The 72089-nt window shown below is 35.7% G+C and overlaps 2 pseudogenes; both read left to right on the forward strand.

Annotated features, from left to right (window-relative positions):
• The first annotated feature begins 2172 nt into the window (after nt 1-2172).
• On the forward strand, nt 2173-2925 carry LOC144250920 (2-aminoethanethiol dioxygenase-like; annotated as a pseudogene).
• A 5-nt stretch (nt 2926-2930) lies between these two features.
• On the forward strand, nt 2931-56871 carry LOC144251173 (cold shock domain-containing protein E1 pseudogene; annotated as a pseudogene).
• The last annotated feature ends 15218 nt before the right edge of the window (nt 56872-72089 follow it).

Consider the following 72089-nt stretch of genomic DNA (forward strand, 5'->3'; position numbering starts at 1 on the left):
GAAATTGATAGGATGGTCACCCACACATCAGTTCAAACTACAGGTACTAGATTTTATCTCAGTGCTAACAAAGAGTGGATCTGCTCATGTCTACAATCACTGATGTATCAGATCTGGGTTTATTAAAGCACAAGTTTGGAAAAACCATGAGGTTCAGGAAATCATACTGCAGAGCAAGAGAAAACTAAAAATATCCAGACCCTGGACACTTGGGCACAGCATTCTTTTGAAAGTCCACTCCTGCAGACCTCAGAAGAAAATGTATGAGTAATTAGAACATCTAAATACAGTTCAAGATAACATAGTTACTTAAAAAAGGAAAAAAGTAGTGCAAGAAAAGACAGACACAATGAAGCAATCACCAACAATACACAAAGATTCAATTTTCTCTGATCCCTCCCCAGCACCTCTTATTTTTCAACTTTTGGGCAGTGACCATTCTGACTACAGTGAGGTGATGGCCCATTGTGGTTTTAGTTTGCATTCTCTGATGATTAGTGACATTGAGCATCTTTTTTCATTCGACATGTACCTATTCGACATTTATAGGTCTTCTTTTGAGAAATGTCCATTTCAATCTTTTGCCCATTTTTTAAAAAATATCAAGTCATGTTTTCTTTCTATTGAGTTCTTTATATATTTTTGGGTAATACACTTGTCAGATGTATGGTTAGCAAATACTTTCCCCCAATCTGTGGCTTCTCTCTTCACTTTGTTAATCATTTTCTCTTCTGTGAAGTTGTTTTTTTTTTCCATTTGATAACATTCCATGTGTCTCTTTTTCTTTGGAATTATATCTGAAAGAATCATTGCCCTGATCAGTGTTATAGAACTTTTCCTCTTATATTGTCTCCCTGTGGTTTTATAGTTTCTGGTACATTTATCTTTAGTCCCTCTGGAGTTGATTGTTTTACCATAATATTTGTAATATGAAACTGTAATATATCCTTATTTGAAATTTCAAAAGGAGATATATTTTGCAGAATTTCCCAAATTTTTGGCTATGTGAGTCTATCTTGACTAGTGCATATTCATTATATAGCATAATGGGTTTCCTTGTGGCATATTCATATATATGTCATCTTTGAGTTGATCAATGAATGTAATTGTTGATGAGGACCCAATTCATCCTTTTGTGTGTAGATACATAATTTTCCTAACAGCATTTATTGAAGAGATAGTCCTTCTCCACTCTGAGTTCTTGGTACCTTTGTCAAAAAAAAAGCCTGTAAATATGTGGGATTTCTAGTCTGTTTCATTGTTTGTTTTATGCCAGTTTTATACTGTTGTGCTTTCTAGTACTTTGTAGCATATTTTGAGGCCAGGTAATGTGATGCCTCCAGCTCTGTCCTGCTTACTCAAGACTTATTTGGCTGGTCACAGTTAGTTGTAGTTTTAATTGAATTTAAAACATTTTTTTCATTGTGTAAAAATGCAAATGGAATTTTGATAAAGATTGTGTTGAACTTGTAGGTGTTTGGAGTAGTATACTTATTGTACATTAAGCCTTCCAATCCATGAATGAGGCATGTCTATTTGTGTCTTCTTCAATTTCTTTCATCAACATATTGTAGAATCAGTGTACAAGTCTCTTGCCTCCTTAGTTTATTCCTAGATAATTTATTCTTTTTGAAGCTATTGTAAATGGTATTATTTTCCTTTCAGATAAATTTGTTATTAGTACATAGAAATGTGACAGCTCTTTGTTTATTTGTGTTTTGATCCTACGACTTTTCTAAATTCATGTATTAGTTTTACCAGATTTTTGTGGTGTATGTGAGTTTTTTTTAATATATTTATTTTTTTAAATTATAGGTGGCATTGCATAAATCAATGCCACTATGGGTCTATGAACAATATGTAGGGCTAAAGATATATGTTTACAAATAAATAGAATTCATCACCAATAGACATTTAATGAGCATTCCTTAGGTGCCAGGCCCTATTTTTAAAATATTTAATAGTGACGGTGGCTGGCTTGCCACGAACCCCACAGGAAGATCCTTGCAAGGGGCCTTCCACTTAGTCCAGGGATGCTAGCCATCGTGGCAGCCGCCGTGGACCACAAAGGTCAGAGGAAAGGAGGGAGCCAGCCTGGCATATGGAGGAACAGCCAAGCAGACCCAAGACAACACGTCTTCCCTGACCTAACTGATCACTCACTGGGCATGCCTCACTTTCAGGGCAGCGGGGACAGCCACTGCACTACCAACCTTGGCTCAGCGTTTGGCTTCAAGGTACCAATGCTGCCTGGCTTCCCGGAAAACATGAGCTAGCTGAAAAGCCTGCTGACCCAGGTTCATGCCAAGGACTCAACATGGCCCTGCATAAGGCCTCAACGCAATCGCTGTCGCACAACCTGCTGCCCAATCTTCTGCCTGTCACCTACAAGTATATCTAGGAGACAGATGGCTTCAGCCTTGGAGTGTTCCTGCTGGAGAGCTGCACGTCCATCCCACTGCACAACCACCCTTGCGTGCACAATAAGCTCAAGGTCCTCTATGGCACGTGCACATCAGCTGTACTGACAAGTTTGAGGCGGAGAGCGGGCAGCAACCACTGTCTGTGCTTCGAGAGCAGTAGATCGCCCCCACTTCAGGCCCTAGAGTGAGAGGCAGTCGGCCAGGAGTGCTGGCACTTTATGGCTGAGTACACTGAAGTCAGCGGCCTCTGCATCCTCAAGCCTCACTGGGTCAAGCTGCAACGGATTTACGTGGTGGACGGACACACTGCTGCCTTCCTGGACATCCTTGTCCCACCCTACAACCCGGAGGGATGGCTGTGACTGCCACTATTACCATATCGAAGGAGGCCTCTGGCTTTGCCAATGACCTGCCCTGAGAGGTGTGGCTCCTGTAAATCCCTCAGGCTGAAGACTTCTGGTTCTAGGGGGAGCCCTATCCAGGTCTCCAGGTCTTCCCTTGAAGCAAATGGCGCCCTGGAACTTTGGGCAGAAGACATGCCATACCCTTATCAGCCTGGCTGGCTGTGGCCCTGCACAAAAGCTCCCTCTCTCTTCGCCCCCCCCCATCTTGGGTATTGGATTTACTGAAGTGAGCAGCAGCTGATTGCTCTGCAGGTTGTGAAGCAGGGGTGTCTGGACTATAGACACCGGGTATGGTTTTGGGGGCAGGGTAGGAGGGGGGCTAGGTTTCCTGTACTTTCATTGCCGCTGGGGCTTTGATTTGTGGGAGTGGGCAAGGGACTCTGAAAGCTCTTCAACCTAGAGCCATAATGAAAATATTCTTCCTTGGTAACCCATTCTGTACAGAAAATACTAAACGATTATCTTAATCCCAACCCTTTGGTAAATAGGATTTGTTTTTAGCTGCTGCCATTTTAACCTTTTGATCCTCATAGTTTTAACTTATTGACTGAGCATGATCTAGTGGTTTGAAGTGTTTGTAGTTCAATTCATTGTTACAGAGGAAATTCTAAGAGTTGAGCTACTTTGAAAGTGAGTTGTCTTGTCTAATTAATTCCCTGTAAAATGTCAATCATCTTTTCAGAATTTGGGTATCACTGTAAAAACAACTATACATGTCAAGGACAAGATTTATTATCTTTCTTCAGCTTGCCCAGTAGCCACATCTGGTTTACCCCAGCAGACATCTACTAAGTAATCACCTGTATATCTCAGTGACAGTTGGTCATTTAGGGCTCATCTTCCCCCAAGAATCTCCAGATCTGTGAGTTGAGCAGGTCTCTTGTTGCAGATTCACCTTAAATGCAAAGACCATGTTATCCTCAAGTGACTTTTTTTCTTGTCTCAATGTACTTTAAGAGTTGATAGTGTAATCCTGTGTTTTCTAACCAGAAGATTCAGAGAACCTAAATTGGTTATGCTTCCAAACAACTGAATGTAAAACACCTCTAGCCAACTGTTGAATTCCATGCCCCTGTTTATTTCCAGTATCTTTCTGTAAAAGAACGCAAATATTGTTTTGATGACTGTTTCATATTATCCCAGGAACTCTACTGTTCCAGTGGGCTATGGTTCTAGCTGGTTTGCTAGAAGTGTTACCTCAGCCTTTATCCTCAAATAATAGTGTGCTGTAAATTTGTTTCATCTGATGTGGATTTCTGTAGGAAGGAGTAGAATGAAGAGGTAGAAGGAATGGTTGGTCTAGCCTAAAGAAAAAAATAAATAGCTGTATTACTAGCTATTTAGGGCGCCAAAACTTAGGATAAAGTATTTCCTGCACCCAACTCCTGAAATAAACAGTTGTGCTATCTATAGCTTTATTTTTGTCCTTTTTGTAGGCAGAGAAACTTTACCTTATGTACAAATGTATTAACACCATTTACTTAAGCCACAGAGCACTATTTGCCTCCTTTTACTATTTATAGGATTCTTTTTTTCACATAACTTTTCATAAAACCAAACTGTAGAAATAAACACATTAAAATTTGCGCAGCTGTCATCTAAGCCCTCTTGATTGACTTGGTCATGTGGCAGTAGAGTTCTAATATTCATAATAAAGTGATTTACTACTATTGTTGAAAAGTGTTGCCTCTATAAGGGAACAATATGTGCCTTTCCCTCTTGATGCACACTAGGTTACAGAGACCCAGAGTAAATATGTATTTTTCCCAATTTTTAAAATAGTATGAAAAAGCAAATTCTTGGAGAGTGATTTTTTTCCCTTAAACGGAAAAGATGCCACACCACATGCCACTAAAAACCTTTTGTAAATCCTGACACAGGCATATATCATGCATTTCCTCGAGGGCTGCAAAAATTACCTTATTGTAGTTTTCCTGGTAGTGTGGGTTAAAAAGCCTTGAGGGCAATCTGAAGCAGCTCTTCAGGCCTTTCAGTTTGAAATAAATTTTAGGTATGCAAATGCTGATTTTCTTAGAAAACTTCACTAAATAAAATTTATTCATAGCACAATAATGTGCATAATTATCAGTCACATACTGTTGTAAATTACATTGTAGCAAAAAGTTGATTAATGTACAAGCATTGTTAATAGTATTGTAGTGTTGCGCATATTACAATGCAATCTGGAGTACATTAACCTATAGAAACACATCATGGAAATTGAACAGCAATAAAGAATTATGAAAGACTTAATTACAAAAAAGTATTAACATTCTCAATTATAAGCAATTTGTAAGAAAAAAAGCTTAAGATGCTTTTCAAAGGAATAAATTATTCCAGTCCAAAATGGCAATATAATCTATCTGTGGTTTAGTTTAATGAGAAAAAGGAAGATTTTGGTTCACTAATAACTTCTGAGTAAATTAATGGTGAAAAATGTAACATTTTAATGAGACATTACAGAGAGAATATGCTCATTACAAAGTGAATGTGGTGCAGAAAAACTCTTGCATCTCTATGCATAAACTGTTAGTCAAGACTAAGTGTGCTGCTACTGTATTTCCATATAATTCTGTAATATAGATTGATTTTGTAGGAACTATGGTATAAAAATAATCTTTCCCCTAGGAAAGACTAGTGAGCAAACAAAATTAATTCCTTTTTTTTCTTTTGAATAATAAATGCAATAATTGCTTATTACCGATGAGAGGCATCTAAATACTTTTGAAGATTTAAAATTCCCTAATCTTAGCAGTGACTGGTTATATGAATGCAGAATATTATGTACCTACATAGGATTTTGAGGGGATTTTTTACTGTGATTTGATGGATTGAATTTATACTTGCTGCTTTTAATTAATGAAAATAATAGTATGTTTTATCAACAGGAGTGAGCATTCCCTGTCTCTCACTATGTGATGCCTCGCATCATCTTTAAATATACAATCAAAAAGGCCATAAACAAATGTGAGCCTTTGAGTTGGACTTTTATAACCATGAGCCAAATTAAACCCTTTAAAAAAGAAAAAAAAGAAATACTGCTATTAAGGTGTATTGTTTTTAGGATAACAGAATATGAGTACATGTACTGTCCAAAAAAACATATCATTATATAATAAATTATATAAAGTATTAGATATTATAACAATAGGAATACATTAAATTTATAGAAATATATACACTAATACACCCAATCATCAAAGAAATAAATCACATTTTCCCTCAAGTGTACACAAAATATTTTTTTAGGACAGATTGTGTGTTAGGTTCCCCCCCAAATTTAAAAAAATTAAGAACATTGACACTGTATATAGTGTATGTTTTTTTACTACAGTTGAATGAAACTAGAAATTAATAAAGAAATGAAAAATGGGAAAATTTATAACTATGTAGAAATTAAACAACATACTCCTGAACAAAAAAAAAATGAAGCAAATAAGAAATCAGAATGTGTAGTAGAATGTATCTTGAGAGAAATGAAAAGCAAAACCCAACTCAGAAACTTAAGAGAAGTAACAAAACCAGGAAGTTTATAGCAAATTTTGTCAGAATAAGTAAATTCAATAAATCTACAAAAAGAAATGAGAGCTTACACAGCCAACCTAATGGTATTATTATGATCTTTTTTTGCAGTGCTGGTGATAGACCCAAGAGCCTCACATATTCTGGAAAACCACTCTATACTGAGCAACATACCAGGAAAATAGGAACAAAGTCATTAAAATACAAAATAAATACAATCAAGCACTAATAAATAAAAGGGTGAATTATAAAATAATAGAGAAAAAGTCAACAACCAGTGAGAATTTTTTTTTCTTAGAAAGGTAAGCCAAACTAATATAAATTACTTAGATTAAAATAAAAATCAGAAAAGAGAATACTCAAATAAATTAAATCAGAAATGAACAAGAAAACATTCTAATTGATTCCACAAGGGAAAAATCATGCAGCAGAGATTACTATTAGGTTAAGGAAAATATGCAACAATAAAGATGACCTAGAAGAAAATGATAAATTTCTAAAAACATACAACTTACTAATATTGAAGTATGAAGAAATAGAACATGCCTGTAATAGGTAGGGGATCTAAATAAGTTAGATCACTAAATAAGTTAGATCCCTAAATAAGTTAAAAACATAAATCCCAAGACCAGACCAATTAACAGGTAAATTCTCCTATTTTTTTTAATATGCCAATTCTTTAATTTAAACTCTTCTTGAAAAGTGGAAATAAGATATCACAATTAATTTTATGAGTACAGCATTATCCTGATACTAGTATTAGACAATTGTATTAAAACAAGATAAAATTACAGGTTAATATCCCTTATTAAAATAGATGTGAATCACTCAAAGAATAATAGCAGAAAGTTATCTAATAGTATATTGAAAGATCACACAAATGCTCAAATCAATTAACATGATATATCACATTTAAATAAATACATGATTAGGAAAGAATCTAAATAGATGTAGAGAAAAAATTTACAAAAATTAGCATATTTTCATGGCAAAAAAATCTCATAATAAACTTAGTAAGTAGGATTTCAATTCAATATAATCAAATCAGTATATGAAAAGCCCACAGCTAATATTATAATCAACAATAAAAAATATAAAGCTTTTCTTTTAATATTAGGAGCAAGACAATGAGGCCCACCTTTATCACTTTTCTTCCATATAATACTGGTAGTATTTTTCAGAGAAATAGTGGACGAAAAGGAATAAAAATATCTGCATTGTAAAGAATTGAAAATATCTCTGTTTTCACATGACTTAATCTTACATGTAGATTCCTCCTAATGAGTCTACAAATAATTTTGTCAAAATAAGTAAATCCAGTAAGTTTACAAGATATGAAATCAACAAACAAAATTCAGTTATATTTCATATGCTAACAATAAACTTTAAAAGCAAAAAATTAAATATAATTTACAATAGCATCAAAAACAGTAAGATAATTCAGAGTCAACTTAATTAAAAGGTGAAAATTGTACACTGAAAACTATGAAATATAGATAAAAGAAATTAAAGCAGGTACAAATAAAATAAACATCCTGTGATTTTGTTTTAAGAGTTGATATGGTTAAAATATCTCTAACACCCAAAGTAGTTTTTAAATTCAATAGTATCCTCCACACAATGCCAATGGCCTTTGCTGTGGACATAGCAAAGGCAATATTTATTTTTACATTAATCCATATAAAACCACAAAAGCCACAAGGAGCCAAATTAATTTTGACAGTGAATAATGTTGAAGGAGGCATCACAATTCTTGATTTCAAAATATACTACATAGTTTATTAAAATGTTATTTTACTTACATAATGACAGATATATGGAACATTGAAACAGATAACTTAGAAATAAAACACACATATATGCCAAACGAACTTCAGCAACGTTTTCAAAAAGACAAAGGGGAAAGGACAATGTTTGTAACAAATACTAATAAGGAAATTGAATATACACTAGAAAAAGAATAAAAGTAAATTTTTTTATCTTACATCATACCAAAAAAAGAACATCAATAGATATTAAAGACTTAAATGTAATACCTGTACTGAAGGACACCAAAAATTAACCACTGTAGAAATTAGGAGCTTTTTATCAGTAACTTTTCTTGGATATGATTTCTTGGTTATAAAACCAAACCACAGACAACAAAAACTAAAATGGAGACGTGGAACTAAAAAGCTTCTACACAGCAGAGGAAACAATCAAAACAATGAAAATGAAATTACAGAATTAAAGAAAATAACTTCAAAACACATACCCAATAAAGGATTAATATCTAAAATATATTTTAAAAATTCTACAGTAAGAATAACAACCACTCAATAAAAACATGTGCCAAGCTCTTTTATTTTCCAACCTATGCTTTTGGCCCCTTTGTCAAGAATCAAATGAATATATACATGTTGGTTTTTCTCTGTGTCTTGAATTCTAGTCCATTGATTTCTGTGTACACTTTAGCAATTACCATGCTTCTTATTGTTGTTGTTGTTTTATGTCTCTTCAGTGTAATTTGAAATGAGTATTTGAATTCCTCCAGCATATTTTTTTTTTTTGCTTAAGACTTTTAGACTATTCTTGAGGATAACTTCAATTTAGACTGCTTGAGCTTCACATGTTCTCATCCTTCCATAGGCTACCTTGTCCAGGGTTGCAATATTCTAAGGGTCAGGGTGAGAATTAAAGCATGGGAAGAATTGAAACGAACTTGAAACTAATACCACATTAAGTTTCTTGAATTTTGTGTTTTAAACCTCATCACAAGAGCAAATAGAATGATTATTTTCACCACAAGAAACATTATTTGACAGTCAAAAATATAACCGAACTCAAAGTTTGTTGAAAGAATATTATAAAAAAAGGACTTAATTGCTAAGTGGTGACATGGCTTCTTTCACTTAGCAAAATATCTTCGGAGTTCATTCCTATAATTGTAAATGGCAGGGGACCTCATCAGTCATGGGTAGGCAAATGATCACATTGCCACTACCAGATTATGGAAAATTACGCAACAAAACAGATGACCTAGAAGAAAATGTCAATTTTTTAAAAACATGCAACTTACCAATATTGAAGTATGAAGAAATATAATATGCCAGTAATAGGTAAGGGAACTAAATAAGAAATGACAACCAGTTAAAAAGACAAAGCCTGCAGCTTTGCCCCTGCCATTTTTGGCACTAGTTATTTAGTACCCAGCAATGCATTGGCCAGAACTGCATTCCTCCCACGAGTTGAAGCCAGGAGGACTGTGAGCACTCTCTAGGCTCCAAACAGCAAAAGGTGTGCATCAACCCCAACCGCTTCCTCCAGGGGACTGCAGGGCTGCCTCCTGTGCTCTGGCCGAGACAGGGAATGCTTCCAACAGTACCGCCACCTGGGCAAGTTCTGCTGCACCTCCCTGCAGTGGAAGCAGCTCCTGCAACACGAGCCATCCTTCCATCTCCAGGGTGCTCTCTTTTCTGCTCTGCCCCACTACCCATAACGTGGCCCAGCCCCAATATCGCTGAGCACAGCCCCACCCTCGAGTCACAGTTGCACGCAGCTCACACGCACAGACACAAGCACAGATGCACGCATGCACAGATGCACCACAAACTGCTTCTGCAGAGTGGGTTTTCCGCAGCCTAGAAGTGTCTGGCAGATGGTGGAGAAGCACATGTCTTCAATTCAGTGAGGTCCTTCCTGCTGAAGGATGCTTGGGCTTCTCTGCTCCTGGCCATGCAGCTTTGTCGCCATCTGAGAAAATGTCCCTGCCATCCTTTCCACATCCCAGTTCCTAGTGAGGATGTGGGGCCTCCCATAAGGGCAGCCTGGTGCTCACCACTGCACTCCTGTTGGCCATTGTGGATCTGGGAGGAGAGCCTCAAGTAGGGAGAGTGCCAGTGTGTTCAGCAGCTTGTGGGGTGCAACCCCTGCTGGAGTGGCATCCTGGGACCAGAGCTGGCTGGGGTAGTACATGGGGAGGAGGCGAACTGTGTCTCTCCCTGCAAGGTCGTTCATGGAGGGGTGACCTGCTTAGGCCTGTGGGGGATGGGACCCTGGCTGAAGAGTTCTTAGAGAACCAGGAGTAGAGTTGGGTAGGGACTCAGTGGGGAAGGAAGTGGTTGAAGTAGGAACCCCATGGGGTAGGAGCTTGGTAGGGTAGAGCAGGGGAGGGGACATACTGTGCCTGTCCTGGGAGGCAGTGACTGAAGGGGTGACCATGCTGAGGCTTGTGGGGCAAGGGACCTTGCTGGAGATTTTAGGGGACATGAGCTGGGTGGGGTAGTGCCTTGGGAGGAGGTGCACTGTGCCTGTTGCTGCTAAGCATTGCCTCCTAATGTCTCTGCGCAAAGCCCTGCCCTCACGCACAGGTGCATGCATGACTCACACAAGCCTGGGTGGGCATATCACAAACTGCTTCTGCGCCATGTGTGTGTTTCCAGGTATGCAGAAATCGCCAGCAGACCATGAAGAAGCATGTTCCTTCAAGTCCTGGAGATCCTTCCTGCTGGACCCTGGAAGAGAGCCTCAGGTAGGGAGGGCTTCAGTATCCTCAGTGGTATGTGATGTATGACCCTGGTTGGAGATGTGTTGGGGAACCGAAATTGATGGGGTAGGTGCTAGGTGAGGGAGTGTGTGAGGAGGGGGTACAATTTGCAGTTGCTGTGAAGTGGTGCCTGGAGAGGGTGCTCATGCTGAGGCCTGTGGGGGCACTGACCTGGCTGAATAGGCTTCAGGGGACTGGAGATTCAAGGTGGGGTAGGAGCTGGGTAGGGTAGTTTGTGGGGAGGGGCCGCACTGTGCTTGTACCTCTGAGGCTATGCTTGGAGAGAATGCTCTTGCTGAGGCCTGGGGGTGCAAAGCCCTCACTGGAGAGGTGTCAGGGCACCAGGTGCTGGAGGGGGTACTGCATGAGGAAGGCGCACACTGTGCCTTTCCCTGTGAGGTAATGCCTAGAGTGTATGCTTGTGCTTAGGCCTCTAGGGGTGAAGCCCTGGCTGGAGAGGCATTGGGGGACCAGAGCTAAGTCAGATAGGAGCTTGGTGAAATGCTTTGAGGTGTATGTTGTCCAGTGTGTCATACTCATGCCTCATGGAAACTTGATTATCAGTTGGTTTTGTCTTAAAATGGAAAATAAACTGTACCTGAAATAGTCAGTTTTTTAAGGCATTTTTCTGATGTCTTCTGATGACATTTTGCTCTGTTGAGACATGCATTTATAATAATATGTCTTTGTAATAACACATATTTCATGTCAATTTTTGTTCATACAAGCAGTTATAGTCAGAAAAAATGTTTTTTTTTTTCACTTCATCATTTGTAATGTTTTCCAGCTAAAGTGGAATTTTCTGAATATTTCTCTATGTGTCTGTTTGTATACATATACATGCATGACTATGTGTGTGCATATATATGTATATATTATGAATAATTAATATATATATATATATATATATATATATATATATATATATAGAGAGAGAGAGAGAGAGAGAGAGAGAGAGAGAGAGAGAAGTACAGAAAGACTATTTTTTTTTGAATTTTTAATATTTATTTTTTAGTTCTCGGCAGACACAACATCTTTGTTGGTATGTGGTGCTGAGGATCGAACCCGGGTCGCACGCATACCAGGCGAGCGCGCTACCGCTTGAGCCACATCCCCAGCCCCAGAAAGACTATTTTTATATTAGGTAAATTAATTTGTATTTGTATGGGTACTCTGGTGTGTTTTTGCTATAAAATTTGAACTTAAAAATGAAGTATCTGATATTAAATAGTTAATAAACAGAAAAATGAAATAAACCAAAAAATGAAAGTTGGGAATGTATGGTCTTCTGCTACACTAATTATTCTGTAACTGAACTTTGAATATCAGATATTTATCAGATAATATCAGTAACACAGTGAGACTGATGATGTGGCAAGACCATCACTATGAAATGTATTTAAGAAATTCAGATTATCAGCTGTGTTTTCCTTTTATTCTTTTAATCTTAGTTTTTTTCACTCTTTGCAAAGTATAAACTATCACAACCTCATTTTCTCATCTAGTATAGCTACCAAAATAATTTGTTTAGACAATTCATATTCTTCAATAGGTTACATGATCTTAAACGTTTGAGAAAAATATTTTCAACTGTTTTTATGTTATTTACATATCTGTGATTTTTTTCATTTTTAATTAGAACACATGTAATGGGAGGTAATATCTCTATATTTCAATGTTGAAAATTTTAAAGGTCTTAATCATAGTACTTGTTGTAATACAGAGCTATATACATACCAAATAATAATAGTAATTTGAAAAGATAGAACATAATGACAATTAAACAGGAGGATTGCAAGTTCAAGAGCAGCATCAGCAACTCTGTGAGACCCTTTATCAAAAATTGTTCCATCTATATCACTGAAATAAAATGTTGTGGATCTAACCAGTGGTATAGCTCCCCTGGGTTCAGTGTCCAGTGTTTGAGAAGAAATGAATAAAAATAAATGAAAAAAGAACGAATGAGTTGATAACAGTTTCATGAAATAAACATGTATTTTCTAAGGTAACCTATTAAAGGTTGTTTTTTTTTTTAATTTAGGTGGAACAAATAAAAGAATGAGGTTATTTTGTCCTAATGATAATATTATAAAACTCATAAAACTTATTTTGATAATTTTATATTACTGAAAAATTGGAATATTACTTTAATTATTTATATTTCTCTGTGTTAATAACTAGTTGCCAGCTAGTTATATCTAGTGTATAGTGGGCATGGTTCTGCCACCATTCTTTGACAATATCAATTATTTAATCATAATAATAACTAGTTTCCAGCTAATTATATATAGTGTATAGTGGGCTTGGTTCTGCACCATTCTTTGATAATATCAATTATTTAATCATAAATATGGCTTAAGAATCCTAATCTTAGGAGGCTTACTGAGGCTTGAGTGTGAGTGGAAAATATTGAATATGAAAATAATAACAAGGACTCTGGAAAATGTTTATTTTTTCTCTCTCTTTCTCTGATTAATGTGGGAATCTATCTATATGTCTATTCATTTATTTAGAAACAGATTTGATTGGATATTGAAAAGGCAACTTGATATTATTGGTTTTTATATGAAAAGAGAGGAAACAGTCCCCTTGTCCTCTATGAAGCACCAGAAGATGTGTTTTCTTTCTTTTTTTAAAAAAAATCTATATTTTTAAGATTTATTTATTTATTTATTTATTTATTTATTTATTTTCTCATTTTTTTATTATTAGTTGTTCAAAACATTACAAAGCTCATGGCATCTTTGATATAAGGAGAGCAACTAAGAACAGAATAGGGAGGAAGAGCATGAGAAGAAGATCACCATTAAACAGGGATGAGAAGGGGGAGGGAAAGAGAGAGAGAAGGGAGATTGCATGGTAAAGGAAGGAGACCCTCAGTGTTATACAAAATTACATATAAGAGGAAGTGTGGGGAAAGGGGAAAAAAACAAGAGAGAGAAATGAATTACAGTAGATGGGATATAGAGAGAAGATGGGAGGGGAGGGAAGGGGAGGGGGGATAGTAGAGGATAGGAAAGGCAGCAGAATGCAACAGACACTAGTATGGCAGTATGTAAAATAATGGATGTGTTACCGATGTGATGTGTTTTCTTTCACGTCATGTCATCAAGATCTGAACCATTTGCTATTTTGGAGCTGAGGAAATTTACTTATTTTCTTTCTGTTCCTGTTTCTCTATCTCAAAGGTAGCAATAAATATAGCAGCTTGTTTATGATATTTTCCAATAGTTTTAAATAAATGATGTGGAGACAGCTGTAGACATATGCAGACAGTGCCCCAGAAAAATAACAGTGACTCTTGCCACTGTCATTCATCTCATGGTCCTTTGTTGTCATATTACAACAGTGCTGGAGGATCATAGAGATTTAATCCCTTACAGTATCATTGATTCTCTGTGATCTAAATTGTGACAGATAATCTTTCTGAGTCTGGTTTGTCATAAATCAGTTGGTGATGAATGGTTCATTTCCTGCACAGATGTTTGACAAAGTTTATTCATTGTTCATACACTGTTGGGTGACATTCTTAGAATGCATTCAGCTGCAGTTATTTTAAATGTTATTACTAACAGCCTCCCGAATTGTCTCCATGACACCTATCTTGTGAAGCTTTTACTATTATTTTCAGCTACATCAGAAATTTCCTTCTAAAAATAAATTTACTCTTGTCACATTACTTCAGATGTACCTTTAAGATAAAAATAAAAACAAATAAGAAACTAACATAAATATAATGAATTTCTTTTGTTAGTCAATAGCTAAACATACTATAGAAGTTTCCTAATTTAGTTCTTCCAGTGATTCTGCAATAGAAGTGATTGTTTTCTCAATTTTAAGTGCTGAGGAGACTGTTAGAAGTAAAATGAATCATGTTCTAACAGCATGATCTTCTCTTTCTTATTGAGACTTAATGAAGAATCTATCAGTGATTTTCTGCTCCTTGAAACTTAGAACTTAACATGCTTTTATGCACTGAAAACAAATACTAAAAACAAACAAAATGTCATGTTTTACATCTTTGTTAAGGTAATAGTATAATTAAAAACCCTATGTATCAGCAGTCTGATATAAGAAAAAAATCTTTTAAATATTTGCATCAATATTTCTGGAAATAATTTGAAAAAGTGATCTAAGGTATTTGAAAAAAAGCTATAACACTTCACTGAAATAAATAGCACTGTTATTGTTTTTGAGGAAATCATAATATCAGGATATGGTGAATTAAAAATAATTTTTAAGGTTAAGCTATAATGGATAATACTTAAATAGATTAAATTTAATGAAAAAATTTGTATAGGATGCATAAGTATGATCAAGCATAACTAATCATAATAGAGATACCTGTAAAATAAGAGTAGTTCTACCGAATATTTAACTGTATCATGATAGTATAAAAAAACATTATAGTGTGGACGCAAGCTAGCAGATCTATTATATGAGAATAACACTGGATAACTAGAAAATTTCTAATTCTTTTGAAAATGAATTTGATAAATTAATTGTAGAACTTGAAATTTTTTAGTATTAAGTTCATTTCTAGAAATCTTGCCTGAAGCTACATTAAAAAAGTGTGATATTTTATAATGAGCACATATATTATAATTTAAGCAGTAGAACATATTGTGTGTTCAAGTTCCTACAGGCATGACATTAAGCACTTTAAAGCAGAAGAACAAGTTGTAGGTAAATTCTTCTCAGTGACATTATCACCTGTATCTTTAGTAGAACTGCATAAGCATCTCAATAAAGTTTAGAATCAATGCACAATTAATGAAGGCTGCCAGTAATTTTTATGTAATTTTTCATCTACCATCTTTAGAAATGTAATTAATATATAATTTGCCTACAATAAACATAATATTAGCATTTCAACTATTTTGCAGAAATATGATTCCTGTCTCATCACAGTGAAAACTTTAATAAATTTAGTATAGTCCTTAAAATATTTATTATAAATATTATGTTAATTCATTATAGAGATCAGTCTAGTTTATACTCTTTACTAAAAATGGCATTTTAAACAAAAATTGCATATTTATAGATACTTCCATTTTATTTTCAGATGTGCATCTATAAGAAAAGCAGATTTTTGTGAAAAGTATTTAAAATTACTTTTTGATTAGCTACAATGTATATTATGCAATTTTCTAAGAACACTGTGAAGTATGTACACATTAAAAAAATTTAAGCATATATGTAAATATTTTAGTATATACATATGCACATGTATGCAACATAATGCAGTGTTTTGATGTTCTAGCACAGAAGGATTGGAATAATAAAAATTGGAATATTTTTATTAATCTTTCAGTTTCCATTACACTAAATTCTAAACTGGCAAGCTGGAATGGATATATTTCTCTCAATACAACATAAACTAAAAGAAATAAAGAAAATTAAGATTTTTAAATTAATTTAACAACTACCTATTGTGTTAAAAGATAGTGAGGTCCTGAAATTAGAATACAAATTAAAATCTGTATATATTTTTAAATATTTGAGCTCTATTAATTTTTGTACATGAGTCCAAAATAACAACGAAAATACCTAAATCCACAACCTAAGAGACCAAATTTCCACAATAACTAATTACATAACTATTCTATCCCTATTCCATGGTAACTCCTGGAAATGACTAGAAGTTTTTCTAGTAGTAATAGTAATAGTAATAGTAGGTAAATGTTAATGTTTTTAATTACCCAAATTAGGTTTTCAATTTGTAATCTCTTTATGGTTTATTTATTATTTCTGCCCACATGAGGTTAAGAGATATGTGGGAGGGAAGCCCTGAATGGGACTATGTAAATTTCCCAGGAGTTACATAACAAAATACCACAAACTGTGTAGCTAACAACAGAAATTTATTTCTCAAAATTCTAGCAGTCAGAATGTGAAATCAAGGTGTAAGCAAGGCTGTGCTCCTTCTGAGACTCTGGATAAATTCCATCCTTTCCTCTTCCTAGCTTTGGTGATAACTCTTAATCCTCCTTATTTTTGTCAGCTTGCAGCTGCATCATTCCAATCTGCTTCTGTTCTCACAGGTCCCTCCCTTCCCATTATCTTATTATATATAGTCCTTCAAGCATATTAGTTAAGGGGCAACATTAATTCCCTCATTTTTACTGTGTGATATAAACCTATTGGATTTTACCATCTTGGCCATTTTTTTTTTAAACTCACAGATTAATTTTGTTCAAATTATAATTTAAAATAAACAACTTACAAGAATGACAGGTTTATTGTATGTTTTATTTCACAAGCCCAAGCACTGTTAAGTACCCCATTTTGTAATGCCATTTGAACATTCTTAAGTTAGATATATACACAGTTATTTTGTATAAAATATGCTGGCATTTTAAATCTATAATTTTCATGTAAGATTGAATTAATTTAAATGACGTTTAAGAAAAATCAAATAATAATTCCTTTAAAATAAGATCTCAGACATTTTAAGTGTGTACTAGAATAATATTAACAATCCACATTGTTTGGACAACCAAGGTACCCTTTAACAGATGAATCGATGAAGAAATTATGGTGTATATATACACAATGGAATATTACTCAGCCTTAAGAAGAATGAACATATGACATTTGCTTGTTTATTGATGGGACTGAAGTTATCATGCTAAGTGATATAAACAAGTCTCAAAAAAACCAAAGGCCAAATGTTCTCTCGGAGATGTGGATGCTAACCCATAACAAGGGTCTGGGAAGTATAGGAATTCACTGAATTGGACAAAAGGGACTAAAGGGGATGGGGGATGGGAATAGGAAAAAAAGTAGAATGAATTGCACATATTTTTTCTATGCTCATATGAACACATGACCAGTGTACCCACACAAGAATGGAATAAAAATTGGAATGGCTTGCACACCATGTATGCATAATATGTTAAAATACACCCTAAGGTCATGTGTATGTGAAAAACAAATTTAAAATAGGAAAAAAAATACTTTTATATAGGTTTTGTATTCAAAATGCCATTCCATGCTGTCAGTGATGAGAAATAAAGTAATGTTTTCTGTTAAATAAAAATAATCTGTATTTGCATAGTTTCCTTTCCCAGAATGTTTATATGGTCATTTGCTTTGTTGTTATTGCCTAGCATTCTTTTTTTCCATTTGAAAGACTCCCTATAGCAACTCCCATAAATTAGGTTTAGTGATAATTAACTCACTCACTTTTTTTTCCTAGAAAGTTGTTAATTTTTCTTAATTTTTAAAGGAAAGTATTGCTAGTGCTCTCTTCTTGATTGTTAAATTGTTTTTAACAATTGTGTGTGTGCATTGTTTTTCTTTGAAAAATTAAATATCATATCTGACCTAAATTTTTTCCATAATATCCACTGATGATTTTCTGGAAGCTCCATCATAGGAGATAAATCACTGTTCAGTTCTTGTGTTCAGAATTTTGTATTTTTATTTTAATTTATTTTAGTCACTGATAGGAACTTATTTATTTATTTGTTTGTTTGTTTATTTATATTCAGTACTATAAATCAAACAGCCTAAGAGCTTTCTGGTACTGTGATAGTAGGAGCAAATGTGACTCCATTTTGTTTTATGACTTCATCCTGTAAAACAACCATGCCAAGTAGAAGAGTCATGACTGGAGCAAGATGTTCTTTTTCTTTTGTTATAGAAACCTTTAAGAACACGGAACTACCTATTGGGGCATTGTTTCTGTAACTAGGGTAATGGGGCTCTCTTTCTGTAACTGGGGTGACTGGGCTAACTGTGATTGGTTAGGCTTCCCTCTGCTTGACTGCACTGTCCCGCTTCTGTAACCTGGCTTGCTTGCATTGGCTAGACCCCCTGAACATCCCTTTTTGGGTTTTCAGGCTTATAAGGAGTGCCCTTGCAATTGTTTGAGGCTGATCAGGAACAGCTTTATGTTCTGGTCAGCCGCCACTGGTGTGCTTCAGTAAAGGCTTGATTCGATTATATGTGAGTGGTCTGGAAGTCAGTTTATGAAACCCTTGGACGAAGCTTTAACTATAACAGTACATTCCCAAAACATCAGATCAAAGGTGAAGTTTTTGTTGATGCTTTTGTTGACATTTTATTCCTTTTATTTTTCCCCTTACCAGCTTTGCCATCTTATACCTATTCTTTCCATTTAATAGAAACTCCATTATTTATAGTTCCTCACTTATTTTTTTCTTCTTCATAGCTAAAACTGTCATATAATTTAGATATTGATCTTTATTTTTCTAGCATACTGACATATTATGAAGTGGTCTTTTTGTGAATTCATGAAATAAATCACTTCCTTTTACATTTAATGTTTTCACATTCATTGTACAATGTACATAACACACACATTTTATGGTTGAATTCTAGCTTCTCTCACATCAACAGGCAGGTGTGGGAGTGGGAGGGAGTTGAGAAACTTGAGAAGATTGCAAACCAGTGATAGGTGCCCACTGAACTAGGATTTAATAAGATTACTCCATGTTTTTTCTCTACTCATGAATTGTGATAACTATGGATAATATGCTACACATTGTGAGAATTAAATTATGTGTGTCAACTTGCATAAGTGTGGTACTTAGTGTTTTAGATGTTGAAGTGAAGGGATTTTATGATATGCTTAATATCTACAATCAGTTTATTTTAATAAAGGACATTAGTGTCATTAATGTGTGTGGGTCTCATCAAATCAGTTAAAAGCCTCAACAATAATAACAAGTTTTCCTGGGAAAATAATTCTATCCCAGTACTGTAACACAGAAATCCTGCATGAATTTCTAGTTTGGCAGACATAGGATTACATTCTGACTTGTGAGGTGTGACCAGTGGTTTGACTACATGTTTAGAAACTCAGAAATCTGGCAATAAAGAATTATTGGGAAGAGGTAAGTGGTTTTGTATCTCTGAATGGGTTAAAAAAAATGAGAATTTTTGTGAGAAAAAATAACTGTGTACTGTTGTATCATGTCACAAATATTTGGGATTTTTAAAAGTATTATTTTGCAGATGTATGTTCTTACCCCTACTCATTCTCTGAATCTTCTGAAGTATTAACATTTTTGGCCAGCAATCTCTTCTCTCTGATAAGAATAATGATGATGATGATGATGATGATGATGATGATGATGATGATAATACTGATATCCCTTTTTTAGTGGGTTTTGAGTTAGCTTTATTTTCTTCATGTAGCAATCTTACATTGAAAGCACAAAGTAAAACAAAAAAATGAAAAATTCAAAAAATACCTTAAAAGACATTTTTTCCTTAGTTAAGAAATTTTAAATTTTATTCATGTTTCATTAATTGTTTTAGATGGAAAAAAGAAAATAATTTGCATAAAGAATATAATAATAGTATCCAAAGATTGAAGATACACAAACAATATTGCTGAAAATGTGGACCAAGAAAGTTCCAAAATATTTTACAATAAACAGAGAGGAAAAATTCTAATATTGTAGAAAAAGTTCTAACCAGGGAGTAGTATAATCATTTTTAATGTCAACAAGAATTTTATTTGAAGATTAATTCCATACTAAAACAAGTAATTTTTGTTTATTAAACCCCATGAAGTTAGTAGTTGGTTTTCTAATTCCTAAAAAAATCAAAATTATTCAGGGAGTAAAATTGCAAAATAAATATTGATAATATGAACTATAATGTCTTTTTTCATTAAAATGTATAGGAGTGTGTTGATAAGCAAATTGTGTTCTTTTAAATTTCTTGATGATACGTGATTTTAAGTGTAAAAATACATATTTCCCACATAGGAAAACAAACTCTTTATAGTTGTGTAAAAAACACACTAAAATCAGAAATACATTTCAAAATTTAGGAATATAAACATTTTTCCAATCAGAAATTTCAAAAGCATGTTTACATTATATATTTTTATTTCAATATAATACATACCTAAATTGCATATATTACTTTGAGTTTTGTGTACTTCATATTTTGTTTAATAGATGCATTCCTGCTATCATATATATATTTTATGTCTTTTTAAAAATTATCTAGTATTTACAATATCTATATAAAATATTTAGCTTTAAATTTTATTATTTGTTTGCTACATGTGGTGGTGGGAATTGAACATGGACTTTTTGCTTGGTAAATGCTCTATCACCTAAGCCCACATGCCCCACCCTGAAGTTTATTCTGGAGAGATATGATTTTGTTATATGATTGAAGCTATGACCAACAATTAGCTGGGGGATGTTCGTACATACTGATGCTAGTGTTAACTATTTTTGCAAGTATAAAAAAATCATGCAGCTAAATAAAAGTTGATTAATTCAGAAGCCTATACTCATAAATTTAAATTTGTTTATACATATATCTTAACATGTTAAAAATATTTTCTACACAAACTTACTACAAAATTTCTCTAGGAGACATGTTATTGCTCAGCAAAAAAAAAAAAATTGGAGTAGAATTCAGTGTCAGGATTAGGGTAACACAGAAGTTAGAATCAGGGTAAGTGATAAGTACTTTCTTTTGAGTATGTGAAACTATACGTAGCAATTACCAGTTCCCAACTGGCAACTGATCTTGTGCAGCTCTTGGAAAATTCAGATTAAAACAAATTTTACCATTCAGTCACACATTATTTACAGATTTGGCAAAAAAAGTACTTGCTCCCCACATGTGCATATTCCTGAAAGTTTGGACATTGTCTTGGTTTACATTGAATTCCTAAAACTTCTTTAGTTGTGAAGCAAATAGAGAGTAAGTAACAGATTTGTTTGAGAAAATTTATTCACTTAGTTGAATAGTGAGACAACATTTCTAAAACAAAAATTCTTAGTTATTTTAAAAATTTTGATAGCATTCATTATCTTTCAGAGTTTTGTATATATTATTTCATGCCCTCCCAGTTTTTAAGGGTCTGGCTTGAAAAATCAACTGAAATCATTTTTGCTTACTTCTAAATATAACCAGTCAATTTTTAGCTCTTTTAAAATTCTGTCATTTTTCAGATTAGGCATTAATATCTATCTATCTATTTATCTATCTATCTATCTATCTATCTAGACATAGTATCTTTATTTATTTTTATGTGGTACTGAAGATTGAACCCTTGTCCTCCAATGTGTGAGGCAGGTACTCTACCACTGAGTTAGAGCCCCAGCACCAAGGTTAGGCATTTTTATAATAATGTGCCTTGGAATGGGTTTGTTGTAATTTTTTATTTTTTTTTTTTTTACATTTGGAGTCCTGTATGCCTCCTGTATTTTATTTTCTGTTTTATTTTTTTAGATTTGGGAACTTTTCTTGCTTCATGGAAAATGTTTTGCATTCCTTTAATTTATATCTCAGAGCCCCTATAAATCCTAGATTTGACCTTATATATATAACTCCACATTTCTTGAAAATTCTGTTCATATTCTCTTAACATCTTTTCTCCATGATCAAATTTCTTTGCCAAGATTATGTATATTGTTTTTGTTACCTCAATATCTATTTTTCAGATGATCTAGTCTGTTGGTAATGCTTTCCATTGAATTTATAATCTGGTTTATCATTTTCAATTTCAAGAATTTCCAATTGATTCTTCTTCAAAATATGTATCTCATTCTTGACATGACCTTTCACTTCTTATATTTTCTCTCTGAGTCCAATCCTTACATCATTTTTTACCACTTAGATTATCTTATCTACAAACTTTCTAAATTCATTCCTTGACATTTCCTTACTGCAGTGTCAGTGGAGTCTATTTTGAATCATTCTGTTTTGTTTGGGATGTTTTCTTCTCTTGTGTTTTTTTTTTTTTTTCATATTGTTTAGTGTCTACCCATCTATTCAAATGGACCTGAAGCCATGGGGTTTCTACTCTACCAGCTTTTAGTTTTCTTGTAGGTTTCCAGTACCTCAGAGATTAAGGGGAGTCAAATAACTGCAAAAAAACCTATGCATATAACATATAGTAATAAATTAAGTATTTAGTTTCTATTATGAAATCTACAATGTTGATTGACAAAATAAACATAAATTGTAGCGTCAGCAATTTCTATCAGTAAAGATAGTAGTTAATCATGAATTATGTCCATCATAAACTCAATTGATATTACCTATGACTTCCAGTATTTTAACTTCTTCTATAGCATTAGTGGTGGGGTTTGACATTTTACAAACTAAGCAGTGGTAAGAGAAGTTAAAAATAGAACTAATTAAGAAGAAAAGATCAGGCAGACATGGATTTGCAATTTTCAAATAGGGCTGATCCATAGACAACGTAGGGTGCATTGTTTACGAGGAGGGAAGAGAATAAATAGAGGTAAAGGAAAAATTAGAGGAAGAGTTAAAGAGAGAACAATGAGTCTGGCTTCTGTTTGTTTATTTTCTATTTATTTATAGATTTTTAAATTAGTGCATTATAGACATACACAACATTAAAATTCACCATGCTTTATTCATATTTGTACAGAAAGAATTTGTTTTTTTTCATTCTATTGTTCATCCCCCTGTTCATCCTTCCTGCCTTCCCTGTAACCCCTTCCTGTACTCCACAGATATTGCTGCTATTTTTTTTAATTTCCCTTTTTCCAATATATGGTCAAGCATTCACATATGAGGGGAAACATTCAACCCTTTGCTTTCTGAGTGTGGCTTGTTTCACTAAGAATTGTGTTCTCATTTTATCAATTTTCCACCTAGTGCCATCACTTAATTCTTCTTAATGAATAAGTAAAACTTTTATTGTGTATATATACCATGTATTCTTTATCCATTAGTCTGTAGATGGGCATGTGGGCTGGTTCTGTAAATAGGTTATTATGAGTTGTGTTGCTATAAGTACTGATGTCCCTGTGTTTCTATAGTATGCTGATTCCAGATACTGGATATATACCAAGGAATGGGACAACTGAGTCAGATGGTGGTTCTATTCCAAGTTTCGAAAGGGATATTCATACAGTTTTCCAGGATGGCTGTACTAATTTGCAGCCCTACCAACACTGCATTAGTGTATATTTCCCAATACATATTCTCTTTTAAAATTATTTTCAGGTGTACGTACAATAAAGTCTATTTTGACATATTATACATACATGCACAATAACTTCCCATTCTTGTGCTATATATACTGTGGAGTTACACAGGTGTGTATTCATATAAGAACATAGGAAACTTATACCTGTTTTATTCTACTGTTTTTCCTATTCCCATTTCCTCCTTTCCCTTCATCCTCCTATGTCTAATCCAATAAACTTTATTCTTCCTTTCCCCAAAAATGTTCTCTCTGATATGTGGATCCCCCCACAAACAATATTCTTTTTTTTCTTTGAGAGAGAGAGAGAGAGAGAGAGAGAGAGAGAGAGAGAGAGAGAGAATTTTTTAATATTTATTTTTTTAGTTATCAGCGGGCACAACATCTTTGTTTGTATGTGGTGCTGAGAATCGAACCTGGGCCGCATGCATGCCAGGCAAGCGTGCTACCACTTGAGCCACATCCCCAGCACCCCCCACAATATTCTTGATAATTGATATTTTGAGTGGAGTGAGCTAAAATCTTTATGTATTTCTTTTTTAATCTAATAGTTTTATTGCAGTATAGGGAAAGAGCAAGGGCACAATAATACAGACTCTCTCTTCCTTGTAGTTTTTATTTGAATTTACCTGATTCCTAGAGACGTTGAAATTCTTATTTAGATTTTGTGTACATTTAGTAATTGAGGGTTTCATTTTTTAGTCTTTTTTTTATTCTGAATATTAATTTCCTGAGCATCAGATGAAAAATATTTTCTCACATTGGTAGGCTCTCTGTTCACATTCTTGTTTCCTTTGTTATGCAGAAGTTTTGAAATTTGAATTTATCCCACTTATTGATGCTTAGTTTTATTTCTTGTGCTTTAGAAGTCTTGTTAAGTTGATAATTTTGTCAATATGTTGGAGTTTTGGGCCACATTTTCTTTAAGCAAGTGTAGAGTTTCTGGTTTAATTCCTAGGTCTTTGATCCACTTGGATTTGGCTTTTGTGCAGGGTGAGAGGGATCAAGTTTTATGTTTTTCTACATATGGATATTCAGTTTTCATAGCACCACTTGTTAAAGTCTCTCTTTTATCCAACGTATATTTTTGGCACTTTGTTGCATATCAGGTCACTGTATCTTTCTGAATTTGTCTGTGTTTTCTATTCCATTCATATTCAGGTCTGTTTTTGTGCCAATATAATGTTGTTTTTTAAATTAAATCTGTGTGATATAATTGAATATCTGGTACTGTGAAACTCGCAGCATCACTCTTATGGTTCAGGATACATTTGGCTCTTCTACACTTCTGTGTTAAAATGAATTTGAGAAATATATTTTTGTGTGTCATAAAAAATGTCTGTGTTGTGAAGGGTGTCATTAATATTTTGATTCCGATTGTACTGAGTCTGTTCACTGGTTAAGGTAGTATGATCATTCTGATAATACTGATTTTCTAATTCAAGAACTTTGGAAGTATTTCCACTTCTTAAGGTTGTCTTCAATTTGTTTTTCTTCACCATTTTATAATGTTCATTGTTGAGTTTTTACATCTCCTAGGTTAGATATTTTTCCAAGTATTTTTTAGGGTTTTTTGAATAAGACATTTTTCCCAATTGTTTTGAAGCAGGTTTGCTATTGTAATATAGGAATGCAATTGATTTATGTATTACGTTCTTGTATCAGCTCATTTAGTAGATTTGTTATCAGCACTATAAATTTTCTGATGGAACATTTTAAATTATCTAAGTAAAATGTTCATGTCATAAGTAAACAGAGGCAACATGACTTTTTCTTTCTCATGTGTATGCCATTAGATTTCTTCTCTTGCCTGTTTGCTCTGGATCGAGATTCAATGAGTGGTGAACGTTTACTTTTTTGTTTTGTTTTTTTTTTGTTTTTGTTTTTTTTTTGTTTTTAGAAAAAATCTTTCATTTTTAAAATTTCATTTGTTTTTGGCATTTGGCTTATCACATACAGCTTCTATAATTTTGAAGAAATCAACTTCCATCACTCCTCCCTCTGGTATTCTAAACCTTAATGGGTGCTGAGTGTTGTGAACAGGCCTTTCTGAATCTATTGATTATCTCATGGAATTTTTGTACTTAAATTTGTTTATATAGTAAATTGTGTGTGTGTGTGTGTGTGTGTACATATGTATACATACATATATATGTAATTAAAAAAATTGTTTTGGTATTGGGAATTGAACCAAGGCATAGTTTAAAAATTAGGTTCATATGCCATTATGTACTTTTCAATTTTTTCCACATTTTTGTTAATGCATTATAGAATGATGGGATTTATTGTTACACATTGACATATTAATCTAATATAAAAATAAGCAATATCATTCCCTAGTGTCTCCATTTCCTTTTTTCTTCCCTCCCCATGTCCTTTTACTCCTTATTTGTTTCTTCTTTTTAGATATATGTGACAGTAGAGTACATTTGGAGATATTATACATGGGTAGAATATACCTTATCCTAATTAGGATCCCATTCATGTTGTTGTACATGGGGTGGAATTTCACTGGTCATGTATTTATATATAAACATAACTTTATGTCCAGTTCATTCTCATGTCTTTCCTATTCTCATGCTGTTCCCTTACCTTTATTCTCCTTTGTATACTACAGTGAACTTCTGTTATTCCCTCCCCACTCCTTATTGTGTATTAGCATCCACATATAAAAGAAAATATTTGGCCTTTGGTTTTGGGGACTGACTTATTTCACTTAGCTTGATAGTCTCTAATTCCATCAATTTACTGGCAAATGCCTTAATTTTATTTTTCTTTAAGGATGAGTCATGTTCCATTTTGTATATATATAACCACATATTATTTTGTATATATGATTTTAAGAGAGACTAGGTTGAAGGGTCAGAAGATTGGAAAAGAAAAGCTATGGGCATGGTTCTGCAATTCTCATGTATCCTTATGGAGAATAAAATTGACACTTGTACCCCAGGCCATTTGTTCAAGACTAGAACAGTCCATCCCAAATAGGGTGCATCAAAGTCACTTGGAGAGCTCACTCAAACTCAGACTTCTGGTCCTCAACTCAGAGTGTCTGACTCAGGTGCCAGGCGTGGGCCTGAGCGTCTGTATTTCTTACAAGCCTCCAGGTTTTGCTAATTCTCATGGTCTAAAACTTTCAACTGATATTCCTAGTCTGGAAATTTCAGGGACAATGAAGGTGACATATGGTCCTCCTTGGGTCCAGTCTTCACCTTCTTTCCCTGCCCTACAGAAAAATCTGTAGCTCCTACTTAGATTACACCTGCATATGTCCATGTTAAAATGGGGAACTTAGGATCCTCCAGTGTCATGGGCCTTCCTCATTTGAAGATCTTTTACCTGAAGACTGCAAGCCCTACATCTGTACTTCAAGCACTGTTTACATATCAGTTTTTAGAATCTCATCTTTTGGATTGTTGATTTCCATGTGAATTTCAGATTATGATTTGCTCTTAGAATTCCAAACTGAGTTTTCATGATATTTTATCCAGGACTTTGTGGACACAGGATGTTGCTGACCACATTGGGATTCCTCTTTTCCCGTTTGACGAAAAGAAGCTACCAGTCTGGGAGTAACCCCTCTAGTGTCAAGGAGGAGCCAAACATATGTGTCCATTTGGGTTCCTAGGACTATTCTGAAAAATAATACTTGCTGGGTATATTAAAAATAAATTTATTGTACCAAAGTCTAGGAGTCCAAACTGGAATATAATAATGTACTTACTCTGAAATGTCTAGTGGAGAAATTTTCCCTATCTCATCTAGCTTTCAGTGGTTGTGGGAAATACTTGGCATACTTGACATGTAGATTCTTCTGTCCTTTTTCTATCACCATTATTACATGGTGTTCTCTCTGTACAGGTATTCTTGTCCAAATTTTACTCTCTTCTAAGATCATGAGTCATTAGATTTTAGCCTACTCTAATTGACTATAGCCTCTTTTTTTTTTACAGCCTACTAAGTTATTTATTTACATTATTTAAAGGAATTGGCTCTTTGATTACACGATAATCATTTTATAAGAAATAAAAAAGTTTCAGGGAAATCAAATAACTTTTCTAAGGTATATAGCTGGAAGTATCAGAACCACAAATTGAATTCAAGTTTGGCAAATTTTGTAGCTCATGTTTTTAAACACTTCTTATGGCTTTAGGTTGTGAAATAGCTTGTGGGGGGGCTATTTGGTTCTTAAGTTTTATATTGGAAGTATTTTCCTTATGTTATAAAAATTTCAAAGATAGAGAAAAGTTGAGTTTTACAGTGAATACCAATATAACCACCATCTATATACCATAATTAATATTTTACTATTTGCTTGCCACATTATCTGTCCACTTACCCATCCTTCTGCCTGGCATTCCATTTCAATTTTTTATGTATTTTAAAGTGAATTGTAGGTATCAGTACACTTTCTCCAATAGTCCAGCATATGTATAATTAACAGTTCAATATTTGGTTATATTTTTCGATTGAGTTAAATTTTACATAAAATTAAATATATAAATCTTAAGCATACTATTCCATAACTCTCCCCCCCCAAAAGCATGCATCTATGCAATCCAAAGTCCTATGAAGATACAGAACATTATCATCATTCTAGAAGATTTCATTATCTCTTTTTAATAAATCTGACCCCTAAAAACCAGAGGCAATTATTATCTTGGTTTGGCTTCCACAACATATTAATTTTGTTTATGATTTTTAATTCATGCAGTATATACTTTTATATACGGTTTCCTTCTCTCAACATGTTTCTTTTTTTTTTATTGTTGGTCATTCAAAACATTACATAGTTCTTAATACATCATATTTCACAGTTTGATTCAAGTGGGTTATGAACTCCCAATTTTACCCCGTATACAGATTGCTGTATCACATCAGTTACCCTTCCATTGATTGACAAATTGCCTTTCTAGTGTCTGGTGTTTTCTGCTGTCTGTCCTATTCTCTACTATCCCCCCTCCCCTCCCCTTTTCTCTCTCTACCCCTTCTAGTGTAAATCATTTCTTCGATTTGTATTATCTTGTCTTACCCCTCCTTTCCTCTTATATGTCATTTTGTATAACCCTGAGGATCCCCTTCCATTTCCATGCAGTTTCCCTTCTCACTCCCTTTCCCTCCCACCTCTCATCCCTGTTTAATGTAAATCTTCTTCTCAAACTTTCGTCCCTACCCTGTCCTTGTTTACTCCCCTTATATCAAAGGGGTCATTTGGTATTTATTTTTTAAAGATTGACTAGCTTCACTTAGCATAATCTGCTCTAATGCCATCCATTTCCCTCCAAATTCTATGATTTTGTCATTTCTTAATGCAGTGTAATACTCCATTGTGTATAAATGCCACATTTTTTTTATCCATTCATCTATTGAAGGGCATCTAGGCTGATTCCACAATCTTGCTATCGTGAATTGTGCTGCTATGAACATCGATGTAGCAGTGTCCCTGTAGCATGCTCTTATTAGGTCTTTGGGGAATAGACCGAGAAGGGGAATAGCTGGGTCAAATGGTGGTTCCATTCCCAGCTTTCCAAGAAATCTCCATACTGCTTTCCAAATTGGCTGCACCAATTTGCAGTCCCACCAGCAATGAACAAGAGTGCCCTTTTCCCCACATCCTCTCCAGCACTTATTGTTTGACTTTCTAATGGCTGCCAATCTTACTGGGGTGAGATGGAATCTTAGGGTAGTTTTGATTTGCATTTCTCTGACTGCTAGCGATGGTGAGCATTTTTTCATGTACTTATTGATTGATTGTATGTCCTCCTCTGAGAAGTGTCTGTTCAGGTCCTTGGCCCATTTATTGATTGGGTTATTTGTTATCTTATTGTCTAATTTTTTGAGTTCTTTGTATATTCTGGTTATTAGGGCTCTATCTGAAGTGTGTGGAGTAAAGATTTGTTCCCAGGATGTAGGCTCCCTGTTTATCTCTCTTATTGTTTCTTTTGCTGAGAAAAAACTTTTTAGTTTGAGTAAGTCCCATTTGTTGACTCTAGTTGTTAACTTTTGCGCTATGGGTGTCCTATTGAGGAATTTGGAGCCCGATCCCACAGTATGTAGATCATACCCTACTTTTTCTTCTATCAGATGCCGTGTCTCTGATTTAATATCAAGCTCCTTGATCCATTTTGAGTTAACTTTTGTGCATGGCGAGAGATAGGGATTCAGATTCATTTTGATGCAAATGGATTTCCAGTTTTCCCAGCACCATTTGTTGAAGATGCTATCCTTCCTCCATTGCATGCTTTTAGACCCTTTATCAAATATAAGATAGTTGTAGTTTTGTGGGTTGGTTACTGTGTCCTCTATTCTGTACCATTGGTCCACCCGCCTGTTTTGGTACCAGTACCATGCTGTTTTAGTTACAATTGCTCTGTAGTATAGTTTGAAGTCTGGTATCGCTATACCGCCTGATTCACACTTCCTGCTTAGCATTGTTTTTGCTATTCTGGGTCTTTTATTATTCCATGTGAATTTCATGATTCTTTTATCTATTTCTACAAGAAATGCTGCTGGGATTTTGATTGGCATTGCATTAAACTTATAGAGAACTTTGGGTAATATCGCCATCTTGATGATGTTGGTTCTGCCTATCCATGAGCAGGGTATATTTTTCCATCTTCTAAGGTCTTCTTCTATATCTTTCTTTAGGGTTCTGTAATTTTCATTGTATAAATCTTTCACCTCTTTTGTTAGGTTGATTCCCAAGTATTTTATTTTTTGGGGGGATATTGTGAATGGAGTAGTTGTCCTCATTTCTGTTTCAGAGGATTTGTCGCTGATATACAGGAATGCCTTTGATTTATGCGTGTTGATCTTATATCCTGCCACTTTGCTGAATTCATTTATTAGTTCTAATACCTTCTTTGTAGACCCTTTTGGGTCTGCTAGGTATAGAATCATATCATCTGCAAATAGTGATAATTTAAGTTCTTCTTTTCCTATTTTTATGCCTTTAATTTCTTTTGTCTGTCTAATTGCTCTGGCCAGTGTTTCAAGGACTATGTTGAACAGAAGTGGTGAGAGAGGGCATCCCTGTCTTGTACCAGATCTTTGAGGGAATGCCTTCAATTTTTCTCCATTCAGAATGATGCTGGCCTGTGGCTTATCATAGATTGCTTTTACAATGTTGAGGTATGATCCTGTTATCCCTAATTTTTCTAGCGTTTTGAACATAAAGGGATGCTGTACTTTGTCGAATGCTTTTTCTGCATCTATTGAGATGATCATATGGTTCTTATTTTTAAGTCTATTGATGTGGTGAATAACATTTATTGATTTCCGTATATTAAACCAGCCTTGCATCCCAGGGATGAATCCTACTTGATCATGATGTATAATTTTTTTGATATGTATTTGAACCCGATTCGCCGGAATTTTATTGAGGATTTTTGCGTCAAGGTTCATTAGAGATATTGGTCTGTAGTTTTCCTTCTTTGAAGTGTCTTTGTCTGGTTTCGGAATCAGGGTGATGTTGGCCTCGTAGAATGAATTTGGAAGTTCTCCCTCTTTTTCTATTTCCTAAAATAGCTTGAAAAGTATTGGTGTTAGTTCCTCTTTAAAGGTTTTGTAAAACTCTGCTGTATACCCATCCGGTCCTGGGCTTTTCTTAGTTGGTAGTCTTTTGATGGTTTCTTCTATTTCCTCTATTGTTATTGGTCTGTTTAGGTTGTCTATATCCTCCTGGCTCAATCTGGGCAGATCATAGGACTAAAGGAATTTATCTATGCCTTCACTATCTTCTATTTTATTGGAGTATAAGGATTCAAAGTAATTTCTGATTATCTTCTGTATTTCTGAAGTGTCTGTTGTGATATTGCCTTTTTCATCCCGTATGCTAGTAATTTGGGTTCTCTCTCTTCTTCTCTTCGTTAGCATGGCTAAGGGTCTGTCAATTTTATTTATTTTTTCAAAGAACCAGCTTTTAGTTTTGTCAATTTTTTCAATTGTTTCTTTTGTTTCAATTTCATTAATTTCAGCTCTGATTTTAATTATTTCTTGCCTTCTACTTCTTTTGCTGTTGTTTTGCTCTTCTTTTTCTAGGGTTTTGAGATGAAGTATGAGATCATTTATTTGTTGTTTTTTTCTTTTTTTGAGGAATGAACTCCAAGCAATGAATTTTCCTCTTAGAACTGCTTTCAATGTGTCCCATAGATTCCGATATGTTGTGTCTGTGTTTTCATTTAACTCTAGGAATTTTTTAATTTCCTCCTTGATGTCTTCTAAAACCCATTGATCACTCAGCAACCTATTGTTCATTCTCCAGGTGATGCTTGATTTTTTCCTTTCTTCTTTTATCATTGATTTTCAGTTTCATTCCATTATGATCAGATAAGATGCATGGTATTATCTCTACCCCTTTTTATTGTCTAAGAGTTGCCCTGTGACATAGTATATGGTCTATTTTTGAGAAGGTTCCATGTGCTGCTGAGAAAAAAGTGTAGCTACATGATGTTGGGTGGTATAGTCTATATATGTCAATTAAGTCTAGGTTGTTAATTGTGTTATTGAGTTCTATAGTTTCCTTATTTAACTTTTGTTTGGAAGATCTGTCCAGTGGTGAGAGAGGTGTGTTGAAGTCTCCCATGATTATTGTATGGTGGACTATTAGACTCTTGAACTTGAGAAGAGTTTGCTTGATGAACACAGCTGCACCATTATTTGGGGCATATATATTTATGATTGTTATGTCTTGTTGGTGTATGGTTCCCTTGAGCAGTATGAAGTGTCCTTCTATATCCCTTTTGATTAGCTTTGGCTTGAAATCTATTTTATTAGATATGAGTATGGACACTCCTGCTTGTTTCCGCTGTCCATATGAGTGATATGATTTTTCCCAACCTTTCACCTTCAGTCTATGTATATCTTTTCCTATCAATGCGTCTCCTGTAGACAGCATATTGTTGGGTCTTGTTTTTTGATCCATTCTACTAGCCTGTGTCTCTTAATTGGTGAGTTTAAGCCATTAACATTTAGGGTTATTATTGAGATATGGTTTGTTCTTCTATCCATATTTGTTTATTGATGTTACTAAACCTGATTTGTTATCCTCTTTGACTACTTTCCCCCCTTTACTGTCCTACCTCCCATTGTTGGTTTTCAATGTTATTTTCCATTTCCTCTTCCTGTAATGTTTTGCCAAGGATTTTTTGAAGAGATGGTTTTCTAGCTGCGAATTCTTTTAACTTTTGTTTATTGTGGAAGGTTTTAATTTCATCTTCTAACCTGAAGCTTAATTTCACCAGATACACGATTCTTGGTTGGAGCCCATTGTCTTTCAGTGTTTGAAATATGTTATTCCAGGATCTTCTAGCTTTCAGAGTCTGTGTTGAGAGATCAGCTGTTATCCTGATTGGTTTACCCCTAAATGTAATCTGATTTCTTTCTCTTGCAGCTTTTAAAATTCTCTCCCTATTCTGTATGTTGGACATCTTCATTATAATGTGTCTAGGTGTGGATCTCTTATGATTTTGCACATTCGGCGTCCTGTAGGCTTCTAGGATTTGGGATTCTGTCTCATTCTTCAATTCTGGGAAGTTTTCTCATATTATTTCACTGAATAGACTGTTTATTCCTTTGGAATGGAGCTCTGTGCCTTCCTGTATCCCAATGACTCTTAAATTTGGTCTTTTGATATTGTCCCATAATTCTTGGATGTTCTGCTCATGGTTTCTTAGCAGACTTGCTGAGCTGTCTATGTTCTTTTCCAGTTGAAATACTTTGTCTTCATTGTCTGATGTTCTCTCTTCTAAGTGATCTACTCTGCTGGTAGTATTCTCAATTGAGTTTTTAAGTTGGTTTATTGTTTCCTGCATTTCTAGAATTTCTATTTGTTTGTTTTTTATTACCTCTATCTCCCTGTGAAATTGATCTTTTACTTCCTGGATTTGTTTGTCAATGTGATCTTTCATTGTCTGATTGTGCTGTCTCATGTCTTCCTTGAGACTCCAGATCATCTGAAGCATATATATCCTGAACTCTTTATCTGATATTCCATCTGTTGCAGCTATTACCTCTTCTAAAGTTGAGTTGACCTGCATTGCTTGTGGTCCTTTCTTTCCTTGTCTTTTCATACTGCTCGCGTTTCTTTCTGCTTGGTGCAACTGTTGTGTTTTTGAAATTTACCCCCTATTTATTTATGTTGCTCTTGTATAGTTGAAAAGTCTCCCTTGCAGGTGCGGGCGGCGGCTGTGCCCCTACTCCAATTGGGGTGACGTGTCTACCACGCTGGCGGCTCTCTGGGCCTGTTCCGGGAGTGGAAGGCGGCTCTGCTCTGTCCCTATTCCAATTGGGGTGTCGTGACTACCATGCTGGCAGGTCGCTGGGCCTGTTCCGGGCGTGGGCGGTGGGCTTGGCTGGCGGGATTCCACCTAATGGCAGTCCCTAACCTCCCTGCTTGCTAATTAATGGCTTCTCTGAGGCGCCACGCCTTCTGTAGCTGTGGGGCAGGCCGCTCGAATCAGTTGGCCTGGATCTCCGGGGTCCTGCTGCTGGCTGTTTTGATGTTGCAAGCTGTTGGAGAGTGGTGGTGTATCCTTCAGCTTTCCCGGATGGTGGCCGCTGACTGCCTGGATGGAGTGTCCGCCGTGGGGGATGGGACGGGACTGTACTGCTTCCTTCCCCTTCTGAAATCCCATACTCGGCCCAAGGGTCCGTGTGGGCTTGGCTGGTGGGATTCCACCTAATGGCAGTCCCTAACCTCCCTGCTTGCTAATTAATGGCTTCCTTCAGCTTTACCGGATGGTGGCCGCTGACTGCCTCGGTGGAGTGTCCGCTGTGGGGGATGGGACTGTACCGCTTCCATCCCCTTCTGAGATCCCGTGCTCGGCCCAAGGGTCCATGTGGGCTTGGCTGGCGGGATTCCACCTAGTGGCAGTCCCTAACCTCCCTGCTTGCTAATTAATGGCTTCACTGAGGCGCCACGCCTTCTGTAGCTGCAGGGCAGGCCACGCGAATCAGTTGGCCTGGATCTCCCGGGTCCTGCTGCAGGCTGTTGGGATCACTATAGCCTCTTATAACATTTTCATATGCAAAAACCTCATTTGCAGGTGAGGTAATAAGTTGATGTGCTGGGAAGGACATGCCTATTCAACTCAGAGTATATACTGAGCACTTACTATGCCCTCTTCCCTGTATTTCCTGTGGCAGCACTGTAAGGTACACACAGGCATCACTGACACTGAATAAACTAGGATATGAAGCTCAGTAAAGTTGTGCTCCCACCAAAAGTACATGCAACACACAAGGTTGTAGTCACAGTGCAGCTGTAGTATGGGTCCACCTGTCCCATGAAAGAATAGTTCTGTACATCCTGCATCTCTGTAGACGTGAGACTGCTTCCCAGAAATGGTCCCAGAGTACTACAAAGGACTTCATATCTTTTAGTAGCTGCCTCTTTTAGTATCTTAGAGCAGGAATAGATACATAAAATAATAATGCTCAAATTTACTCATCAATTATCCCCAAAGTTATAATATTACACTTCTAAATTTATAGTACTAGAATTTCATTGAACATCCTATGCAGGTTTATAGTATGGAATTTTTAAATTATTTTTCTTCACTATTTTTAGTTATATAAATGACAGAGTGAATTCAGAAATATTATATATACATAGAGTATAGCATTTAACTTTTTCTAATTTGGATCCCATTCTTATGGTTGTACATAATGTGGGGTTTCACTGTGTGTGTATTTATAGATGAACATAGGAAAGTTATGTTTTATACCTTCTGTCTTTTATATTCCCATTTTCCCTACCCTCCTTTTATTCCCCTTTGTCTAATTCAATTAATTTGTATTCTTCCCTCTCCCTCCTGATTATTTGTAGGTACCCATATATCATAAAGATTATTTGGCCTTTGGTAGATTGGGTCTATTATGCTGATTTTATGTCCTTTGGGTTTAGACTAAGAAGTGGGATAACTTGGTCAAATGGTGGTTCCATTACAAGTTTTCTGAGGAATCTTTATAATGCTTTCCAGTATTAGTTGCACCAATTTGCAGTCCCGCCAGCAATGTATTAGTGAACCTTTTGCCCATATCTTTGCCAACATTTATTATCACTTGTATTCTTGATAATTTCCATTTCAACTGGAGTGAAATGGAATGTCAGTTTAGTTTTAATTTGCAATTCTCTAATTTGTAGTGATGTTGAACAATTATTTCATATATTTTTGGTAATCTGCATTTCTTCTCTGATGTTCCTCTTCAGTTCCTTTGCCCATTTGGTGATTGGAATACTTGTTTTTACCGTGTTAAGTTTTATTATTTCTTTATATATCCTGGAGATGAATGCTAAACCTGATGTGCAGGTGGCAACAATTTTTCTCCCATTGTAGGTACTCTTCACACTCTTGATTCTTTTCTTTGTTGTAAATATTTCTAAATGGGCAACTCATGTAACTCTTGAAGAAATTCAATGATAAATGATACATGGAAACCAAAATAAAACTTACATGTGTGTCATGGTCATTTAAAGAGTCATAATACTTTCAAGACATAAAGGCAGTGATAATCCTATTTAAAATCATAAATGTAGGTACACAAAATGTAGGCTTTATAACCAAATCCCCGTTTCAGTAATTCATAGGGTATAGATAGAAACCTAGTTCTGCTCTGTTTTCTGTGTTTTCCCTGAGCCAAGCTGCAGTAACAGGCCCAACAATCTAATTAATTCAGTTTGTTTGAATAGATATAAGACATTCTTATTAAAACCCATTGGCCCAGATAATATAATGATTTAACATTATGTCCTCTTTGCCAGTGTTAGATGTTGAAAATTTAAAATATTTTTTAGCATGTGTTATATGTTGACAATTTAAAATATTGTTTAGCATTCATCACAGATTTTCTAAATGCAGATGTTTGTGGTAGGTGAGGTAGAGGGAGAGGCTCTGCTTGTGATCATATAAAAAAAACAAATTAGTTCATTCAAAAGTTGACAGATGTTGCTGAAGGGTATTAGAACAATCAGTGAAAGAAGTTCAAAGAACTCAGTGAGAAGTAAGCCTGTATTCTCATTTCAATTTATATATATGTAAATGTATTAATACAAATGACTATTTGTTGTGCTTACTTTATTCTTCCTTGTATTTACATTTTTACTTCAGAAGAAAGAATTAAATAAGAAAATGGATAAAAAGACACAGGAACAGTATAAGAGAAGCAAAATTCTAAGACCACAAGCATATGAAAAGGTAAGTAAAAAGGATCTTTGTTCCTGTACCTTATATCTAGAAATGATTTTATTGTGCTTCAAAGTAACAAGTTTATAACTAGACAGGGCCCCTCTATGAATTTCTCTGCTGATTAACTTTCCAAATGATCACTAAATTTAATTGAGCTCAATCAGGGGGTAGGTCAATAAAAGTTTTAGGCACATGTCATGCATTCTAGATAAAAAGATAAGAGCTTAGGAGATGGTTAAAATACCATTATCTGAATTGTACAACATCCTTCATTCAGATCATGTGGTGAAAACAAAGCTTGTGTCCTGGAGGCACCTGACCTTTGTCCAACAGCTGGCAAATAGCACCCTCATAGAAGTATAAAGAATTTTGGGAGTTCATTTTGAAGTGTGAGGTTCCAGATTAGTTGGTATCATGATCTATTGCTTCTGGGAGAAGATAAAGATGGTCTGCTTCTACACCCTGGAGGTGGTGCATCAAGAACTATGTGGGCTCATGATTCTTTACACTCAGTAAATAGTGTGTGAGCATTTTGTAAGTAAATAACATGCCTTAGTGTACCTTTTTGACCACTATCACCCTGAAGAGTTGCTACAGGGTGTAATCACTCCATAATCAGTGTTTCATCACAAAGCACTATCTGTATAAAAAGGGTTACTCTGAAAATACAAGAGAATCATTTGTTGAAACAGGAGCCTGTAGCCATGATGTAAAAGGGAGTTTTTTTGTTTTGTTTTTTAAGATTTTGGAGTCATCATCAGTGATAGAGAAGACTGGCAGACTCCAGGTGTTACCAGACCCAGGTCCAGGCTCCTCATCAATGGAAAACCAGTAGTCAGAAAATGAGAATGAGTGGGAAAGAAATTAGGTTTACTGAAGTTCCAGCACAGTGTGGGTGTGGGCGATATCATTCTCATAGTTCCCTCTTGGGAATCGCAGGGACACAAAGGGTTTTTATAGGGAGAGAAAGATGGGATTGTGAGGCAGAGGGAGAGAATGTTTCTCTTAGCAGGATTTTGGTCATCCAGGGTGTGTCTTCTTTTTTTTTCGTTTCTAAATGGACCATCACAATGGAGATTGACTTTCTGGGTCTAATACCTGTACTTTCTTTGAATAGACAAATTTATTTCTGTATGTTAAAAGTCACAGAAATTTACTTGCCTTGTGTTGACATATAACTAAAGATTAAGATGAGGCATGACACATTCTGATTTTATCTGAGGACCAACAGATGTTCAGGGTTTTGTAAATCTAATGAAACATTATACAGCAGTTCACATCTTAATCAGTTAGCCACAGCTTTTCTCCAGAATTGAGAAACCTGAGTGGAAGAGAGGGTGTGACTGGGGGGGTGCACAGGGAGGAAAGTTGAAGTAACTTCCCAGGACAGCTCCCAATGGAGATGTCCTCCTCACTGTTTTGTTAATAAATCCAGAGGCACTTTACCATACAAATGTACTTACATATTTTTAATTTTAAAAACATTTTTTTGTGCCAGTCTTCTCAGTAAGTTGTTGAAACTGGCCTCAAAGTATAGATATCCTGTCTCAGCCTACTGAGTAGATGAGTTGAAAAGTGTACACCACAGCACCTGGATAAGGGTGGCCACTGTTACACAGAAGCAGTCCTTATTTTATTTGTAATGTATTGTTAATTAAAATAGTCAAACACTGACAAAAATATACGTACATGGAATACCATCCAACCCTTTTCTGTGTACCCATCACCCTGTTTCAAAACTTACCTCTAAAGTACTGAATATGAAAGGGCAATTCTTGAGCAGACCAGCATATGATGAAATGTACAATATAGATTAGAAGAACTTTTAATTTTTTTAAAAATCCACAAAGCTTTTGAAATTACATGAAAATGAATCTTTATAAATATGTACTTTATTATGGATAGAAGAGGAACAATGTTAATGACAAAAAGAGCTCATGGAAAAACATGAGGTGATCTTTTAGCAGATTCTGAGTGGGGAGTCCAAGCTAAATACAAATGATATTTAATCTTAATTCAGTAAGAATTAAAAACTTAATGCTTCATGTGAGCAGGGTTGCATTCCCAAGAGGCTAGATTGTTGTACCTGGAGACTTCTGTACTGTCCTGGAAGACATCACCTGCCAATTCCATCCCAACTCAGAAGCAGGTAGGGAAGGCTCTAGTGTGACCAGGGGGAGGAGAAGGCATTTCATTCCCTGTCAAAAGAAGTTTCAGGGGACCAGCACAATGTTTCTGAGGAAAGTTGGGGTAAGAAGAAAACCAGGGAGGGGAGAGAATTGGAGCCTGTTCAGGGGTTCCTTGCAGAGCAGATGATGTGGAGTCTGGGTGTTTGTTGGTGGGAGCAGATTTGCAGAGGTGATAGCATGCCAAGCTTAGGAACCAGGAGGGGTGGGTATCTTTTGGGCTTTAAGGGTGTGGGAAGCTTACTTGGACTGGAATGGAAGAGAGATTTCTTTCATTAATAAGTGACCGCAAGCAGTGTCATTTGAAGTCAAGGTTCAGAACATGAGTTGCCAGTGGTACTGTTTCCTCTGAAGAAGAACTTGTAGGTTTTCAGTGCAGGTCTGTATTTCACCTGATTTTTCTCAGGAGTGGTTATTTTCTTCTTCACTGGTCGTTCATCCCAGTTCAACTGAATGGTATCAAACCACTCTTTTTTATGCTAAAGATTTCCATGTCCATGCACAACTTAATGTTGCCAGAAACATTTTGTGTACTTCTTCCTTGATGTTTATTTTATTTGGTCTTTCCCAATAAGTAGAGAAGCTCTGTCTAGTGGTATTAGTCAACATGGTCCCCAGTGTCTATACAGACATCTAGAAAGACCACAGGAGATGCTTTTTGAAATGTGTGATGAGTTGACTTTGAGTCCAAATAGAATTCACAAGTGTACAATTAAGTATTCAAAATTATTTTGAGCCTCAGGGGGACCATGACATTCTCAAGTAGGAAGAAAAAAGGATTCTTCAGTATGATACTTCAAGGTATTTCTGAACAGAAAAGCATTATAGGTTGAGAAAAAAATTAGCTATATATTGAGATTTGTGTGTATCTTTCCTATGTGGAAGAATCTGGAATTGTTTTAGTTTACCTTTGATCTGTTACTACAGTAATAATGGAGGACATTGTCTTGCCTTTCCTTATCTGTCTTTCTTGCTTCCAGTTTCCTTCTGTATATAAACTTTAAAAAAGTCATTTATGGAGTGAAGTTCTTGTTTTTTCTGACATTCTGTTGTAAACAATGTTTATATTTTGAGCAGTAGAAACTTAGATGTACCATAGTTGTACATGTTTTTAATAGTTAAATATTAACATGGGTTATTTTAGGTCATTCTGTTCATGCTCAGTTTTAATAAATTTATTCCTGTTTTCTGAATGCTTAGTAAAACATTGTGGTTGGTATTAGAGGTGTATGGACATAGCAGCATTATTGTCTACAATCCTTGGCCTGGTAGTTTTCAGGACTTGCTTGCTGAGTAGGAGAATGTTTCCAAGCCTCAAGTCAGTAAGCTGTTTTCTTGTGAAGAGTATTTCCTGATAACGTTTCACTCTAATTTCCATTTTTGTGTATGACAGGTTGTGTTGATGGGATGGGACACCAAGTATAATGGGAAGAATGGTGCTCCAATGCTAAGGGAATGACCCCTAGAAACATCAGGTCTCACACTCAAACCAAGTGTGATCTTGCAGGTCCTCAAGAGAGATTCTGAGGCTGGCCATGAGTCAGTGGATGGGAGACCCTTGGAGGTCCTGCTGCAAGCTAGGAGGCACTGGTTGGCATTTGAGCAGCAAGGCAGTGTGGGCTCTGGTTCAACATAAACTTGGCAGACACCACCACCAATGCTTGAGGATGGAAGAAAGACCCCCAGATATGGATCATGCTTGACTCCAGGGGAATGATGAAAACTGGGGGTTAGTTGTGGCCTACATGATGGAGAAGTGTGCTCCTGAAAATTGCTACTGGGAGGACCACCTGCCTTCTACATGCAATACAGGGTTTTGGCTGCCTGGAAGCCCTGGGATGTGTGCCTATGTATTAGTGATCAACAGGAGAATGGGAGGCAGTGGAGCTTTCAGAAAGTGGAAGAGGTAGAATGCAGGGCCCTGTCAGGACAGGGTTCATGTTGGGGTTAGGCTGGTGTGGGTTGGGAGTGCAGGGAGGGGAAGCAGTGGGAGGCAGTGCAGGCTACTGGCTGAGGAGTAGCAGTTTAAGTCTGGGCATTGGCTGAGTGATCTTTGCAGAGGTTAGGGAATGCCAAGCTTGGGGACACATACCCAGTAGGGATGTGTGTCCTTAAAGATGTAGGCCCTGCACCTGGGAGTAAGGTAGGGTCACTGAAGGGTGGGGGAGGTGTTTCATGGTGACTGCTTGTGGGCATTGGTTAGAGAGGAACTTCTTTTCTTATTAAACATATCAAAATAGCAAATATGAAATCCAGGTTCTGAAAATCATTTGGCACTTTTTTTTTTTTTCTCAATGCGGAGTCTCCTTCAAACTTGTAACTTTTTCCCCAATGGATTCTTGCTGGTTGGTAGGGTGTCATTGTTTTGTATACAAATGAGTCCTATAATTCAAAACAAGCTTACCTTTCCCAAAGCACTTTTCGTATCTCTTCTGGTACTTTGAAGTTTATTTTACCTTTGCCAGTAAACAGTGTCTTTCCACTGACATTTGGCATCAATTTGTGCAAGCTGAATACTCAGTAACTTTGCTGTCTGTTCCATTCAATTTGTTTTAAGGCTCACCCATCTTAAGAACTACCTTGCCACTGAAAAGTTGAATATGCAGGTGTCCTGTGTAAATACCAGCATGTTGAACTTTGTACCCCCAATCCCTGGACATCCACAGCATGCCAAAATGGAGGATTATACCTTGTTGAGACCTATAGCTCCAGGAGCAAAGCCTCTTTCCTGTTTTTGCTTGAGGGGAAGAAGAAGCCATCAATGCTGGCCGCAGGCTTCTGAGCTTGCATCAGGGAGGCCCAGCAATTGAGAGGCGAGATACTTCATGAGCGGGAATAGTGTCTGGACCTTCTAACAGTCTGTGCAGCATAGGCCCCGCATCAGTGGAAAAACCTCCCTAAAATTTCACAGGTTGCTTCTCTGAGAGCTCAGCTGTATGTCTGAAGCAAGTGAGGTTGTGGATGCATTGATCAGCACCGTGAAGTGTACCTTCTCATAGTCACAGGAGAAGGAGAAAAAGGAAAGACCAATATCTAAGATAAGTGTTGTTAAGAAACGGATGCATAGTGCTAGTCTGACTTACTCACATATTGAGGTTTGGGTTTGAGAGAACAGGAAGTTGTTCTCACCAAGGAAGTAGAAGCTGTGAATGGATGGGGTCTTTGTATTTTTGGAAAAGTAGAATTGTTTGTTGATTGGTCTTTGGCTAACACCATGCACCCCATTTTCCAGAAACAGGTCTTATGATGATGACCTGGTAGGTAATCACTGTGTGTGTGAGTATCGCATATCGTGGCATCAACTGTGCTGATGGTGACATCGGCTTTCTGCTCATGAGCCATTATCAATTTGTGCCTGTTTTGGTAGCTCTGTTTGGAGATGTGGAAGTTCTTGCAGCACTGCTTGCTGGTCAAGACATGATGTTATTTGTCCTGGTGCATCAGTAGCTGATCAGAGCTGATTGTGTATTGGAGAACCAGCCTTTGACCATGGACTTGAGGTTATTTGAGGAAAAAAAAAAGCTGTGACATACTGCAGAATTAGACCAAAACCAAAGATAGCAAAATGGATATTGATATTGTACTTGGGATAGAAATGTAAAAACCCAACAATCTACCAACAGATGGGAAAACCATGACTGAAATGAAGAAAGTAAGGAGTTATGGGATTCTTCTGAAGTGTGCCAGCAGCCCTCCACTCACTCACTGCACTCTGTACTGCTTCTGGGGACTTATGAATGAACTCTCTCCATAGCCTTGGTTGATACATATGCAATGTACCTTTCCTCTGGCACTTAAATCATCTGATGTTTTTTAGGACATAGACTTTTGTTTTTAATTTTGGACATCATTGAGAGAGAATTCTCAGAAGCTTCAGGGCATTTTTATTTATTCCAAAGTACATTTCATCTTGTAGCTACTGCTTTACCCTCTTGCATCTTTGTAACCAGTCAGGTGGCTCATCACTGTGTGATCTTCTATTTTTACATGTGATCCCCTATTTGTTCTTCATTTTTCTCTCTAGCTTTTGCATAGGAGATAAAACATTCAACACTTTGCATTCTGTGTCTGGATTATTTCATTGATCATGTCATTTCTTATTCCATTCATAACTTTTCTGGATATAGCAGTCTTGGTTGTAAAGTGTTTCCTTTCGAAGCTTGGAATATTTCATTCCAACCCCCCCCACCTTGATTTTAGAGTCTGAGATGAGAAGTTTGAACTGAGGCTTATAAACATAAGTATAATTAAATTTATACAAACAAATATAAATTTATACAAATGTGACCTAATGTTTTTCTTGTGTATCTTTTACTATTTTTCCTTATTTTCATTGCTGGGTCCTTTGATTATAATGTCTTGCAGAGCTGCTTTTTATCTTAATCTGTTTTTTTTTTTTTGTTTTTTTTTTTTTTTTGCTTTGGGATTCTGTATGGATCGTGTGTGTAAATGTCTATCTTATTTTTAATGTTTAATTTTTTTTCTAGTGCTATTTGATCAAAAAATTTAATTTCATTAGTCTGAATTTCTATGTTCTTCTTCACCTTTTGCCAAGATTTTCTACTTGACCTTGAGCCCAAAACAATGGTTTTCCCAAACATGTACTGAAAGTTTTGAAAATGTGAGCAAAAATAGACTTTCCTTCTTAAAATTGTTTTCTCATATATTAGTCATATTAATAGATAATTATTAACAGGGAAGGAGATACTTTTAATTAAATTTTGAGCTTTTGTTTTCTTTCAGTTTATTCTTTTCTAGGCTTTAAGGCTATTTTGAAGTGTAACTTAATGTTTCTCAATTTTATATATTAAGATTTACATTTTCATTTATACCAGTTTGCTTCAATGTGAGTTTCTCTTCAAAGTAAAATTTTTAAAAATTGAATGAGATTATAAATTTGATCCATTAGATCCTCCAGGAAGTATTATTATTTAATATGCATAAGCTTATCTCAAATGATTTGGAGAGTTCTTCAGGCCAGGCTACTTGATTTGAAGAGAAGGAAAATTTAAATTAAAAGCTTCAAGTTATAAATGCATTTTGGAACCAACTTATATCCTCCTCAGCTATAATGGTGGTTATATGTTGTGACTTGTTAACCATTTGTGGGAAATTTCACTGAGCTGTTCCAATTATTATCTTCCAATTATCATTTTAATATTAAGTGACATTTTTCTCAAGACAAATCATAAGTATGTTTTTCACTGATATTTTGAGAGTCGTAGTCACTACACAGTTTTTAAATAAACAGATATTTTTACCTCTAAATCTATTTCCTGACAGGGTGAAGTAAGTAAGTGTTGCATGGATTTGTATGGAAAACTGAATAACTCTACCTAATGGGCAATATAAACATTTGATCATGTAGTTGAATCACAAATATCAAGGTACATTTCTGTGGTAGATGTAAAAAAATAAGATTTTGAATCACTCCTTCTTCATACTTATAAACCATTATTTTAAAAATGATTGTAGTAGAGTGACATGATTTTAATACAGCTCTTAAAATTATATGAGCATATGAATTAAAGTGGAGTGGAATTCCCTTGTCCTCCATTAACATATGGCACAGAGTGAGAATTCAGTAATGAACTTTCCTATGGTTGGCAGTATGATTGATATTGGTGTAGAAATGGATGATCTGTCCTTAAACCATAAATGTTCTTCATCAGGGAGTAAATGCTCATAAAATTAGATACCTATAACTATAAGCTACCATAACTCTATATTATGATATGTAAGTAAGTAGTTTTATTTTGACTTTATAAAACATAAGGGTAAGGTTACTTTTTTGGTTTTCTATTTTTGATTCTTATTCCTTTGTTATTCAGAAAATTCTTCTTTAGCACCTACTTTGCATTTAGAACTATTTTGGAAGCTGGAAAATATATAATAGCATTTTTATTTGGTATTTTATTTTTTACTTTCAAGATTGGAAAGGATGTCTATCCCTTTCTGTTTTCAAATATGAATGTATGTGTAGAGATTTCAAAATGGGGTTAAAATAAATAAATGACCCAACTCAAAAGCACTTAAGTTAGAAAACCACAAGCCATTATATAAAGGGCATGAATCATACTGTCTTTAATTAAGTGGATGTATGTTTAGAAGGCCAGAGGCTTATCCTGTTTATGAATAGGTTAAGTTCTTTTGTGAGTCTTGAGTGTTGTTATCTATCTATCTATGTATATATTTAGTAATATACATATATGCAGAAATACTTATAGATACATGTATATGTATGGAATATGGCTTCCAAGAGACAGAGGGACATAAAGTGATTATAGATATTTATACATTTTTTAGCTGAAACATAATCAGTGCCAGTGGCTTTTATTTTTCTTTACAGACTTTTTAATTTGTGCATTATAATTGTACATAACAAGATTTTTTGTTACATATTTATACATGCACACAATTTAACAATATAATTTGGCCAATATTGCTTCCCAGCACTTCTGCCCTCCCTGCGTACCTCCCACCCCTTGGTCTTTTTCTCTAGTTATCTCCCTTTGATTTTTCAGAGATCATCCCCCACACCATTCTTTTTCTTTTTCCTCTCTTGCTTGCACATATGAGAGAAAGCATATGATCCTTGACCTTCTGAGTTTGACTTATTTTGTTTAATATTATGGTCTCCACCCATTTTTCTGCAAATGACATAATTTCATTTTTATGATTTAATAAACTTTCATATTATCTCATCTCTCTTTGGATTCCTAGCGTTAGGCACACAGGGAAGCTAATTTTAATCCATCATATTGATAATAGTAATAGCAGCCCTCCTTTCTCATTCACCTCCAATTCTGGTGTTCCTTCCATGTGCCTGCCGTGATTCTTGTGGTTGATCTTTCATCTTTGTGGTGGAGTAGTATAACTTGCTGTAAGGATTAAGGATACTAAGCCAGAGAAGTAAACAGATGGCTATAGAGGGAACTCCCTTAGTTTGACTCCATGTCCATCACTTTTATCCTTGAGAAGCATGGGTGCCAATTTTAAGCCTGAAAAATGTCTGCATCACAGTATTTTTAATATAATTCTATATGGAGTATAATTTTGATAAATTATTTGACTTTCTATTTCTTCTGGTTGGGAATATGTTAGAATTTTTAAAAGTTTCCAATGAAATAGGTGAATTTCATCAGGTGATTTCTAATGCTGCTTTTATATTTGATACACCATTTAATCTTTTCCAGTTATTTGATATGTGCTTTTTTTCCTGAGCACCTAAAGCATTTTTTATTCATTCTATTTAGTTATACATGGCAGTGGAATGCACTTTGACACATCATACATAAATGGAGTATAACTTCGAATTCTTCTGGTTGTACATGATGTAGAATCACACTGGTCATGTAGTCATATATGCACATAGGGTGATTATATCAGATCCATCCTGCGATTCTTCCGACCTCCATTCCTCTTCCCCTCCCTTCACTCCCCTCTCCCTGGTCCATAGTATATCTGTTCTTCCCTACCCACTCCAAGCCTTATTATCAATTAGCATCTAAAAATCAGTGAAAACATTTGGCCTTCGGTTCTTTGGGATTAGCTAATTTTGTTTAGCATGGTATTCTCCAGCTCCATTCATTTACTTCCAAATGCCATAATTTAATTCTTCTTTAAGGCTGGGTAATATCTGGTTTTGTATGTATATCACGTTTTCTTTATTAATTCATCTGTTGAAATGCACTTAGGTAGGTTTCATTGTTTAGCTATAACATTGATGTGGCTGCACCACTGTAGTATGCTGATTTTAAATCCTTTGGGTATAAACTGAAAAGAGGGATAACTGGGTAAATTTCAAGTTTTCTGAGGAATCTTTATACTGTTTTCCATACTGATAATTTGGAAATTTGCCTCCCCACCAGCAAGGTATGATTGTACCTTTTTCCCCTACATCCTCACCAACATTTATTGTTGATTGTATCCTTGATAATTGCCATTCTGACTGGAGTGAGATGAAATCTCAATGAAGATTTGACTTGCATTTTTGTAGTTACTAGAGATGAATATTTTTTCATATATTTGTTGATTGTATTTTTTCTTCTTTGCAGTGTCTGTTCAGATCCTTAGTCCATTTATTGATTGGGTCATTGTTGTTGTTGTTGTTATTATTATTATTGTTGTTGTTGTAAATTTTTTTAGTTCTTCATATATTCTGGAGATTAATGTTGTATCTGAGGTGCATGTGGTAAAGATTTTCTCCCATTCAGTAGGCTTTCTCTTCATATTATTGTTTCTTATGCTGAGAAGAAGTTTAAAATCTGCTTCTTTGATTCTATCCCATTTATTTATTCTTGATTTTACATCTTGTGGTTTATGGGTCTTGCTAAGAAAGTAAGTTCCTAAGCTGACATGATGGAGATTTGGGCCTACACTTTCTTCAGTTAGTTGCAGGGTCTCTAGGGTTCTAGTGCCTAAGTCCTTGACCCACTTTGAGTTTTGTGTAGGATGAAAAGTAGGGGTTTAATTTTATTTTGCTACATGTGTATTTCTAGTTTTCCCAGCACCATATGTTGAAGATGGTATCTTTTCTCCAGTGTATATTTTGGCCCCATCTTCTAGTATTAGTTAACTGTATTTATGTGGGTTTTTTACTGTTTATTCTGTTCTTTACTATTGTTCTGTGAGTCTGTTTTGGTGCCAGTACCATGCTGTTTTAGTTACCATGGCTTGGTGGTGTAGTTTAAGGTCTGTGGAATGTGATGCCTCCTGCATCACTTTTCTTGCTAATGACTGCTTTGGCTATTCTGGTTCTCTAATATTTGCAAATGAATTTTATGGGTGATTTTTCTAGTTCTACAAAAAGTCATTGGTATTTTTATAGGAATTGCATTGAATCTGTATAGCACTTTTGGTCACATGGTTAATTTGACAATATTAATTCTGCCTTTCAAGACATGGGAGATTTTCTATCTTTTATGGTCTTCTGTAATTTCTTTCTCCAGTGTTCTGTAGTTTTAATTGTAGAAATATTTCAAATCATTTGTTCTATATAATCCCAAGTATTTTATTGTTTTCTTAGGCTATTGTGAATGGTATAGTTTTCATAATTTCTCTTTCAGTTCACCTGCCATTGATATATAGGTATGTAATTTATTTATGGCTGTTAATTACACAATCAATTTTGATGTATTATATCTCTATTCTCATTTATTTCTGAAATTTTTTTCTCCCCTGATTTTATATGTAATTCAATCCTAATCCATAGTTGTATATTTTAGCCTCCAGGCATTAAATGGTTTCTGTTTCTTATCTTATCATTAACCTGCTATTTCTTTCTTTTGGATCTCATTGGGTGCAAAAAAATTATCTCTATTTCTTGTATTTACCTTGTACCAAAAAAATATGATTTTTGGTTTCAGGGATTGAACTCAGTGGCACTTGACAACTGAACTACATCCCCAGCCCTATTTAGATACAGGTTCTCACTGAATTGCTTAGCACCTTGTCATTGCTGAGGCTGGCTTTGAACTTGCAATCCTTCTCTTTTAGCTTCCTGAACCACTGGGATTACAGGAGTGCTCCACCATGCCTGGCAGTATGAACTATTTTAAAGAATGTTCATTGTTTCATGATGAAGCAAATGAATTCATTATTGATGGATTAAATAGTCCACATATGTCTATGCAGTCTATCTGATTAATGTTATGTATTTAGTTCTGAAGAGGCTAGGCTGGCAGTGTTTCCTTTTTTGATGGGCATGGTACAGAAAGGTCTCCCAAAACCTCAGCAGTGTGAAGAGCGTGGAGTGTGGTTCTCACAAGGCCTTTCATCTGCTACCACAAACTCTGTCTTCCATCTATGGCTTCCTCCAATTGTCACCTCCTCAAACCCCCACCAACACCAAACCATTTTATAGTAATCTTATTTTGTTTAAAAGCATTGACAGAGTTGTTGGGTATATGGATTAGTTATAGAGTATTTAGCATGTATGAGAACCTGGGTATAGTGCTCATCTCTTTAAAAAAATGACTTACCAAAATTATTATTGCCAATGAAGAAGCTTATCAAGGGAGATTGAGCAGGAATACTGGCTGGTGTGGGCCATTTGTGGAGGTCCTGACCTGAAAGCCCTAGAGAAACAGAGAGGTCCTGAGTGTCTCCATGCACCTATTTACTCATTTCACAAATTTGAATGAATCCTGGAGGCCAAAGTGCGAGTCAGTTATGTAGGTTAGAAGAATGTCCTGATGGAATGGAAGACTGCACCATCCAGGCTGTGCCGGTGGGGGCAGAGCAGAAGGGAGACCAGTTCTCCTTTCACCAGGATGTTTGACTTTAATATCCTATGGAGTGCTCAATATCCAGGACCTGCAAACCTTGGAAGTTCAGTACCCAGGACTTCTAATTGGCAGCTAAATAAAACCAAAACTTCAACTGGTTTCCCAAGTAATTATAATTTCCTTATAGGGTGACTGATTTTTAAAAAATAAATTAATACACACAGCATCTTTTAATGTACACATTTTCAAAAGAATTGAAAAGTTTTCAGATACAATCTATTATCTGTTGTATCCTGAGGGCCTCACAAGAACTCTGAAGTTGGAAGATGGCTCCATGTTCTTTCTTCTTTTTTTTTTTAATTTTTAAAACTGCTTCACACTAGTATATTTAGGGATGTGTCTTCCACCCCTAAATAAAGATTTTACTTATTTCTCACATGCTTTACTCACTAGTTCATCAAATTCTTAAGGATAACTCATTGTCATCTTGATCATCCAACCATCTTCATAACAACAGTTGTTGACAAGCCCTGAATTTTCTGCAAATAGCTTTATTAACTTTAGTTACCTCCCCACAGAGGAAACTAGAGTTCACAGGCAGCTCTCATAATTTCTAAAACACAAAACACAACATGCTTTTTTCAATTTTGTCACCATTTTTAGGCAGACTAAACTAAAAAAAGCATCTGCCAAAAGCTTTTTGCACAAAATTCCATAATTGCTGATTTCACTGCCCTTTCCTGTAGTTATGCATTACTCTGTATCTGTTCAAGCAGGGATAGCAGGGCATTGGTTGAGAGCATCCAGTTAGTGTAGGCTCTCAGTCACTGGTGCCAAGGGAGCAGCACACAAGGGTGCCTATTCTGCACAGAGCTACCTGCAGCTGTCCTACAGTACCTTGCCCTACCCTGTTCTGAGGGGATTAATGGTATCAAAGGTAGGCGCTGCTGGTGGTTTGTGCATAGGAATATTCACTGACCCAAAATGTGAGCTCTTCCTATGGTTATTGATTTCACAAGAAACAAATAAAAAAATCATTACATTTTTGAGTTCTACATGCAGTCTTTTAGGGTCATGATGACACTAAGAAAATGTTTGCAATGAACAAAAATTTGACATTCTGTGTATCAAAATACATTATTAACTTTCACAAATTACTTGTTTGCCAGTTGCCAAAAGATAAGTGACTGGAACAAGATAAAAAGAATACTCAAATATCTGTACGAAGAGTGAAATGGAATTTTTAGGTAGTGGCATGCACAGTTTTAAATGTTGCATAGAAGTTACCATCCAATCATCTATTCGAGGAGCATTAAACATCTCAAACCTTAATCAACAGCCCAATAGCACTACTCTTCACCTTCAAATCATTGTAGCTGAAAAATTTATCTCATTTGTTAGACTTAAATTTCTTCTCTTACCAAGGACAATAAATATATTTTCTATGTTCATATATCAACATAACTTGAGCATCTGTAAAAGAGTACTTTATTTGATTTAATTAAATTCCAGGGTTGGAAATGAAGCTCAAATGTTAGAGTACCTCCTGCATAGCAAGATCAAGGGTAAGGGTTCAATCCTCAGCACAACAACAGCAACAACAACAACATTGTAATCATCAACAACATAATAGATTTTAAAAAGAGAAGTAGAAAAAAAGGAAGTCTTCTTTTCAATTTATTATTTCTTAAACACCTTTTCCAACATGAAGAAGCATTTGTTTTCTTCTAGTACATTTCTGTATTAACATCCTATAGTGCCTTTCATCTATTGTAGATATTACTACAATACACTTTTTATATATGCATATTTTATTTCACATATGCAATTATAGGTTAATAATTTTGTTTTGGTTGCATTCTGATGGAAATAGAAGAGAGCAAGTATAAAATATTATTGCTACTGCAAAATTATTGCTTTACTTTATATAAGTTTCACTTAAAAATACTGAAGTTCTCAACTATACTTATCTATTCTTTAATTCTATTCATTTGTACTCATAAACTGAATACTTTTTTTATGCTCAAAAACTGCACAGCTACTTATTTTGTATTTGACATACTCTAGTATCTCACAGAACTCTTACACAAAAACTTTATGTGACCAGTTAATTAAAACTGAAGTGATAGGACTCAGTTTCAAGTAAAACAGTTCTTCCTCCTTTTCCATCAAGCATTTATGGAGGTAAGAAATTGTCAACTCCCCTTGTGGAAAATTAAGACAGTATTAAATACTAATCATTGAAAACACCTGATTCACATATATCCTGTGTATATAAATACTGAATTAATTTAACCATACTAATTCATTTGGATTCTTTTTCCCTTGGGATTAAGTTACTTGGGGGAAAATAAGAAAGTATTTACTTTTAGTTTGGTCTTTTGCTCTTGTTATTCAGCCTACTTTACCTATAGTACTTTTAAGAACTGAATTTAATTTAAATGTCATCCATGTGATTAGAACTGCCATAAATATATTGTTTGTCTTACATTTCAGTTAAGGTAAGGCACCATGGATTATGATGGTTCTTTATTTTGTGTAAGAAGAAAAAAATTAAATGCTGCCAATTATAGTTGTAATGCAGCCTGAATTTTTAGTGGTATTCCAATGTCAGTGTTATTAAAATGATAGGGGAAAAAAGCATCCAAGACTCATTGAAATACATAGTTTTTAAAAGATATCTGCAAAAGTCACTATAATGCTACTAATTTAATAATTGAAATACTCTTAGTTGATAAAAGCAATAGTATTGATTCCAGTAGCTACCAATTATGGAGCTGTTCCTTGTTCTAGAAACTCTTCAAATGTTTTAAATAGATTCTCCATGAAGCATCAAATTAGGACCCTGGGAGATACTAATTTTAATCCTGTCTTTTTTAGGAAACTGAGGGAGAGTATGACTGTAGGATAACTAGTACATCACAGAGCCTAAAGTAGAACTCAAACCGAAGATGAACTAAATCTTAAGGCCATGTTCTTTCTAGGCAAGTGGGCCACTCTGCTCTGGGGATGTGGTTCTATGGTATATCCCTTCTTTACCCATAATGCTTCAGTCCTGTGTTCCATCCCCAGAACTATGAAAATAAAGAGACAAAAGTAAGTAAAATCAATGGAACCAGGCACAGTGGAACATACCCATGATTCCAGTGAGTAAGGATGCTGAGGCTAGAGCATTGGAAGCACAAGGTCAGGGTGGGCAACTTAGTGAAACCCTGCATCAGAATTTTTTAAAAACTAAATTAATAAGTGCTTATGATATGACTCAGTAGTTGAGTACCCCAGGGTACAATCCCAAACAATATCAGAAACAAGAAATATGAAAGAAAGTGTCAATGGCATAGGCCGATCATTCATTAGTTTATTAAGTAATGACAGCTAGTAAATATTGTACCTTCTTCAGAAGAAAATAGAGGAATTATGAACTATTAAATGTTTATAATTGCATTAATAGCTGGATATTTCAAAAGGTGCCTTATGAATTCCTAACAAAGCCTCCTTACTTGCATAGAACCCCTCTATATTATGCCTGTGCCTGTGGCATTCCAGCAGTGCTGGCTTTTATAGTGAAGATGAAATACAACGTTGACCTGTGAGACAGTGATGACAACATACCGTTGATGAAGGCAGATGTAGCCAATGGTTTTGCAGAAAATTAATTTGATGCAATGCTTAGAAGAAAAATTGATTAATGCCAGTTGGTTATAACTAATGAGTAAAACATGTGAAATGTTTTTCTTGGATTTTCCAAATTTATAATCTATTTTTTGGTTAAAACCAACAGGCCTTTTAATATGAGGAAGAGGAATGTGCAATTATTCTTCTAGAACATGGTGCCAATCCAAATGTTCACAACAAGTGTGAAACTCCTCTCCACTATGCTATCTTTTATAGGAACACATCAGTAACAACAAAACTGCTTTCATTCAACGCAGATATTGAAGTCAAAACACGGTATCAACATCAATCACCATTATTTCCAAAATATTTGAAATGTTTCTTTGAAATTAACAGTGATTTATGTTAACAAATACTGATTATAAGCAGTAATTTTTCAATTAGAATAGTAACAAATGTTGGAAGGTCTCCTCATATTCCTCCTCCTTCTTTTGTAGCTCATGTGTATATTTAGGAGTTATCCCTCCATGAATTGTGTCCACATCTAGAGTTCAAGAGACTCATGTAGAAATCTGAATTTTAAGCTTCTGTGAGTAACCTGATGTGGTCCTCCTTGAGTCATAGTACCGTGTCGTGTGGTGTGCAGGGTTTGCCTCCCACATGCTGGGCACACATGTTCTTTAGTTTGCTATTGACAACTGCAGCATTCCCTCAGATCACCTACTTCTCCTGTATAAATGAGGTTATAGCTCCTATTTTATAATATATTTTGATAAAGTTTTCATGGCAATTTTTACTGATATACAAGAATATGGCCTACATAATATATTATCAATCTCTTTCAAATGGGATTAATTTTTTGAATTGAGAATTTGATATTTAAGGAATTTTCTTTCTATATCCTATAAAAATCATGTTCTCATTGGAATTTTTGAAAGGCAGATTAGGTCACTCATTGCTAGTATTGAATAAATTATTGCTAGAAGTAGTAACTCATGAATTTTGTGAGCTGTACTATGTATTACTATTCAGCTTTGTTCCTTAAAAATGCAAATGATTTAGTATCTTTCATGATGCTAAAAATAATCTGTGTAGATCAGCATGAATCTTGTTGAATCACAAAATTTCTGAATTTTGGCTAAAATTATAAATAACATTAAGTAGCAATTAACGTGGAATGCAAGTAAAAAGAATTTTGGAAAGTAGATTATCATTATGTTACAGGATTGTCATTACAAGTGAGAATACATTTTCAATATTATTTTTTATTAGTGGTTATAGTTATACATAGTAGTTGGGTTCATCCCAACAAAATCATACATGCATGGAATTTCAGTTGAATTTATGATTTCCTCTCTTCCATTCTGTCCTACTTCTCCTCCTCCAGTCTCCTCCTCCTATTCTCCTGAACTTCCTTTCACTTGTCTGTTTATTTATATTTGATTGTTTCTTTTTACTTATACATAAAGCTGCAATTCCCTGTGGTATATTTATATATGCATATAACATTAATATTAAAGAATTGCTTCTTCATTCCTTTCCCTTTCCCATTCCCGCTCTGCCTCTCAATCTCCTTTTCCTACACTGAATGATATTCCCTAAATCTTTTGATATTCTGTTCTTCCCTTCTTTTTCTTTACTTAATTCTAGCTTCCACATATGAAACATTTGACCTTTGAGTTTCTTAGTTTCACTTATTTCACTTAGATGATGTCATAATTGATTTTTATGGCTGAGTAAAACTTTATTGTATGTATTGCACCACTATTTCTCAATCCTTTCATCTAATCACAGGCACCTGGGTTGATTTCATAATTTACCTATTGTGTATTGTGCTACTGTAAACACTCATGTGATTGAATTACTATACTAGGCAAATTTTATTGTACTTGTTTACTGATGGATAGCTGGTTCTTGTTGTGGTTCCCTGCTTAGATTTTGGGGAATCTCCAAACTGTTTTCCAGAGTTGTTGTACTAGTATGTAGTACCACCAGCAGTGTACAAGTGTGCCTTTCCCACACATTCTTACCAGTATGTATCACTGTTTGTGTTCTTGATCATTACCATTATGGCTGGAGTAAGATAAAGTTTTAGTGTAGTTTTTATTCACATTAACCTAATTGCTAGACATGTAGAAGAGTTTTTCATATATATTTTGGATATTTGTGTTTTTTTTAAGAAATTTCTGTTTAGTTCTTTTGCCCAGTTATTGAATGGGTGTTTTTTGTTTGTTTCGTTTTGTTGTTGTTTCTTTGTTTGGTGGGGTTTTTTAATATTTATATTTTTGTTGTAGCTGGGCACAATACCTTTATTTTATTTATTTTATGTGGTTCTATGGATCAACCCTAGGGCCTCACATGTGCTAGGTGAATGCTCTCCTGTTGAGCTACAACCCCAGCTTGGTGTTTTTTGTTTTTTTTTTTTGAGTTGGTTATTTCTGTTTGTTAACCCCTGTCAGTGGATTAACTGGCATTTTTTCTCCAATTGTGTAAGAATAATATATTTTCGTATTGAGCTTTCTGACATGTAAGATAAATATCTTTCATCTTATAATAAGAGAAGACACAGGGACCAATTATTAAAAAAAAATCAATGTAGTTTACTCAGAGTCTCTCAGTTTTAAGCAGGAATGCCTGATATTGGTATCTGGGATTCTGATTCCATAAATAGAAAAGAATTAAGAGGACTTGTATAACATGGAGGAAACTTTCATGTCATTGGAAATCTCTCAGTGGACATCAGATTGCAACTTGTGTGTGACTTTTAGGTCGTAATTCCAACAAAAGGCTTTTGGGTTATGTGGCAACTCTGAAAGATAATTTTGGGTTTATTGAAACAGCCAATCATGATAAGGAAATCTTTTTCCATTACAGTGAGTTCTCTGGTGATGTCGATAGCCTGGAGCTGGGGGACATGGTGGAATACAGCTTGTCAAAAGGCAAAGGCAACAAAGTCAGTGCTGAAAAAGTAAACAAAACTCACTCAGTGAATGGCATTTCTGAAGAAGCTGATCCCACTATCTATTCTGGTAAAGTCATTCGCCCCCTCAGAAGTGTTGATCCAACACAGATTGAGTCTCAAGGAATGATTGAGATCATGGATGAGGGGGATATGAAAGGTGAGGTGTATCCATTTGGCATAGTTGGAATGGCCAATAAAGGGGATTGCCTGCAGAAAGGGGAGAGTGTCAAGTTCCTGGGCCAAAATGCACAGACTATGGCCTATAACATCACGCTCCTGTGCAGGGCCACAGTAGAGTGTGTGAAAGATCAGTTTGGCTTCATTAACTACATAGTAGGAAATAGCAAGAAGCTCTTTTTCCATGTGAAAGAAGTTCAAGATGGCATTGAGCTATAAGCAGGAGATGAAGTGGAGTTCTCAGTGATTCTTAATCAGCGTACTGGCAAGTGCAGTGCCTGTAATGTTTGGGGAGTCTGTGAGGGCCCCAAGGCTGTTGCAGCTCCTCGACCTGACCGGTTGGTCAATCTCTTGAAGAACATCACCCTGGATGATGCTAGTACTCCTCGCCTAAAGGTTCTTCTTCAGCCAAGGGGACCAGATAACTCAATGGGATTTGGTGCAGAAAGAAAGATTTGTCAAGCTGGTGCCATTGACTAACCACATCCATAAAGCACATCATTAACCCACTATGATCAAGTTGGGGGGATTCTGGTGAAGGGTTCTGAATATCTCCCTCTTCATCCCTCCCAAAATCTGGAATACTTATTCTATTGAGCTATTACACCAGTTTTAACACCTTCCTTGTGTTATGTTTAAAAAAATAAATAAATTTAAGAAACCATTTTAAAACTATGCACAGTTGCAGCTTGGAAAACTTAAGGTGGCACCTTATAGTATCAATTATAGGAGCTTTATTTGGTGCATTTAACACAACTGGTAATTGCAAAATCCACTTCGCCTGTGTAAGTGAAAAATACAGACTGTTATCTTGTTGGCCCTATGAAATTCTGCACTTGATATTTAGTATATACTCTACCTTCATTACTTCTGGCAAGATGTTCTGCCTTAGCACTCAGTTTCAATCTTTTCCTTTTCTTTCCTGTTCATTATGCTTTAATTCTGAGGACCATATGAGGGTAGGATATATTACCTTTTAAAAACTACAAAAATTTGTATAGGCAAACCATTTTCTTAAGTTGATGGCCAAATGTTAAAATGTTATTTTTCATATCATTTATAATCTTGTCACAATCCACTTAACAAAGTTTGGTTAGATTTCAGTGAAAATTGTCTTCCAGAGTATTTTTTTTTCCTGAGATGGGGAGAAAATAACTTTACTACAATTAGTATATATGGTGCAGAATTTCATACAATTAAAGTGTGCCAGCAGTGTGGTAATTTGAACATATTTAAACAAACAAAAAAGGATGAATGCACAAACTTGCTGCTACTTAGATCACTGCAGCTTCTAGGACCCAGTTTCTTTTGCTGATTTAAAACAAAATGAGAAAAAATTAATAAATAAAAAAGTTGTGCCTGAAATGAATCTTGTTTTTTTTTTTTTTTTTTTAATAAGTAGCCTCCTGGTTCCTGTGTCCTGTAGAATACAGGCACTTGACCCTTGGTGTAGCTTCTGTTCAACTTTATATCATGGGAATGCATTGGTCTGATTTCTTGGCCCTCATCTTAAATTGGCCATATTCAGGGTCCCTGGTCAGTGGACTGAAGGCTTTGTCTAAGATGACAAGGGTCAGCTCAGGGGATATGGGGGAGGGCGCTTTTATCTTCCCCATTGTCATTTGAGGTTTTGATCTCTGGGTAGAGGCCATTTATCTTTGTAAACAGAAAACATTTTGCTTTCTGCCGTTTTCTGTTAATGGTGAAAGAATGGAAGTGAATAAAGTTTTACTGATTTTGAGACACTAAAAAAAAAAAACTCATTTTCTCCAACTTCTCCCATAGACTCAATTGGAATAATGCATAAAGAAGCTCATACTTTATTTACCCTTATCGTGCAGAGGGAGCATTTATTTTAATTTGCTAGAAGCATAGTAGATTCTTAATTATTTCAAAGCTGAGTCTATGTTATTTAATCAACAGCTTTAAAGATGAAAATTTACTTTATTTCATGTCTTCCTCTGGCCAATCCTCACTATCACCATAAATATGCTTCTCTCCCTAACCCTCCCTGTCACGCACACATCCGTACACTCACATGAAAACAAATAAATGTTCCTGTTCATCTGTTGAGTAGAAAGTCATTTATTTTTCTCTCATGTGAGGAAACCAGTTTCTATGACCAGTTTTCAACTATTTCTATGAAGTTCAGATATCTTCCTACTACAGTAGGGGAAACTGAGGCCTCAAAAGGGTAATTGAGTGATCCCCACTCAGTTAGCTCTAAGAGCCCTAGGACTCCTAGATTTAAGTATAGGACTTCCTTAGACTGTTCTTCCTCAGAGATACCAAAAGAGAAGAGAAAGTGACTAGAGGCTGAACCCTTTGCTTACCTATTTAATTAAATACAATAGAACAACTTATAGAACAGAACTTAAAATCCTTTTTATTTATAATTTTGTTTCATCATTCAGGGCTTTTAGCTGCCTTGCAGATTTTTGTGGGGGAAGGAGTTCAATGATCATCACTTAGAAGGGCTTCCTTTTTTTAATTCTGTGAGGAAAAAAATCAAGAAAAAAAAAACAGCAAGAACAAAGATATTTGGTAGTTACAGTTCATAGATTGAAGACAGCATCCTTTCCTGTCTCAAAATTGTCATATCACTTCAAGGTGCTCAGATGTAATCCACAGACAAATCAAATGCCATCTTTTTTCTTTCCCAACTATAATATGAAGATTTTGGGCATGTGATAGGGCTGAAAAATTGGTTTCTTTGTATATGCTAATTCAATCAATCAGTAACAGTTGCATAGAATATTATATTAAGAAGAATTCAAAAGGCACAGAAGTAAAGAATGCTGTCCCCAATTAGGGATATCTTCCCTGGGTGCAGGAAGGGGAATGGCCACACATCTGCTACAAATTTGAAAACCCTGAAATAGATTATGTATGAGGTTCTTTCCAGTGCTAGCCTTTTATGATTCCTACAAAACCAGAGCAAAAGTATCCAGCATTAAATTACTCCATTCAAGGCTAGATGTGTATGTTGTCATTAATCCCTCATAGTCTTATGTAAATATTTCAGAGGGTAAATGGAAGCTTCATGGTGCTGGTAGGGAGCTGGGCCTGCCCTGAATAGCCAGCCCAGAGGCTGGCAGCACAAGGCTTTTCTAACCCTCTGATGGTGGAGAGCCTGCCCTCTGAGATCTTTCCTCTCCACTTCCTCATTATTCTCATTAGTCTTCCTTACTCATACAGTGACACATTCTCTATTATAGCAGTGGTCTTTTACTTCTCAGATCATAAAACATCTAGAGTCTGAACAAAACCACATGCTCTCTTCCATGAGAAATCTACTCACAAACACATCTATATAATTTGGGCTCTCACCTGTTTTCATAAATACTTGTTGATCTCTTAATCTCCATCAGATGCTCATCTCCATCAGACGTAGGTGATTTGGAGATGTTACAATGCCTTGGGATTTTATCTGTGTTTTATTTGGGGCCGAAAGCAATTGTTTCTGTTGTGAACATTATTACCAAACACAGTAACAACAAATTTTTACTGGTATGTCAATATAGTGGTAAGGCCCAGTGCTAAGAACTTTGCCTGAGTTAATTCCCTTAATTCTGATAGCAAACTGTATGAGGAATTTTATAAGAGACAATAATACATTTTAAGCACTTTTTTTATAACAGTGCCCAAGATAGAGTGGATCCTCAATAAATGTTAGTTGTTATTACTGCTTTTATTATTGTCATTATTTTTTTGGCAGTGGCCCAGAAGTCCTAGGCACTTTCAACAAGGTTAAAACTGTGCAATGTCTTATGTACTTCATTGATGCTTATTTAGAGTGACATGTGATCAAATAAAAAAAGAATGTAGAGGATAGGGGTCCATTGGGGCCTCTAGCCATCTGTTCCAAATGCTATCTCTCTGGTTCAGATGCCCAAAACTGTCTTTCATCAGAAGATGATTGGATTCTGTGCTTATATAATAATTCATTGATAATTTGTGAGATGCATTATTTTGCACCACTAATTCTCACTCTCTCAATCTGACCATGTGTGGAAGGATTTGGTAGGTATTTATCTATCTAGAGCCTGTTGGTGAAAGACAACAGACTCTTTTGGCCTCTGCAAGATCAAAGCCTGGCCCATGGATTTCACCAGAATCCTCCAGAAGTCTGCAGGTATGTTATGCATGGCAATACAAAGAAGTTGCTCAACAGTTCACATATTTTCCATTGTTTAACACCTGTATATAATTCTGCTAGCAAAACAGGCTCAAAACTTTCTGACAAAGCCTTAAATCTTAGAGTATAAACTACTTTAATAATAATTTATGTAAAGAGCTTCAGGGCATTTTTCAGAGGATGATTATTAAAATCATCTTAATATGGAATATTATTTTGGTAGAAATAGGAACACTAAATGTATGGTTTACACAGGCTTAATATAAGAAGGAAAACATTCAGAGGCCTAAAGTTTTGATTAGAAATAGAATACAAAAATATGTAACAATAATTCACTAGTATATGGAATTGGATACTATAAAGCAATTTAGTAATTTTTAATTTGGACTGGTCTTTAATGAATACAATTTCTAAAGTTAGGGTCTCAGTAGATATGCCATTCATCAAATAGATTTTTATGTGCCACCATACAAGGTACCCAGGAAAGCTATATAGATGTGTAACCTAAACAAAGATTTAGGACAGCAAGGTGGAGAATGACAAGCCTCTATGGGAGCTCAGAAGGAGTCTAATTTAGAATTGTTTGGAAAATGCAAATCAGTGTTCTGTAAAATAAGGATTTGGCATAATCACACGTTCAAGAGATATATGAGTTTCAGTATTGCTGTCCATGTTGTCTTTCATCTTTTAATAACTTTTCTTCTGAATATAAAGCCTTAACTTCTGGGTGTTGATAGCATGGAAAAGATAATGAGCACAAAGAAAACAAACTCATTCATACTCTCAAACTCCTTCTGCCGCACACCCACTATCTGTTTTCTTTCTGCTCTATTCATGCATCTTTATGTGTATCTTTTTCTTTAGGAAAAAGAAATGATATGGTAAGAACACATTGCTTGTTGCCAATGTTTACTGTAGTCATTAAATATGCTTAACAGCAACAATCCTTTCAAAAAGCTTAGTTGTATCCACGAGGCTTCAAGAGTCAGAAGTTCTGGGTGCTAGATCTTTTCCACAATCTATCAGCTGTGCAACTTTGAACAAATATCTTAGATGTTCTGACATCCAGTGACTTGTTTGCAAAATGAAGAGAAAAATAGCTAGCATTTATTGAAGAAGCATGACTCAAAGCATTTTCTGTAAGTCATCTTACAAAATCTTCCCAGGATTTCATTTCAGGTAGACAGTATATTTTTATGTTTAAAGAATATAAGTACACACAATATTGGGTTTTGTTGTGATTTGTCCAAGATTTCACACTTGGCACAGGTAGTCTGATCCCTGTACCCCCACAGTAACATGTAAACGGTGCTTTCTCAAGTTTCTTAAGGCAGGAGATTGAACCCATCATTTGTTAACTCATTTTCTAATCTAGGATCTATGATAAATTACCTATGAAATGAAAATTTCCCTTATATGAATTTCTTTTTTTAAAGTATTTTTTAGTTGTAGTTGGACACAATATCTTTATTTTATTTATTGTTACATGATGCTGAGGATCGAACCCAGCACCTCGCACGTGCTAGGCGAGGGTTCTATCACTGAGCCACAACTCCAGCCCCTTATATGAATTTCTTAACTGAAAAATTTTCAAATCCAAGTTACCTCAGAGAAAATTTTTCTTTCTCAGCATGATTTTATTTTGGGAATTATAAATTCCTTATTCCTGCATGTGCCACTCTGTGGTTCTTTGCCTAGGAACAGCTGGCTTCATGTCAAATCTTACTTTTTCTGAGCACTTTCACATGGATTGTCATGTTAGACCATGAGAAAATTTTTACAGATACTGAATTGGCAAGGACCATTCATAGAATTCACCATCTGGGAGATAGTGGCCTAATATTTGTTTACAGCTAGTAAATTATTCTGTCAGTACTTCCTAGACTCCATATAAAGTTTTCTCATTCAGGCAGATTTTCCAAGCTCAAAAATATAATGCTAGGCAGTGCTATGTACTATTTTAGATTAGGTGGTTTTAAAAGACCTCTTTGAATAACTAGTAAGGATATTTGAAAAGAACCTTAAATCTTGAGTAGAAGCCCAAAATGTAAATGTCAGAGCAAAAGAGTGTTCCTGGTAAATGAGTAGTGAGTGCAGAGTTCTCCAAGCTGAGGAAAATTTATGTGGGAAAAAGAAAAGAAAGGAAAAAAGGCAATGAGACCATAGCAGAACAAGTCAGAAAAACAGTGAAAGACTTTGAGTAGAGGAGAACTGAGGGTTAGGTAATAGAATAATTGAATGGCCACAATAATAAATTTGGAAATTATCCCAGTTTCTAGGGGAAGGCAATGGGGAATCTAAATAGAGAAAGGGAAGATCTGATTTACAGAAAAAGACTACTATGAAAGGAGATCAGACTGCAGGGCAACAAAGTAGAAGCAGAAAGGCACTTTGGTAGTTACTAGGCCACATCAATTACAGAGAATGGAGGCTGCAAGGGGGTAGTGTTGAAGACAGCAGTAACTTGTCTTCATCCTGTACAAACATTTCCTTTTTGTCTCAGAAAAACACTTTCCCATCTGCTCTCACAACTGTCCTAATTCTCCAACTCTGGATTCCATCTCTTCCTCCTCATTTGCATTTTTTTTAATATTTATTTTTTAGTTCTCGGCGGACACAACATCTTTGTTTGTATGTGGTGCTGAGGATCGAACCCCGGCCGCATGCATGCCAGGCGAGCGCGCTACCGCTTGAGCCACATCCCCAGCCCCCTCATTTGCATTTAATGTTAGTATTTTCTCCTTCTGAATCCAAATCACCTTCCTCTCATCAGGAGGATCAGGATCAGGATAGGCAGGCATAGAATATACCTGCTCTGGGGCTGGGGATGTGGCTCAAGCGTTAGTGTGCTCGCCTGGCATGCGTGTGGCCCAGGTTCGATCCTCAGCACCACATAAAAACGGGGATGTTGTGCCTGCCGATAACTAAAAAATAAATATTAAAAAATTCTCTCTCTCTCTCTCTCTACCTCTCTTTCTCTTAAAAAAAAAGAATATACCTGCTCTTTCTGATAATACCAGGTGCTGAGGGCCATTACCAAGTAGGTACGATGCATCAAAATCTCCTTGCCAGCGTATCCCATGCTGCTTAGGACATTCGATGGGACATTGCATGTATGCTTTAGTAAGATGACCCTGCTCAAGGTGATCGAGGGTGGATCCAGGTTTGAGGAAGTATCCTGCAGGTTTGAGGAAGTATCCCAGTTCTTGGGTTTAGGGTGTTCCTGGTTTAAGGCGTTTCCCGGTTTAAGAATATGGGTTTTAGGGAAGTTGAGGTTGAAGATTATGGCTGCTGGGATTAGGGTGTTCCTGCTGCTTGTTGAGTTCTCGTGAGATTAGAACGGGATTTGGAAAAAGCCTCGTGGAGTAGGATTTGGGGACGGACATATTGGGAATTGCCCCTGAATGCGTGTGGAAGCTGGTGTGAGATCTGGAATAAATAATTGCTGTTTGAACCTACAAAGCTGTGGTGCCTCCTGATTCTGGTGCCCCCCAAGACATCAGCAACCAGGTAATGTGTGGACCCCAGCTGACCCTCTGAATCTAAGCTCCAGTTCTGACCCACTACTCGAAGCTCTGGCTTCCCTGCTTGAAGGGTTAACATACAGACAGAACCCAAAAGGGGCAGATGTGCACACAACCACAGGCATTTTTCACATGTTTGGCTATAACCAGAAAACAACTATAATTGCAGAAAAGTTTAGACATCTTCCCTTTATCAACTATCTCAAACATCATCACTGTATCTCTACTTATTTTGCGTTTTTTTTTTTTTTTCACAAGAGCTTATCTACCTGAGTTGTATTTAAATACAAAACTGTGCTCTTGAGGATTTCCAGTGACCTTAGAATGTTGCATTACCTTGGGTTCAGTCTGGGCATGAAACTTTCTATTTTGACTCTAGCTAGCATTTAGTTTGGTGTCCTATATATTTCACTATCTACCCTTTTGCTTTTGTATGAAGAACAGAAGATATTTTGTATGTCAACAGCTTACTATTTATGGAAAGGAACCTGACAGCTATGATTAATGAAGTAAAGTCTCCATGTTCCAGGGATGGCAGTAATGACTTGCATTTTCCAGTTGTGAAAAGTTTCCTCCTGTAGGCAGTTAAAGAAATGTGTTTCCTGAATGTCTTCTCTGGCTTTGATCTTTGCCCAACTCTCATCCCAAGACCAAGCAACAGAAATACTCCACTCAGTTTTCAAAATGTACCCTTTGCTGGCAGCTATACTGGGTCAACCATGGATTCTTTCCATCAAATTCTACTACAGATTAAATTATAAAGTGCATAAAACCTAGTGGGTTTGCTTTGCTCTGAATTTTACTTTTACTTACCTATCAAATGTCAGTCCTGCTCCAGTTTCCTCATCTCCTTGCCTCCAACAAGATCTTTCTCTCTTGTTCTCTCTTCTCTTTGCAGTATGGTTTCACTTTTAGAAGTGTGGGAAATACAGGCAGAACCCAATTCACACTGCTCTTCTACAATTTATTAGGTGGGATATGCAATCAAACTGTGTAACCTCTCAGTCTCAGTTCCACTCCCACAGCAGTAAATATGACACATAATGTGCAAGGTTCTTATGAGGATTGGATAAGCCCGCGTGGGGCAAGGGCTGACAATAATATGGAGCAGAAATATCACTATTTTCATACTATGTAGCAGTATGTAGCTCATCAAGAGAATTCTCTTTTAAGAAGAGATATTTTGTGTGTTCTTAAGTTGAAATGAGAAATATCATATTTTGAATTTAGATATTCCATGTATTTCCTATGAATCAGTCAGTCTTCACCTCCCCATTCTCAGCTGGTTCCTCAGAAGCCAAAGATGTGTTCATTCCCATTCACACAGAGTAGTTCCTACATACATGTTTACTCCCCAAACATGTTCTCCCTATTTGGAGCAAGACAGGGAATGCTACATCAGGCAATAACAGTAAGAAAATTTGCTCTTTCTCCATTTCCAAATGTTAACCATTGTTTCACAGGGTGAGACACATAGAAGAAACTAGGAATTTCTGCATATAGACTGCAACAATAGAAAACTCCCCAAACCTAGCAAAAACCTATGAGTTAAAGAGAATAAGGATATTAATATCTAATATTTATTGAGCAAAAGCCAATTATTAGATCCAAATACAAAAATGTCCAGTTTTATTTTCTCCCATAAAATGAAAGGCCAGACCTCAATTGTGGTAACCGTCTTTAAGTGATCTCATTATGGAGAGCATTAGGGTGACATGAAACTCTTTATGTAACTTCTGTTATGAGATTTGTTGCCCCTAGCTGCCTGGTAGAAATCTGTAGTTCACAGCAAGAGATTTCCAGAGATGATTGGGCTGATCCAAGTCCTATTTCAGGACTGATATAAATGGTGGTATTCACTAAGAGTACCTTGAGACATCTGCCTGTATTCATGCAGATTTCTTAAAAGAAAAGTCACCTTGGCAATTCTTGAATGTACCTCCTCCTCTACCTGGGCTGCAAAGGAAGAGGGCTTGGCTAATTTGAATGAGGACTTAGGATAAGGCATATTGTCTTTTTAACATGCCCAGAAAAGATTTGAATCTGTACCCTCTTTAACACAAAAACAGACAATCTGACCCAATGAATGGTAGTATGTGCATATAACTAGCTATAAATATAAGAAACTAATAAGTATATTTCATTTCTAAACTAATGGCATCTTAGTCACTTAAAAACTTCAAAAACAGAACAATTTTTAACTATTTGGCTCAAGTAAAAATTTATTCAGGCATAAAAATTGGCAAGGGTTATACTAATGTTAAATACTTATCCCATAATCACATTTTCCATAAACCCCCCAATTTCCAAGAGTTTAACAAAAAAAAAAAAAAAGAATTGTGGAGAAAAATCTGAACATACAGTCCATAAAAACAGCATAATATTAACAGGATGTCAGGGTTTACAGATTTTCCCATTTCCTCTGTAAAAATCTTACCATTACCAAAACATGGAACTACCACTTTTGCCTTTAAATAACTGTTTAAAAACCTACTTTTCCAAAGAATTATTCATTCATCAGACACTGAACATCTACTATGTACAGTTGCTCAACTATGTACAGGTGGACCTTGTTCCTTCTGATCCTTCCTATAACACACCTGCATGATCATGTGTCATGCAGAAGATAAAACAAGAACAATAAAATACTATTTAATATGTGTCAGGTATACTTTCTAAGCATGTTACATATATTAAACACAGGTAGGCCATAGCAATCCTTTTCAAGTGTTGCTTATAAGCTGCTCAACCTGTCTAGAATATCAACTCTTCCTTATTGCTCTTCCTGATCTGCTTCCCTGCCACAATTGCATCTCTCACTACTAGCCTCTCCTAATCTGGTCCATTCTGCCCTATGATGGAACCATAATTCCGGAAGGACCCAAACATCTTTCAACTAGGAGTTCAGGAGTACATAAAAAAAAAAGGATTTCTGTCAGTAATTCCAGGAGCTAAATAAAACAAACTTTGAATTAAACTGAGAAAGAAATAAGAAAAAAATTAGCAAGTGACTCAAGTTTCCAGGATTGAGCCAACCAACTTTAGAGGGAAACTGAAAATTTTAATATTATGTTAACCTCTGACAGGCTGAAATAGCAATAAGACCATATTTGTAATTACATACCTAGCTACAGTTTTGGCCCTGCTACCTAACCTGAGAACATCAGAGTTAGAAATTACCTCAACAAATGGAGAAGCTGAGGCCTAAAGTGATAGAAAAACTTATGCCAGTTCTTACAAATCCCTACTACAAAGAATAGGTCAAATGATATTGACCAAATTATGTTGTTTTATTGATTGCATGTACAAATACAGTATACATAACAAATCCCACCATTATATACTACTATAATATACCAATAACAAATATGGAGAAAAAAGGATTAGGCCAGGTGCAGTGGTACATACTTGTAATCTAAGCATCTTGGGGGGCTGAGCCAGGATTATTGCAAGTTTGAGTCCAGTCTGAGTCAAGTAGCCAGACCCTGTCTCAAAATAAAATGTTAAAAGGGGTTCTGCTGGGATGTAGCTCAGTGGTAGAGTGTACCTGGGTTTGATCGCTAATATCACAGGAGAGGGATGGGGGGCAGGGAAAATGTGTCACAGAATCAACAAACCCAGACAGAGGACCAGGTGGACCTTGTTCCTTCTGATCCTTCCTATAACACAACTGCCCTGTCATGTGATTACACAAGAACAATAATAGTATGGACATAATAAATCTTCCCATTCACAAACACATGGACATGAATTCCCTAATTTATGAAGCACTCCTTTTCTTCTCAGAGACTGCTTTCATGTGTTGGAAAGTTCAAATTATAATAAATTGTTTACATTTTTATTACAAATTTATAACTGACAAAAATATGAAAAGTTTTCATATTTATGGGGTATTGTGAAATGTTTTAATACATACATGTGTTATATAATATTTAAATACATTGAAATGTTTTGATACATATGTTATATAATATTTAAATAAATTTAATATAATTATCTCCTCCAACATTTGTCATTTCTTTATGGTGAAAAAAATCAACATCCTCTCTTATACCTTTTTGAAACTCATAGTACATTTTTGTTCTCTTCAGTTGCCCTACTCTGCATTTGCATACCAGAAGTATTTACTCCTGTATAACTCTAACTTGGTACCCATTGATCAATTTTTCCCCAAGCTCCTTCCCCATAATTCTCCCCAGAGTCCAGTAACCACCACTCCTCTATCAACTTGTATATGCAAGGCAAGCACTCTACCAACTGAGCTATACCCCCAGACCCCAAAACAACCAATCCAAGGTCCAAAAACATTTCTCCTGTTTTCTTTAGAAGTTTCATAGTTTCCATTCTTACATTTAAGTCTTTAATTCATTTTAAGTTGACTTTTGCACCTTTTGACCGATGGGGGTCTAGTTTCATCCTTCTGCATGTGGATATCCAATATTCACAGCACCATTTGTTAAAAAGTCCATCCTATCTCCAGGAGGTAAGATGTTTTCTGCACCATTTTCTAAAATGATTTGACTATTGATATGTAGGTTTATGTCTAGGCTTTCTGTCCTAAGTGCTCTAAGTGTCTGTTTTTATGCCAATAACGTGTTGCCGACATTACTAAGCTTTTTAGTACATTTTTAATTGAGTAATACACTGCCTCCTGCACTGTTCTTTTTGCTCAAGATGGCTTTCAAGTTTCAGGTTTTGCTGTGGTTCCACACAAATTTTAGGATTTTTTTCCAAGTTCTGTAAAGAATGTCATTGATGCTTTATTATAGGGATTGTACTCAATCTGTGGATTTTTTGGGGGTAGTATGGACATAATAAATCTTCCCATTCACAAACATGGGGTATCTTTCCATTTACTTGTGTCCTCTTCAATCTCTTTAATTTTGTTGAGGTTGTTGGTGTTTTTATAGTTTGAGATGAAATCACTCTTCACTAAATCTTTCATCATTCATGGACTCACAGCCCCTATCCCTCCCTTTTCCAGACTAAGTTAATCAAGTATCCAGTAGCTCCTTTGGCCAGGCTCAATATCCCTAGTTCCTCCAACTTTTCCTCATATAACATAAACAATAACCCAGATCTGTAAGCTTTTTGCCAGGAAGAAAGGATTTGTTGTAGTTAAAAGCACAGCCTTTGCCAATAGATAAACCCCTAGGTGGAATTTTAGTTCTGCACTCGCATCCATGCCCAAGGAATGTTTATTTGATCTGACCATATTTTGGGTTCCTTTTACATAAATTGATAAAGATGATACCGACTTCCTGAGGTTCTTGGGGTAAATAAATGTACTAATACAGGTAAAATGCTAAGTGCCATGTTTACCCCTTTGTAGGCATTCAACATATATATATATATTTGAATGGAGGAATGAATGAAACCCTAGTTGGGTACTTTGTCTAAACTCAGCACTGAGATATTTTGTAGAATAAGAAGCAAACCTGGAGAAGACCCTGCTGGGAAGATGGGCATAGGAGGAAGGCACGTAAAAGATGCAAATGAGATCTTAGGGCTATCATGGTTGATGAATTTTATACAAAGTTCACCTCAGCTCTTTCTGTTCCAAGGGTACCAACCACCCAGAAAGCAGTGTGCTTCATATATGGCATTCTGTTCAGTACAGGAGTGGAACAAAAAGTCTTGAATGCATGTCCTTTCCTACTACTCTGGACATTCTCATAAAGATCCAACCAAATGCAAATTTGAAAGCTCAAATACTGTTATTTTTTGAATGGGAGAAAAGGTACTTTATATTCTTTCTCCTTCCTCTACAAAAATAGCTGAACAAACTTTCCTAACTCATTCCCCAAACCTTCATGTTTGGGCTGAGCTCAGTCCTGCAAGGTTTTACCCTCAAGAGAAAGGCCTGAGAAAGTCATTAAAGGCAAGTGAGAACCCTGGAAAGACGCAGGGAAAATGGAAATTCAATTGGATTTTTCTCCCAGGTGATCCATCCTTCAATAACAGGAAGATGAAACCAAGTAAACTGCCTCAAGGATAACATCTCCTAAATCATTATGAAATTAAATATAGCTTGAAGTGGGTATTTGGATATAGTCTGCCTTGCCTAGAATTCAGGCTCCTCTCTTTATTATCTAGATTGTGGAAAAGTGACTGAAATTACTTAGGCCTCAGTTTTCTCCACTATAAAAAAACAGATAATGGTCCTTATAAGATTTTGAAGAGAACTAAAGCAAAGAATTCAGTTTGTTCTGTTTCTAGTATGTACCTTAGAACTATCTCATTAGGTGTAAAACAAGAAACCTTTGTCCTATTAACATATTGTAATCAAATCATTGATACTGAGTCTATACCCTTTCCCCACTCCTTAATCTTATTCCTATGTCCCTTCTGGTTCTTGGTGGGAAGAAAAAAATACTATACCAATATATTATCCACCACTTCTCAGAAAAAGCTTATCAAAGAGGAAGGAGCACATGCATTAGGGTTGGAGTATAATATAAAAGGAAAGGCACAGCAACCAGGATGTTGCTAAGCATTATGCAATTCCTACAGTGTTCTCCTATAATGAGAAATTATCTAGCCAAAAATATCAATAGTGCCAAAGCTGAGATTCACTGGTCAGAATACACAGGACATAAGGGAGTGGTGGAACAAGAGGGAGATGATAATAAAAGGATCTTGAATATCAAGCTAAGATTTCTTCTGAAAGATAATGCATTATAGGATTACAGGATTGCATTATAAGGTTTGAGATATGAAGAAAATAGAATTTGGGGACAATTTGTATTACAAAGCTTTGTCTAATATATTGGAACATAGAGAGTTCTAGGCATCCTCATGCAAGTGTACATCTTTTATATCATCTTGTGGATATAATGCCCCAACATCTGCTTGAGAAGTGAAAGAATCTATCAACAGGTTAATTTTATCTCATTGGCATGAAAAAAGAAAAATCGTGATTTCTGATCCTTCCATTGATTGGGGCTTCCTCTAAATTTTTGCAAGACAATTAAAGGGGATAGAGAGAGTCAATTTAGTCTAACTAATAGTTATGCATGATGCAGACAAAACATCTGGTTGACTGGCACTTTCATTTTCTACTTGGTTGTTTTGAAGTGGAGGGAATATAATCATTGTTGATGCTTACCAGTCATCATTGTAAACCCAGCTGATCACAGGGTAGGTTCAACTCATCCTAAAATAAAGAATCAGAGGTACCCATCTTCAACCTGAAAGACCATTGCTTACCAAAAAAAAAAAAAAAGAGAGCTCTAGAGTTCAATTGAAGATCACAAGTATAAGTCATTTCATTGTGATTGTTCATATTCAAACACACTTTTGAAGTTGCCTAACGTGTCTGGGAATTTGTGTAATCCATAAGAGCATTGGGCAAGGCTATGTTTTCTATACCAGGGCTATTGAGGTCTGGAGGAAGTCTCTCTTTTCTCCTCACACTCAAATTGCTATCTGCTTACAAAACCAGAAACAACCAAGAGAATGAATCCACCCAGAATGGTAGCATTGTGTATTTGTTTTAAATTCGTCTGCCAAAGAACACACCTTATTCTAATTTATCTCAAGGAATGACACAGGCCAGCAACAACCTCCGTACTTTTTTCTAACTTGCAAATACTGCACACCTTTCTAAACCCAGCTCATCTTCCTTCTCTTGAACTACTCTTCATGGTAATATCATACATAGAATCATTAGCAAAGACTCCTTGGATCACTGTGTCAAGCAGAATTTGGGAGTCTTATCAGGGCTCAGTGAGAAAGAATTCTATGATCAACTAGCACTGCCTTCCATGGTCATTAGATGATGATGAGGAGGAGACACTATGTGAACCAAGTATTTGCTTTCTTCATCCTTTCCTGACATTTATTGACAGTGTCATTAAGTTTTATCACCAGTGCTAGACACTGCTCTGGAAATAGGAAATAATAGATATTACCCTGGCTCTCCTTGAGCTTAAAGAGTAGGAAAGGGATCATTAAGAAAATAATCATATATATGAATAATAACCTCTAATGTATTCAGGACAGCCTCAATTGTTTGTTGCTTCATCCATGAAAAGCTGGTGTGTACTTATTTGAATCCAGATAGCCTGTGGCGTGCTTTGACCAATACGACATTCTATTTGACCAATAGAATGTCGTAGGGGTGACACTGTGTTAGCTATGAACCTGAGCTTTAAAAAGCCTGAAAGGCCACTTTTGCTCTGTCCATGCTTGTCAGCAAAGTGTGAAGATTGTTGAAATCTTGGACTAGACC

Source organism: Urocitellus parryii, chromosome Y, assembly GCF_045843805.1.
Source record: "Urocitellus parryii isolate mUroPar1 chromosome Y, mUroPar1.hap1, whole genome shotgun sequence".
Taxonomy (NCBI): domain Eukaryota; kingdom Metazoa; phylum Chordata; class Mammalia; order Rodentia; family Sciuridae; genus Urocitellus; species Urocitellus parryii.